This window comes from Myotis yumanensis, unplaced genomic scaffold (assembly GCF_028538775.1).
Source record: "Myotis yumanensis isolate MYYU_CA2020_CCGP unplaced genomic scaffold, mMyoYum1.0.hap1 SCAF_10, whole genome shotgun sequence".
NCBI classification, from domain to species: domain Eukaryota; kingdom Metazoa; phylum Chordata; class Mammalia; order Chiroptera; family Vespertilionidae; genus Myotis; species Myotis yumanensis.
The window spans coordinates 83,067,304-83,128,251 of NW_027223761.1; the positions used below are offsets into that span (position 1 = coordinate 83,067,304).

The 60,948-nt window shown below is 59.7% G+C and overlaps 2 protein-coding genes across 5 annotated transcripts; one reads left to right on the forward strand and one right to left on the reverse strand.

Annotated features, from left to right (window-relative positions):
• The first annotated feature begins 3,187 nt into the window (after positions 1 to 3,187).
• On the forward strand, positions 3,188 to 14,935 carry CXCR5 (C-X-C motif chemokine receptor 5). The gene is made up of 2 exons (XM_070426195.1): positions 3,188 to 3,299; positions 12,569 to 14,935. The coding sequence occupies exons 1-2, from the start codon at positions 3,240 to 3,242 to the stop codon at positions 13,628 to 13,630; spliced, it is 1,122 nt and encodes a 373-aa protein (XP_070282296.1). The 5' UTR covers positions 3,188 to 3,239; the 3' UTR covers positions 13,631 to 14,935.
• Positions 14,936 to 17,174: 2,239 nt separating this feature from the next.
• On the reverse strand, positions 17,175 to 45,682 carry BCL9L (BCL9 like). Of its 4 annotated transcripts, none has more exons than XM_070426191.1 (9): positions 44,804 to 45,681; positions 28,195 to 28,293; positions 26,641 to 27,032; positions 25,875 to 25,994; positions 22,538 to 22,742; positions 21,762 to 21,846; positions 19,375 to 21,664; positions 18,732 to 18,908; positions 17,175 to 18,350 (listed from the first exon to the last, which is right to left on the reverse strand). In XM_070426191.1, exons 2-9 carry the CDS (start codon positions 28,218 to 28,220, stop codon positions 17,260 to 17,262), a joined length of 4,386 nt encoding a protein of 1,461 aa, XP_070282292.1. In that variant the 5' UTR covers positions 28,221 to 28,293; positions 44,804 to 45,681; the 3' UTR covers positions 17,175 to 17,259. The 4 variants fall into 4 exon arrangements, with proteins under 4 accessions (XP_070282292.1, XP_070282291.1, XP_070282294.1 ...); XM_070426190.1 differs by having other exon boundaries at positions 18,732 to 19,010; XM_070426193.1 differs by lacking the exon at positions 28,195 to 28,293 and having other exon boundaries at positions 18,732 to 19,010; positions 44,804 to 44,937.
• Between the last annotated feature and the right edge of the window lie 15,266 nt (positions 45,683 to 60,948).

Below are 60,948 nucleotides of genomic sequence, written 5' to 3' on the forward strand. Positions count from 1 at the left end.
CCCCGGTGGGGGCATGCAGGAGGCAGCCCATCAATGATTCTCTCTCATCATTGATGTTTCTATCTCTTTCTCCCTCTTCCTTCCTCTCTGAAATCAATAAAAATATATATTTTTTAAAAAGTATGGCCAGGGATGATGCCAGGACCTCCTGCACGAGGCATTTGAGGATTAAATATAATTAAATATTAAATTAAATATGAAGATTAGGTAAAACTAAAGATAGGTAAATGCTATGTTAATATTATTGTTATCCTTTGGGGGCCTAGAGGAACCCCCAACACTCCCCAGGCTGCCCGCTGCTCAGGTGGGGACCGTGGGGCTCTGTTCTGAGCGGCTGTGAAAGCCCCCGAGGAAAAAGAGAACAAGATCTCCACCCAGTTAGAGAGAGAGAGAGAGAGAGAGGCCCAAGTCAGTGAAAGCAACACTCCGAGGAAAACCTAATTTTTATGTAGAAGATGGGAAATGAACTCCAAGACTAGTGATGGCAGCAAGTATCTTTAATGAATAGAAACGTAATATAATCCATGGCCTTCAGAGTAAAATTACAGAGAAAAACCCACCGAGCCACCGCTCAGCAGCCGGCCACCTGGGGCTTGACAGGCCCCGTGTCACTCTGATGAGGAGCCTGGGACACAGTCTCACCTCAGGTGGGCTGTCGGTGAGCGGGGTGGGAGCTCACAGAGTGGAAATATAACCAGGTTGCATATTGAGGTAACATCTGGGCTGCCTCCCCTGGAAGCACCCCCCAGCTGGGGGTCCTTCCTTCTCCTCTTTCTAGTGGAGGGTCACACCCTAGGCATTGCCCCTCTATGCTAGGGGGCTAGTCTGGCTTTGGGTTTGAAGATGATAGAATCATCTTTTCCAACACAGCAGTTATTCTCTGAATCTTCTGAAGCAGGAGTGGGGAACGTCCGGCCCTCGGGCCATAGCAGGCCCGAAAAATCATTGGGTCTGGCCCTGCGGAGGCATTAGGGAGAGTTAATTAAATGTTTAACCACACACAGCAGGCTAGTTTTTAAGTTGATAATTCTGTGTGGGCCACGAACAACGTTATAAATATCCAAGTGGCCCTTGGCAGGAGAAATGCTCCCCACCCTGTACAGCACCATTAGAACTCGTGGTCACTAGGCATTTACCTATTTAGGGCAAACTGAGTTGGCCAGCAAAGTCAGTGCCTGGGGCAAGTGGGCCTTGGGAAGCTGTCGATTGAATGTGCCAGCATCTTCAGGGACAGGAAGGGAGCCGTGATGGGTCCCTGGTACGAGAAGCATCAGGAGCCCGGCCGGAGGTGCTCAGTGGTTGAGCGTCGGCCGATGAACGAGGAGGTCAGGGCACATGCCCGGGTTGCGGGCTCGATAGGCAGGAGGCAGCCGATGAATGATTCTCTCTCTCATTGATGTTCCTATCTCTCCCTCTTCCTTCCTCTCTGAGATAAATACAAATTTATTTGTTAAAAGTTACTCTTTCTAAGCCAATATGATGGACTGGAACCATCGCATGGCGTGTGTTCGGCATGTTGCCGAGGCAGGCGAGAGCCACAGGAAGCCCATCTTAATTGCAGTGACATAAGCTCGGATCTTCAGTAAGAAAACTGTTATCTTCCTCTATCTTGTCCTGGTCAGATGTCGACCATTAACCTCAAATCACCCCGATGTCAAAGCACAGGCTGCCGAGGGCCGGAAGCCAGGTCCCCTGAAGGCTGGCTGAGGGCCCGGGAGGGTGCGCGTGAGTCTAGTGAGGAGGCAACAACTGGCTCCAGAGGACGCTTCTGTGAAGAGGAGTCAGGCGTCTGCACGTGAGGCAGAGCCAGGGCTGAGATGCGTGACAGGGAGACGTGTTCGGACTCAGCGTGAGGGACGCGTGTCGGCCGACTCCATCGTCCCACAGGAACACACCAGCTCCGGGAAGGAACGAGTGATGGTGTTTGTTCAATGCTGGGTGACCGTCTGGTGAGGACGGAGTGACAAGAATCTTGTATTTCCTATATGAATCATCTAATTCCTACATGGTTTTATACCCTATATTCCTTCCTGATCTATGTCCTTGGAGTGGCAAAAGCTAAGGTGAATATATCAATGCATTGGAGCGCAGGAATGGGGGGGGGTCCTGGGGACAGCACTCTCCTCGGGCCTCGGGGTCCTTCTGAGTAAAATCTGCTCCAGCTGGTAGTCATTCCAGGATGTTAATAATTCAGATGCCAACCAAGTTCATTTTTAGCTAGAACATCATTGTTTTAGTCAGAAAATAGCTCTGTGGCTGTTTCTGTTTTCGTGCTTTGGTAATTTGGGTAATTCCATTCTTGTCCTCTACTAATACTTTGGTGTTGTTCCCTTTGAAAATTTCTCACCTATTTCTTCTAAACTTGAGCTAAAGAGGGTTTGGCTCAGTGGATAGAGCGTCGGCCTGCAGACTGAAAGGTCCCGGGTTTGATTCCGGTCAAGGGCACATGCTCGGGTTGTGGGCTCGATCCCCAGTGGGGGGCGTGCAGGAGGCAGCTGATCAATGATTCTCCCTCATCATTGATGTTTCTCTCTCTCTCTCTCTCTCTCCCTTCCTCTCTGGAATCAATAAAAATATATTTTAAAAAAATAAAGAAGGAATGGGTTTTCTCCCAGCCTCGACAAAAGGATGATGGCAAGTAGGGTGGGCCAGGGTCCCAGTTTGCCTAGGACTTAGGGGTTTCCCAGGACAAGGGACTTTCAGTCCCAGGCGCGCTGGGTGATCGGGCTCCCTGGTGGCGAGAAGACGCAGGTCGGGCCCTGGCTTGGAGGAGTGGTCCTGGGAGGGCTCTGTGGAGTTTCCCTCGTTGCCCCACGAACTGGTGTGGTTTTCATTACAAGGTACACTCCCTGACTGGGAGCTGGTGGAGGTCCAGGGAGAAGTGCGGGGCAGCCTTTAAACGAGTCACAGCCCCGAATGAGACAGCGATTGCCAGGAAAGAAGCTGAAATGCTTGACTAGCACAAAGGCTGCGGGGATTTTCCCTCTCTCTTAAAAAAAACACACGCGCACACACACACACACACGCACACACACACACACCGAAAAGACCCAGTGGAAAAAAAAAGTGATGAGCTGTGAGGCAGGCAGCGGGTCCTACGCAGCCCGGCCCAGGGCGACTGCGCAGGGCTCATTTGTTTAAATTTGCACCTGTCGGCTGCCACCTTCCTATAGGTGCCGCCTGGGAGTTTCTCAGAGTCAGACCACGAGTGGCCAGTTTGGGGACAAACAGCTACAGCTATGAACTACCCCTTAACCCTGGACATGGACTTCATCATCAACTACAACCTGGAGGACCTGGTGAGTAGGGACAAACGGTTGCCCAGGCCCTAGTTGGAATTCTAAATATGTTGTGCCCAGGGCCCCAGGAAGAGGGGACGGCTGTGGAGTCCCCTCCCACTCTGCATAGACAGAATCTAGACAGACCCATGGGCCCATTCCGTGACGGAGCAGATAAGCAGAGCCGGTGCCTTACCCAGACGCCCTTTAGTGGGAGCGGAGGTGGGGGTTCAGCTCTGGCCTGGGACCGGTCCGTGGCCTGCCTGCTTTCCCTGCCTCTCAGGGCTGATGTAGGACTCAGACTGGGAAGGGCTCTGGAGGCTCCTTAATCTCGGGGGGCTGGCACGTGCTCACCTCTTGCTGGACAGTTCTATCAGGGGGCACTCCGTTCTGCTGAGGACTTGATCTCAGCCCCACACTGGCGTGCGGTCTGGCCGAGAAAAGATAAACGATCCCCAGACACTCTCAGACCATCATCATTGCTCAGCGGGAAGGTCTGAGCCCGGGCAGTCAGCACGAGAGAGCACCCGGGGGCCACGGCCGGGGCAGGGGTCCAAGTTGGTGAGAGGACTCTGTTCATCCTAGAAATGTCTTAGAACACGGTGCGGCCTCCCCGCAGGCCCGGCCCCCGCGCTCCGGTGCTTGGGGGGCTGAGAACAGGTCCCGGCCTCACTCTGCCCCACCCCAGCCTTTCCCGTGAAGCAAGTGGTTCCGTGGGCTGGGTGGTCACTGGATCCCAGAGAATGTGTGTGTGGAGCATCTAACCAGAGACCCCAGGACTCCTGCTTGCAGGCAGCAGAGGACTGTCTTAGGGATCTTCTGGAAACTTCTTTGTGGTCTTTTCTCCCCTCCCCCACGGCCAATGGCACTTCTGGGCTGGACTATGAAGGAACCAAACCCTTTCTCCTCACCCTCCAGCTCCCCTGGTTGGAGTCCATACTGTAGCTCCATCCACCCTGTCCTCAGACTTGCTGGAAAGGCCTGCCTCTCGCCTGCCTGGGTCCCGGGACATGGGAGAGAAGCCGAGGGAAGGGCTAGCTGCCCGACGTCTGGCCTAAGCCCCGGACAACAGTCGAGCCAGAACCATCAGTCTAATCAGACCCCGTGAAAAGGAAGCAGCCTCTTCTCCAAACATTATTCAACGCCTCACGACAGCTGAGCACCTGCCAGGCACAGGGCTTAGCGCAGGGCCCTGCGTGGGTGCCTGGGCCTCCTGCCCACGAAGCCGGTCGTGAGCTCAAGCACAGTCCGGGCAATACCCTGCATCAGACTAAACCCCTACAGCCCTGACCGCCCCGGGCCCCCTGAGTAGGTTACTGGGTGTCTTCCTCTGCTCCCAGCTTCGAGCTGACCACCAGCCCTGACCCAGTTGGCTGTCAGGAACCTGCGACAGGCCCGGCTGGTCCCGGCTTCTGAGAACCCTCACGATTTCCCCTAACTGCTCGCCTCGCTCCACTGCGTGACCTACTAGACAGGTGGTGGCTGGGGGCAGGGAGACCAGGGGCAGGTCCCATCTACCAGTGGACCCACAGCCCAGGGCAGGCGCCTGGGGACTGCTTCTGTCACACTTCAAACGAGTGGTCTCAGGCCAAATGTCCCAGTGACCCAGTGACTCAGTCAGGGACCATCTAGGGCGGCTGTGGGGCTCGTCTGCAACCAGCTCCCAGCGCCTGGCGTCACCTTCCCTAGCTCCTGGGCGCACCTCCGGGCTGTGGCCCCCCGAAGCACGGACCCCCACCCCCGCTGACGGCCTTTCTGACTGTCCCTGTGCGAGACCCTCGGTAGCAGAGTAGAAGGATCTTGCACGAAGTTGCTTCTCAATAAGTATGGATTGGTTTGCGATTTATCGAAGGTCTTAGCTCTCTGTTTCTCTATGCGTTAGTCCAGCTTCAATGCCCGCTGCCTGCTGCCCACCCCCCCCCCCCCGGCCTTGCCCCCAACGCATGCTCCCGGTCCCAGAGCCCTGGTCTCCACGCTCCATGGCTGAGTAAGACCCGGGGCTCGAGGCCGTCAGCCCCGTGCCTGCGGTCACCCTGCGTCCTTTCCCCTCTGGACACCTAAGCGGCAGGCCAGCAGCTTATAGGCCCGCCCTCTGGAGCTGGCTGCGGACTCCCACAAGGGGAGGCTCCACAGGGAGCACAGCAAGAAGCCCAAGTGTCAGGGCTGAGCAGCCGGCCGGGGCGGGCGTGCCAGGACCCGTCCTGCTGGGAAGGGCAGATGGAGCAAAGCCTGGTCCACAGGCACCTGGATCTGAGAGCAGGAGCCTCCTCCTGACAGAACCCGGAGCTGGGCCACCTACAGGCGGGGGAGGGCATCTAAACAGCACCTCTGGCCCCACCCTGCATCCACCCAGGGGGGTAGCGACTACAGAGCAGGGAGAAGCTCGCCCATCCCCAGCTCCTGACCCCTGACCCCTGGCCCCTCGCCAGGGACAGCCCCATAAACTCTGGCTCCAGTGTGATCAGAGCAGCACAGGCTGCAGAGCCCGTCCACGTGCCATCTCCTCTCATCTCACCCTGGAGGTGCGACAAAGACCCCAAACCGGTGCGAGCGTTTCTGGGCTTTATCTTGGGGGGAAGGAAGGAGCCCCTGCAATGAGCTCAAAAGTCCCAGAAGAACCCCAGTGGAGGAGGCCCCCTGGGTGTGATGGGAGGAGTTGGAGATGAGGGAGACCAGGGCCAGCCTGGGGAGGGTCAGCACCGGGGCATCTGGGCTCAGGCACAGACCGCAGCCCCCTTAGGAACTCTCGCCGCCTCGAGTCTGGTCCACTCTGGAGCAACGGCCCACAAAGGGGCCCGGCGTTCTCACTGAGAACCAGGACCCAGGCCCGGTGAGTGTCCTCTCGGAGCGATCGGTCCTGACCCAGGCCGAGGCTTCGAGAGGCTGCTGTGCACACCCAGAAGGCATCAACCTGTCCCTCGGGCTGCGTGGCTCTGTCTCCAAAGTGCAAATTGGTGTGGGGCGCCCAAGGGGACCCCTAAACCTAAAGACTCAGTGCGGAAGTAGGGATAGTCTAAAGTCTCCCCTCAGAACCACAGCCAGAGTCGTACCCTGTTCCTAAGAGCTAAAACCCGTAAGCCTGCAGGCTTGCTCCTGACGGGGTGTGTGTGTGGGGGGGGGGGGGGTAGGGTGCGAGGAGAGGAGAAGCTTGGCAAAGGGCAAGCCAGTGACCCAGGTGTTCTTTGGGGGAGTCCGATCCTCCAAAGGAAGAGTGGGGGCCCTGGCCAGTGTTGCTCAGTGGGTAGAGCTTCAGCCTGGGAACTGAAGGGTCCCAGGTTTGATTCTGGTCAAGGGCACATGCCAGGGTTGCAGACTCGAGCCCCAGTAGGAGGTGTGCAGGAGGCAGCCGATCAATGATTCTCATCATTGGTGTTTCTCTCTCTCCCTCTCCCTTCCTCTCTGAAATCAATACAAATATATTCAAAGGAAGAGTGTGGTGAGGGATACAGGCCTCTGTCTCACCCTCAGCCCAGGCCCATTCTTCCAGACTCCAGCCCCTCCTCAAGGGTAGAATGAGAGACGCACGGGCTGACTCCACTCACAGCTCCCGCCTCTCGGCTGGGCTATCCAGACGGACACGTGCACAGAGGCACACGTGTGCTCCCTGTGGTCAGCCGTGGTCTACACCTGTGTGTAGCTGCTCTGCCCCGGGAGTCCCGGCGCGGCCCCTTGCCCCCAACTCGGGGCTGAGAAGCAGGGTCAGGCTGGGGCATTCATTGGCTGCAGGACAGACCAGTGAGAAAACAGAACAGCTCCCACTCAGGTCCGAGCCACACGAAGGTCAGGCTGAGACCCAGCCCCGCCCTGGGCGGGGTGGCAGCCAGGGGATCCACGCAGCTAGGAGCTGGGAGCAAAGGCCGCTGGAGGGCAGGGCAAAGCCTTCCTTCTGGAGTAGGAATCCCTTCCCACACACGGGGGCTCAGCTTCCTCTTCCTCCCAAGAACCCTCCGACGTTGGACAGTGCTGCCTGTTAAAAGGTTCTTTCTCCTCTGCCTGAGCCCCTGACCCCAGCCTCTGCCCGTTCCTCCTGCTCAGCCCTCTGAGCCTCACACCACAAGCCCAGCTTTCCCTCTCGCCCACGGGGCTCTTGTCAGTCCTCGAAGAAGATAGTTCTCCGAGACTCACGTCTCCTCTTTACCCCCGGATGAGAATGTCCCCCCACTGCCAGCTGCCCACTCGTGTTGAGACCAAACAACATGGGCTGGGGCCGGACGCCACCTGCAGGCTTCTGTTCACCTGGGGCAGGGCAGGGCCTTTGTTCTGCTGGGGCCACGTGGGTATTTATAACCTCATTCCCAGGCCACACAAAATTATCAACTTAGCCCGGCCAGCGTGGCTCAGTGGTTGAGCTTCGACCTATGAACCAGGAGGTCACAGTTCGATTCCTGGTCAGGGCACATGCCCAGGTTGTGGGCTTGATCCCCAGTGTGAGGCATGCAGGAGGCAGCCGATTGATGATTCTCTCTCATCATTGCTGTTTCTATCTCTCTCTCCCACTTCCTCCTTCTCTTAAATCGATTTTTAAAAAAATTATCGACTTAAAAATTAGCCTGCTCTATTTGGTCAAATATTCAGTTAACTCACCCCTAACACCTTGGCAGGGCCAGACCAAAAGATTCTGTGGGCCTCGCATGCCCGGCCGGACGTTCCCCACCCCTGCCTAGAGTGAGGTCACAGTAGCACTTCCGGTAGCCATGCCACCCCCTGACTCACTTACACTCTCAGTCAACAAACTCTCAGGTCCTCTTCTCAAGCACTGTCACTGAGCCAGATCTCCCCGCGCTTGTCTCTGCCCAGCTGAGGCCTGAACCCTGAGTCTAGCGCTCTCTTCTTTCCTATCAGTTCCATCTGGTCAGTGTGTGCTCCCAGTCCAGCGTGGAGAGGACTCTGCCTTATCCTGGAGTGTCCCCCAACCTGTCGCCCAAGCCAGGGCGGAGAGTGTGAGAGAGGAGCGGGTCCAGGCCTGTCCCTGGGGCAGCCCCGGGCCCTGCCCACCTGCTTTCAGAGTCCCAGGCCGCATGTGTGCTTGCCTTCCTTGGGGCCTGGGTCCCTGGCCAATGTGTAAGGTTGTTGTCCACCAGGTACCTACCTACACCCCAGACTACTGTGGCCCCACCTAGGCACATTTGTACCTATACAGGGTGCATGCTGCTGCCATAGAGTGTGTGCATGCATGAGAGTGTGTGAGTGCATGCAGGAGAGTTGTGCATGCATTAGAGTGTGAGTGCATGAGTGGTGTGCATGCATTAGAGTGTGTGTATGAGAGTGTGTGCATGCATGAGAGTGTGTGTGTATGAGAGTGTGTGCATGCATGAGAGTGTGTGCACGCATGAGTGTGTGCACGCATGAGAATGTAGAAGAGGAGAGGATAGGTTACTGCTGGGCCAATTGCCGGCATGTGCTGCTTCTGGGTGTAAGTTTTGGAGAGCGCCCTTCTGTATTCCACTCCTCCTGGTATTCAGAATTCCTGATTCTTCACCGCCTACCAGGCCAGAGCCAACATTGCTGGGTTTGAGGAAGGATGGAGTGCCTGACCCCCCGGGTATGGGAAGTGGTTTCTAGACCAGCTTCCTCACCGGCCACTCCCAAGCCCTCAAACCAGCTGTTTGGTGGGCTGTTTGATGCTCCTGCCAAGATGTGCTGCCAACTCCCAGCACCCGCAGAACAGTGTCCTTGTATCCCCTCCTGCCCGAGCGCTGTGCCAAGCAAATCCCTCCCGGCCAGGAAGGAGATACAGACCCTCCCTGCAACCTGCATCAAAAGCTGGGTTCCTGGGAGAGGGGCCTCTGGGGTCCCAGGCCGTCCCACTGTGCTGGCTTTAAGTGAAAACAAGCGAATCCACCAGGACGCTTTCGAGAGGGAGGACTGAATGCTTCTCAGAAAGGGCTTCTGGCGGGACGGGCGGCTGTACCCAAGCTCTCCCCTGGGCCAGGGACGCTGGGCTCCCAGCACAGCCAGTGCAGGCCAAGCCCAGCCCCACGGGCTATTCCCAGCTCTGCCTCCCTTCGGCCTCTGAACTGCATTGCTGTGCGTGGATTCCAGGATGAGTCAAATGGTTGTGTTCAGGAACGACGCTGGGAATTGCTTGTAATATGGAGAGAGGACCCGAGGCAGGCTAGACTCTGCAGGGCACTGGAGGAAGCAAGAGCTGCAGAGGGTGACAAGCAGTGTCCGAATGTCCCCTGGGACGCAGAGACTTTTCTAGGTCCCAGGATAAAGGGCCCAGCCCACTCTGGGGCACTGTTCTCAGAGCCGCTCAGGACACGCCTGCTGCACGGCCTCGAGAGTGAAATGCGCCTCGTGAGGGGGCTACAGAGGCCTGGCCCGCGTGGCTCCGCGGGTGAGCATTGACCTGTGAACCAGGAGGTCACGTTCCATTCCTGGTCAGGATACATGTCCGGGCTGTGGGCTCCATCCCCAGTGTGGGGCATGCAGGAGGCAGCCGATCCATGATTCTCTCTCATCATTGATGTTTCTCTCTCTCCCTCTCCCTTCCTCTCTGAAATCATTAAAAATAAAAATAAAAGAGCTGGCCACGCAGGGAGGGAGCAGGTGCCCGCCCTGGTCCTGTGGCAAAGGCGCACGTCCTGTAAGAAGGGAAGATGTGCAGCCAAAGGAAGAGCCCCAAGGAAGAGCCGGGAGGGATGGCGGAGGCGCTGGAGCGGGCCTTGGCCTTGGCCTTGACGGCCCCGGCATCAGGCTCAGTCAGGAAGGACTGCTCAGCCAAAGGAAGCGTGGGGCCAAGTGTTGGAGACCAGGATGTGCTGGGTGTCCGGGCAGGCAGGCTAAAGCCATAAAGTGAAATGTGAGGTTTCAAAGGTCAGAGGAAGGTGTTTTGTTGAAAGTTAAAGTCCCTTTGGGGACATTTAGACCTCACCCTGCAATTCCAGGGTTTTCAAATGAAAATAGAACCATTTCCTTAAACAAAAGCCTTAGTGGGAAACACCCCCTTAGTGGAGGAGCCTGGTGTAAAGGAAGGAGTGGGGGCTGGAGGCTGCCCCCTCCCCCCCTCCCCGCAGAAGCCCCCCGGACCCTCTGCGGAGTGCCGCATGGCATGGCAGTGTAGCAAGAGGGCTGGCTCTCTTCCCCTGAGAGAACTGGAGGTGAACCCCACTGCTTCCTGAGCCCACATTGCATCCCATGTGTGAATGCATGACGGTGGCTTACTCCAGTCTTTTTTTTCTTTTAAAATCCTTATTGTTGAAAGTATTACATATGCCCCCTTTTTCCCTCATTCATCTCCCCCCCCCCGCCCCCCAATTGCCTGTGTCCGTGGGTTATGCATATACGCATATGACTTCATTGGTCGATCTCTTTCCCCCTCGCCCACCCTCCCGGCCTTCCCTCTGAGTGATGCTTCTATGCCTCTAGGTCTATTCTTGGTCATCAGTTCCTGTTGCTCATTAGATCCCACATATGAGTGAGATCCTGTGATACTCGTCTCTCTCTCTGACTGACTTGTTTTGCTCAGGGTCATGCTCTCTGGGTCCAAGGCTTACTCGATCTTGAGGCACTTTCTCACAAACATGACTTTCCTCATCATTGGTTTTGCTATTCAGTGTGAAATTGGGAAAAACAGAAAAATAAAAAACCCGCTGTTTACAGGTAAACCGGGAACCAGCAGGACCCTGGTGCGATGGGGATTCGGGTTGGAAAATCCCTCCTCTGTGTAGGAGCCAGGCAGAGTGAAGACCCACAGGGGAACACTGGTCCCCAGCATTAGGGTGTCGGTGGGATGGAGGGGATGGCAGAGGGATGGGGGGCAGAGGGTCTGCCATGGTACGAATGTATCCCCTCACCCACTTCTCCAGAGTCACCTGCCCCAGGGACCAGAAGGAAAAGACCCCGATTGGGGGACGGGAACTGGGGCCCCTGGGGCGACCTCACTCTCCGGAAGGAGGGCAGCGCGGGACCCCAGAACCGGGCTGCCAGGACCTCTCCCAGCCGCTCCCTCCCTGGGATCCTTGATGACAGGCAGTGTCTTTTGTAACCGACATTCATTGGTTATCACTGGTTTTGAAAATGCCATAGAGAGAGGCCTGGTGAGGGGAGAGGCGGGAAGGACAGCGCTGGGGAGGGAGGTGGAGCAGGTGCAGGGGGCCAGCTGTGAGTGAAAGGTATGAAAAGGCACAGCCAACCCCCCCTCTTCCTTTGTGGTTAGCTGGGTAAGCAACCTGAGTGCCGGGGAGGGGGAGGGGGCGGAGAGGAAGAGGAGGAGGAGGAGGAAGCTGGGGCAGGGGAGCACGGACAGAGTGGGCACACCCCCTTCCCTGGGAACAGGCTCCTCCCTCCCTCCCCCTGGGCCTGGTCTCCCTCCCTTCCTCTTGCTTCTGAGGCTTCCAGGGGAGCAGAGAGGAGCCTGGAGCTCTAGTGATGGGAGTGTCCTGGAGGGAAGCCCAGGCCCTGCCCCTGGTGGTGGAGGCACTGGCTCTGGAGTTAGATCAAGTGGTTCAAACAGACTGATCTTGGGCAAGACGCCTTGGAAAACTAGGAACATCACCTGCCTGAGCCTGTTGTTAGACGAATGGAAATGGAGGCTGTTACTGCAGCTTCACGGACACTGAAGGCAGACGAGAAGAGAGGGCACCAAGAGGGGGCCAGCAGCCCTGGGCAGCACCGTCCCTTTGGGGAGTCGGACTCTAGGCTTTACGAATGGAACAGACAGCTCTGGCCCCGCTGGAGCCATTCCCACTCTGGAGTCTGGATTCCAGCCCCGAGCCGCACCTCCACACGCGGGGACACAGACAGGGGGTAGCTTTCGGGGCACAGCCCGCCAGAGGCCGTGCAGCATGCCACACCTGTGTGTCCTTTCATCTCCATCACTCCCCTGAGCCATCAGTCCCTTTTATTAATTTTAAAAATATATTTTTGATTTCAGAGAGGAAGGGAGAGGGAGAGAGAGAAACATCAATGATGAGAGAGAATCATGGATCGGCTGCCTCCTGCACGCCCCCTCCTGGGGATCAAGCCCACAACCTGGGCATGTGCCCTGACTGGGAATTGAACCGTGACCTCCTAGTTCATAGGTTGATGCTCAACCACTGAGCCACAGCAGCCGGGCCAATCGGCCTCTTTTACAGATGAAAACTGAAGTGGGAAAAGGCGCTCAGAGAGATGTGGTCAAGGACACCGAGGGAAGTTGGGGTGTGGTCAGTGGGACACCAGGGAGTGCAGGCAAGAGCAGTCAGTCGGGGATCAGGACAATCTGTGGGGAGTCGGGGCCCCTCTCCAGGGAGCAAGGCGGGTCCTCAGTTCTCTGCCTTCCTGTCTCCTTACTCCTGCGACCCAAGGAACTAGGAAACTACAGCGACAGCACAGAGACCGCCCCCGTGGAAAACCACATCTGCTCAGCGGCCGAGGGGCCCCTCCTGACCTCCTTCAAGGCCGTGTTCATGCCCGTGGCCTACGGCCTGGTCTTCCTCCTGGGGCTGACGGGCAACATCCTGGTGCTGGCGGTACTGGAGCGGCACCGGCACACGCGCAGCTCCACCGAGACCTTCCTGTTCCACCTGGCGGCGGCCGACCTGCTGCTGGTGCTCATCCTGCCCTTCGCCGTGGCCGAGGGCTCGGTGGGCTGGGTCCTGGGCGCCGTCCCCTGCAAGGCCGTGATCGCGCTGCACAAGGTCAATTTCTACTGCAGCAGCCTGCTGCTGGCCTGTGTGGCCGTGGACCGCTACCTGGCCATCGTGCTCGCCGTCCACGCCTACCGCCACCGCCGCCGCCTCTCTGTCCACGCCACCTGCGCCGCCGTCTGGCTGGCGGGCTGTCTCCTGGCCCTGCCCGAGCTGCTCTTCGCCAAGGTCAGCCAGCCCTCGCGCAACACCTCGCTGCCGCTCTGCACCTTCTCGCAGGAGAGCCGCGCCGAGGCCCGCGCCTGGTTCACCGCCCGCTTCCTCTACCACTTCGGCGGCTTCCTGCTGCCCATGCTGGTGATGGGCTGGTGCTACTCGGGGGTGGTGCGCAGGCTGTGCCAGGCCCAGCGGCGCCCGCAGCACCAGAAGGCGGTCAGGGTGGCCATCCTGGTGACGAGCGTCTTCTTCCTCTGCTGGTCGCCCTACCACGTGGCCATCTTCCTGGACACCCTGTCCCGGCTGCGGGCCGTGGGCGGCAGCTGTGCGCTGCGCGGCTATCTGTCCGTGGCCATCACCGTGGGCGAGTTCCTGGGCCTGGCCCACTGCTGCCTCAACCCCGTCCTCTACACGTTCGCAGGGGTCAAGTTCCGCAGTGACCTGTCGCGGGTGCTGGCCAAGCTGGGCTGCGCGGGGCCCGCCGCCCTCTGCCAGTTCCTCCCCGCCTGGCGCAAGAGCAGCCTCTCGGAGTCGGAGAACGCCACCTCCCTCACCACCTTCTAGGTCCCAGCCCCCCTTTCTGCTTTGACTTTCTTGAGGGGCACCCTGACTCTGGGAATTTCGCGGGAATGGGATCCCAAGAGCTCGCCTGGCCAGAGAGGCGGCCGACGCTGCCTCCGGGACATCCCTGCCGACTCTCCTCCCCAGGGCTGGGCTGCGTCCAGGGAGGGAAAGCAGCCCCACGGTCCAAAAGGCACTGTGCCCAGCTGAGTCGCCCGGGCTGAGGGGGCCCCGCCCGCTTCCTCATCTGAACCACCCAAAACTCGAGAAACAGGTTTGCTTCTGTCTTCACCAAAGTGGGGAGCCATCAACCCCCAGAATGCACCACTCTCACAGGCCGCCTCCCGCCCGCCCCGAAGGCAACGCTGAGCTGCGGGTTGGAGGTGGAGGCTGAGGAAAGGCAGGTGTGGCCTCAGCCTGATTCAGCCTCGGACACACGGACCCCTCCCGCCCGCAGGAAGCTCAGACCGATTCAACCCCGGCAGCTGTCCCCGGCTCTGACCACACTGTCCCTGGGCCAGCTCCGTGTCCCTGGGCCCCGGGAGGGCAGGCGCGTGCACCTCGGAGCAGCCAGTGTCCCAGGGAACTCAGGCCGAGCCAGCGGAAAGGAGCCTCGGGCGGGGTGGGGGGGGAATCTCCTGCCCCCACCCCAAGGAGGGACTTTCTACACCAAAGCCGCCACCTCCTCTGCCCGGTGGGTCTGGGCACTGATGCAGGAGGCAGGCGGGTGGCTCCCTGCCCCTCCGGGGAAGTGACTCAGCCAGGAGGGTCCCCACCACAGCAGGAAGGTCAGGACAATATGCAGACCTGAGGGGAAAGCCAGAGAGAAGCCTCTGGAAGCCAACTCCCCAGCCCCCCGGAGGCCAGGCCGGGCACAGGCCCCAGGCAGCGGCCCTGCCCTGGAGGCTGCTCTTCAGAGGGAACCGCGGAAGTTGCTCTCGCACTGCTTGCTCGCCCACCGGCCCACCGGCCTCCCCCCTGCCCCCAGCCTTCGGTCCGACTGGAGTGGGAGAGCCAGGCCCCTGCTCCTGCCCGGGCACATCTGAGCTGCCCACTCCCACGCAGGCCAATCGGCCACATTCCCGAGGAGGCCCCACGAGGGGAGTCAGAGCTTTTGTCTCCCGGCATCCAACAGCAAGCTGGTCGGCGGAGCCAGACATGGAAGCAAAGAGGCAAGAGATCAGATTTTACATTTTCTTTTTAATAAAAAGGCACCTATAAAACAGGTCAATACAGTACAGGCAGCACAGAGACCCCCGGAACAAGCCTAAAAATTGTTTCAAAATAAAAACCCAAAGGATGTCTTCACATATTGTATTTATATATTTATATTTATATATATTTATATAATGGTACAAAATGGCTGGGGATGGCCTTGGATGGAGGAGGCTGGCCTGCGGAGTTCCCCTGGAAAAGCTACTCTGACAGCAGGTGGGAGAGGAGAGTGTCAGGCCTTGCAGTCTGTCCCTCCCCTCTGGGCAGGCAACGCGGAGTCAGTTTGGAGAGTTTGGGGTGGAGGTGGGGGCTCAGGGATACAGGCCCAGTGCAGGCAGCGCAGGCAGGGCGCCTGGCTGGATGGTGGCAGTGGCTCCTGGACACAGAGGCCTGGGTCCTGGGTCCTGGGCCGGGCAGCAGGAGCCTGCAGCCAGCCCCGGAGGAAGCGCTGGGTGCGGCGGACAGTGGACTGAGCACAGCACCAGACGGAGAAGTGGGGGAGTCCCTTTTTGTGACAGCTGCCGAGGTGGGGCCAGGCCCTGCAGGTCCGGCTGAGCAGAGGCCCTGGCAGAGGACACCTTGTCTAGACGTGGCCCTGGAGGCCCAGGGAGCGGCTTGCCCCACAGCAGGAAGGGAAGTTTGGAAAGTTTTACTCCTGGGTGTGTGTGTGTGGGGGGGGGGGGGGCGGGGGGGTGCACAGCACCCAGTGTGTATGGCTTCAGCTCGACTGAGGTGGGGGAAGCTCGGAGGGGGAGACAGTGACTGCGCCCGGGTGGGCACAGCCCAGGCCCTGGGCAGAGGGGCTCTGCCAGTGCGTGGGCGGCAGGCAGACAGGCCAGCAGGACGCTCCTCTGCTCGCAGAGGCCAGGAGAGACAGGCTTGGCCACACCCTCCCTTCTTCGGCGATAGAATTAGGTGGCAGCCTCTGGAGATTGGGGGCCCTGGGGGTGAGCTGGCCCAGAGCCATTGCCGCAGGCACAGGGCCCCTGGGCCCCCGCTGTTCCTCACCGCTCCACGGCCCACAGCCTCTGCCTTTCCTCTCCCCGCCCCTCAGCCTGGGGACCCAGGACTTCAAGTTCTGGCTAAGATGTAGCTACGGGGACATCAGCCATCCACAACCGGAAGCCAGGGGCGCGTCACACACACACGCACACACACGCACACGCGCGCGCACACACACACGCGCACACACACGCACACACATGCGCGCTCCTGAATCACTCAGCAGCCTGCTGTCCCACAGGTCTCAGCCCTGCTGGGCTCACCAGGGAAAAGCCAGGTGGTCTGACCTCAGTTCAGCTGTGGGCCATCTGTCAGGTGTGGGGGGCCATCAGGTGTGGGGGGCTATGTCAGGTGTGGGCCCTCTGTCAGGTGTGGGAGGCCATCAGGTATGGGGGGCCGCCAGGTGTGGGGGGGCTGTCAGGTGTGGGAGGCTGTCAGGTGTGGGCCCTCTGTCAGGTTTGGACATTCTATCAGGTGTGGGCCCTCTGTCAGGTGTGGGAGGCCATCAGGTATGGGGGGCCGCCAGGTGTGGGGGGGCTGTCAGGTGTGGGGGGCTATCAGGTGTGGGAGGCTATGTCAGGTGTGGGAGGCTATGTCAGGTGTGGGGGGGCCGTCAGGTGTGGGGGGCTGTCAGGTGTGGGCCCTCTGTCAGGTTTGGACATTCTATCAGGTGTGGGCTATGCATCAGGTGTGGGCTCTCTGTCATTTCCCCATTTGGGGGGACCAGAATGGCACCCTCTAGGGACCCAGAGATGCTGTGAGCAGTGGGCAGGTGTGTCAGGCTGCAGGCCCTGGGGCAGTAATCTGAAAGAGGGGAAGGCCTTCTTTCATCTCTCTTTTGGGTGACCTCTATCAAAGCTCAGGACTAAGGCGCACAGACCAGCACGAAGCGCAGCTCTCTATGCGCCAGCGGCAGCCCCGCCCACCTGGCTGGCCACCTGTGGGGTGGGGGGGGGGGTCAGCCACAGCAGCAGAGAGAGGAGATGAGGCAGGAAAAGAGAACCAGGTGGGAGCAGAACCAGGAGCAGCAAGGCTGGAGCACTGGAGAGAGTGGTGGGAAGCGGGGATGGAGAAGGGAGAGGTCACCTCCTCTTCCTCTCCCCTCCAAGGACTCCATACAGGACTCGGAACACAGAGCTGAATGAGGGGTGCAGAGACACAGGGAAAACAGGCTCCAAGGACTTGGGGGTGGCGTGGATGGTCTGACGGCCACAATGGAACAACTCCCTACCCAGAGCCCTCCCACTGCCGTCCCACTCAGCTGCCAGCACGTCTGGTTGCCACAGATGCCGTTCCCCACACAAGCCCCTCCCACCCTCCAACCCACCCTGGACCCCAGGTCACCCCAACACTGGAGGGAAGACACTTTTCGGGTGACACTATTTGCAGTACTGCCCGGCCCCGGGCAGGGAGTGCTAGAAGGGCAGGTTGGCCATGCCGCCCGGGCCGGGGAGGTAGCCCATCTGGCTGTCCAGAGACACACTGCGCTGCCGCAGAGGGTGGGACACCATGAGGTTCTGCTGGGGCGGGGGGCCCATGAGGGAGCCCTGCGGGGAGAGCATGTGGGGGGGCTGGCTGTAGACCTCGCCCCCCACGCCCCGCTGCTTCATCAGCATGAAATTCTGCTGGGTCATGAGGCCTTGCGGCGGGGACATGACCCCCTGGTGCAGACCGTGGGGCACCATGCCCTGCTGTGGGGGCATACCTGTCCTGCCCAGCAAGGACATCTGTCCGGGGTGGCACATGGGCATGTTGAGCCCCCGCTGGACACCCTGCTGGCCTGGGAGGTTGGGGGCCCGTGAGGGGGTTTGCTCCGCCATCATGTTCTGCAGGTTCATGAGATGCAGATTGGGGGGCTGGGCCTTGGGGGGCTGGTTCTCGCTCTTGGGGAAGTACTGGAGGGTGCTGCTTGGCTTCTCCGAGGGGATGATCCTGGACAAGTCGAACTCGGGGATCCCCGTCGGGGTGGGCCGGATCACCTCACTCAGCTCGGGGTCGTTCAGGACGGATGCCACCCCTGGGAGCACACCGGGCGGGTATGTGTCGCCTATGCGCCCAGCCATGCCTTTGCCCATGAGGTGCTGCTGGGAGGGCATGGGGCCAGGTGGCTGGCCGGGCAGGTCCTCGGGGGGCAGGGGCATGCCCGAGGGGTAGTGCTGCTGTAGGCCCGGCCCCCCACCCCCACTGGGGATGGCACCGCCGCCATGGGGCTGCTGCAGCCGTGGGGGGAAGGGCATCATCTGGGAGGAGCTGGGCACAGGGCCACAGGGAGCATTCAGGGAGTCTGGGCCCCCTGGAGCCATCATCATTGAGTTCTGAGGAGGCCCCCCTGTCCCCTGAGCATTGGGGTGCAGTGGAATGTTGGAACCCAGAGGGGTGGGGGAGGGGAGCATGGCAGGCTGGGGCTCGTGGGACAGGGGCTGCTGGCCTGGCAGGGTCATGCCCATGGGGCTTTGGGCAGCAGCTGAGCTCAGGTGCATCGGGTTGGACTGGTTAGCGCTGATCCCTGTGGGGAAAGAGAAAAAGGGATGAGGAACTCCGGCTACCAGCTGGTGCGAGGGGGGAGGACCCTCACACCGGCCTGCCCCAGCTACAAGGAAAGGGGCGTGAGGCATGAAGGTGAGAAGCCAAGAGATCCAAGTCTGGCCCAGGTTGCCACGGACACATCTCTGGGTGCTGGACAGACCCCTGAGTGCCCTGGGCTTAGCTTCCCTAAATGACTGTGCAAGTGGGAATGGTGGCCCGGGACATCACCCCCTACTCCAAGGGCCGTGGGGGAGCACATAACAGCCAGCATGCCCACAGGGGTGGCTGCGCGCCATGCCCACTCTCCTCGCCCCCAGGGCCCACATCAGCTCTCCCCCTGGGCCCGTTCCTGGCCCCGCACCTGGCCCGGAGCCCTGCGGTGGTGGCGGGGGCAGCAGGGGCCGGTCGGGCAGCAGCTCGTCGTCCGAGGTGGCGATGGTCTTGATGGCGTTGTGGTAGAGCGGCGTGGAGCTGGGCATGGCGTACTTGGACATCTGGGACATCATCAGCGACAGCGGGTTCTGGGACGGCGAGGGATCTGGGGAGGAAGTGAACGGCAGGCTGGGGTTCATGAGGCCGCCGGTGGGGTTGGCGGGAGGCGCGGAGGAGCTGCTCCGGGGACCGCCGGGCGGGAGGGCACCTACAGAAGCGGGAGACAGAGAGCAGGGTGACGGGAGGGGAGATGAACCTGGCTGTTCATACTGGGGGTGCAGGAGAGGTCAGCCCCCACTTCTCCACCGGATCCTCCAGGCACACCTCCATCCAGGTGTCCACTACACACAGGCCCTCCCACTATTGTCACTGCAGCCCAGCCTTCTCCAAGCAGCTCCTACAGCCTTGGGGGCCCAGGCAGTGGGAGATCCCAAGTGTGACCCCTCAAAATGCCTAGAGATTAGCATGTGCTCCTGGGAAAGCCCAGCAGAGCCGCCCGCCTCTGTCCAGGGGCCTCCTCCATCACCCGCCCCGCACAAGCCCAGTGCCCACACGCCCGCATGCTGACTCACCCTGCTCCATGCTGCCCAGGGTGGAGGATGAGTTCATGCTGAGAGGCGGCTGCTTGTTCGGGGGGACCCCAGGGCTGGGCATGGCTGTCTTGGGCGAGGCGACCCAGCCCGGAGAAGGCACCGCCATGGAGGGAGACTTGAGCCTGCTGGGAGAGCCCGTGGGCGAGCGGGCACTGAGCGAGGAGCCCAGGACCTGGGGGGACTTGAGCGGTCCCGGCGGGTTGGCAGAAGGCAAGGGCACCATCTGTGAGGGAGTCTGGGGTGACTTCAGGTTGGCAGTGGGCGAGGTGACCAGCGGGGACTGCACCTGGCTAAGTGTGGGCGACTTCAGGTGCCCCATGCCGGGCGAGCCCATCTGATTAATACTGATGGTGAGGTCTGAGGGGCGTCGGCCCAGCCCCCGGCTTGGGGCTGCGTGCACAGACCCCGGAGGAGGGTTGGATGCAGGGGGCAGAGGCATGTGGCTGAGCCGAGTGGTCCCCACATTGCTCATGGGCATGGAGTTCTGGTCGGGGCTGAACATGTCCTGGGTGTTGCCCATGTCCTGTGGCAGGGCCTGGTAGGGCCCCTGGCCTCCGGAGAAGCCCTGCTGGCCCTGGCTGGGGAACTGCGAGGGCATCAGCATCTTCTGTGGGCCGCCCACTAGCCCGCTGCTGCTCTGAGCCCGCACCCGGGCCATGTCCTCGGGGCTGAGGCCCTGCGGACCCAGCATGTCCCCAGGGCCCCGCATCTTCTGCGCCATCAGCATCTGCTGCTGCGGGGTCATCTGCACATTCAGGTTCATGTTCATGTTCATGTTGACGTTCATGTTCATGTTGAGGTTGCCTGGCCCCAAGGGGGGGTCCACCTCCCTCAGCCCGGACTGCCCCATGGGGGGGCTTAGAAGGCCCCGGCCTCCGCCAAAGTCCATGCCCATGGGAGTGCCCGCCAGGCTCTCACCGCCCGCCATCTGCCCGGGGAACATGGCTGGGTCCATCTGCCGGTGCGCCTGCATCATCCGCTCCATCTCCACACCCTGCCCCATGCCGCCGCCGGCCATGCCCATGGGGCGCTGCATGCCCAGGGGCCGCTTCTCCAGCAGCTGGTGCCGCAGCAGCTCCTCACGAGCCCGGGGGGCCATGAACCGCTCCGCTTCACTCTGCCCGCCTGGGTAGGGCACGGGGTTCTGAGCAAAATTGCTGGGCCCCCCCATGGGGGGTAAGTCTTCGGTCCAGCCCATGCCCGGCCTCACAGGCCTCTGCATGGCATTCATAGGCACCTCCATGGGCATGCCCTGCATGCCCCCAAACCCAGGCACCCGCTGCATCTGGTTGCCTGGGAAACGGGGGCCGGGAAAGGGAGGTCCGCCCCGGAGCTGCATGGGATCTTGGACGTCCATGGGCCCCCGCAGCTGGGCGCCCATCCCGGGCGGCCACTGGTCCCCAGGCTTGCTGTGGTAGGGAGGCGGCGGCCCCCTCACCATCACCGCGCCCATGCCCATCATGTCCTGCAGCGGGCGGCCCCCGTGGAGCCCAATCTGCTCCTCCTTCCGCCGCTTCTCCTCATAGTACTCCTCCTGCAGCTTGCGCCAGGCCACCTGCTCGGGCGTCAGGCTGTCTTGGCCCAGCCGCTGCATCATCATGTTCATCTGCTGTCCCATGTCCCCGCCTGGGGGGTGCCCAGGCACCTCATGCTCCAGTGGGGGGCCCCCTAGGCTCTGTGTCTGCGAAATCATGGACTGCAAGGGCTCCTCGTACTTCTTCAGCCCGCCAGGAGGGGCAGTGGGGGGCTGCGGGGGCGCGGGAGGGGCTGGTGCTGGTGGTCCGACCTCACCTGCGCCTCCCGGGGGCCCCTTGAGGAAAGGCTCGGTCTCCCCACTGCGGAGCAGCAGCCGTTCAATATCCCGCAGAGTCTGCAGGGAGCGCTCCCTGTGCTCCAGCTGCTCCTTGGACAGCCCCTCCGAGCCCACCAGGCTGCGCTGCCCGCTTCCTGGGGGGGCGGCCTCCCCAAGGAGGGCAGGGCCAGGAGCGCCGCTGGGGTCTCCTCCTGGAGGCAGCGGGTTGTTGTTGGTAGCAGCTGTAGGGGTGTTCGGGTGGGTACCCCCAGTCCCACCACCTGTGCTGGCAGCTCCCACTGAGTTGGGTGTCAGGTCCTGATTGGTGTCCTCAGGAGGCCCCTCAGAAGGCAGAGCAGGGGGGGCACTGCCAGGGGCTGGGGGCGGTGGTGGCAGTGGAGGTGGCTGGGACTGTGGGGTGCCTGCAGACGGTGTGCTCAGGGGGAGCGGCTCTGGGGTGGAGAGCGCTTTGGGGGCCTGCAAGAGGACAAAGGCAGAGCGTGAGACAGGGCAGGGCGCACCGGCCCAGGTGGCTGCTAGTGGAGGCCCCAGGCCCAGCCAGCACCACACCCACCTGGTCGAGCTTGGCCCGGGGCACATTCTGCTGGTGGTAGGCCAGGATGGAGTCGGCCCGGCCCTGCAGCACAGCCTCCGCAGCCCTGCATGGGGTTCGACACAACAGCTCAGAGAAGAGGCAGGAGGGCCCCTCACCTTCACCACCCCAACCCAACCGGGCCCAAGCCGACCCAAGCCGACCCAACCCACCCCAACCAACCTGACCCAACCCAACTTAACCCAACCCAACCCGACCCAACCAACCCTACCCAACCAACCCAACCCAACCCAATCAACCCAACCCAATCAACCCAACACAACCCAATCAACCCAACCAACCCTACCCAACCCAATTAACCCAACCCAACCAACCCTACGCAACCAACCCAACCCAACCCAATCAACCCAACCCAACCCAACCAACCCTACCCAACCCAATCAACCCAACCAACCCTACCCAACCCAATTAACCCAACCCAACCAACTCTACCCAACCAACCCAACCCAACCCAATCAACCCAACCCAACCCAACCCAATCAACCCAACCAACCCAACCCAACCCAACCAACCCGACCCAACCCAATCAACCCGACCCAACCAACCCAACCTGACCTAACCATCCAACCCAACCAACTCAAGCCAATCCAACCAACCCAACCCAACCCGACTCAACCCAACCAACTCGACCCAACCAACCGAACCCAAACCAACCCTGGCCCTACAGACACTCCCGCGGGACCCCAGGCTCCAGGTTGCTGGGTAAAGAGAGCCAGTGCAGTCTGCGAGGCACTTACGTGTTGGCCAGGTGGGTGGTGAAGACATACACGAATTGTGAGGGAGGCTTTCCGGGGACACCACTGCCTCCGGAGGCATCTGGCCGCAGGGCTGCTGGGGGCCCATGCGGGGGGCCTGGGGCACTGCCCTCACTGAGAGGAAGCTGGGGGGCCTGGCCGGGACCCAGCTGTGGGGCCGCCATGGCAGGGTCTCCTACATTACAATCTGCAGGGAAGGGAAGAAAAGAGGGTCAGCAGTCCAGATTTAGAAAGGAGAACTAGCTGGCACCCCCATCACCCAGAGGCGCCAAGGGAAAGGTTCACTGTGGAAGGTGGTGCCCACGGGCCCTTTGCTGCCACACTCTGGTGGTTTCCCTAGCTTGCTTTCCACACGTACTTGCCCTAGACCAGTCTTTGGCCAGGATGGCAATCGTGGGGACCATGTGGATGAGAAGAAAGGGAAAGGTTTGGCACCCCGAATGCGACGCCCACAGAGTCTGCGGAACCTGCTCTTAGCCCTGCTCCATCCTCATGCCCTGGTCTCTGCGAGGGGAGAAGGCAAAAAGGGTGCACCAACTGAGGATTCAGACGATGAGTGATTTTTCACCACTAACTAGCCCTACCACTAACTAGCCCCACCACTAACTAGCCCCACCACTAACTAGCCCCACCACTAACTAGCCCTACCACTAACTAGCCCCACCACTAACTAGCCCCACCACTAACTAGCCCTACCACTAACTAGCCCCACCACTAACTAGCCCTACCACTAACTAGCCCCACCACTAACTAGCCCCACCACTAACTAGCCCCACCACTAACTAGCCCTACCACTAACTAGCCCCACCACTAACTAGCCCTACCACTAACTAGCCCTACCACTAACTAGCCCCACCACTAACTAGCCCTACCACTAACTAGCTGGCTGTGTAACCTTATGAACAAGACACGTAGTCCCTCTCAGCCTCAATTCTCCTGTCCTGCCTAAGGGGTAGTCAAAGAAATCTATTTTTTGTAACAAGTTCAAAAGCAAGTCACAAGCTAAAAAACCATTGGGGCCTAGTTAGTATGGCTCAGCAGTGGAGCGTCGGAATTGAACCATGCACCAAGAGGTCACTGGCTCATTCCCAGTCAGGGAACATGCCCAGGTTGTGGGCTCAATCCCAAGTAGGGGATGTGCAGGAGGCAGCCGATCAATGATTCTCTCTCGTCATTGATGTTTCTCTCTCTCCCTCTCCCTTCCTCTCTGAAAAGCTAACATTGTTCTAAGTGTGTTATATGTACCAACTCACCACCTATCAACCCTATGAGGTAAATATTTGTATAGGTGAACAAACCGAGGCCCTTTCCCCAATTTATACAAATAATTAGTGAAAACCTGGGCTATAAACCAAGGTGGTCTGAATGAAGAGTCTGTGCTATTCACTCTGTATTATACTGCCCCACCATTAAGAACTCTTTGAGAGCCTGGCTGGCATGGCTCAGTGGCTGAGCACTGACCCAGAAACCAAGAGATCACAGTTCGATTCCCAGTCAGGGCACATGCCAGAGAGGAGCGTGCAGAAGGCAGCCAATTGATGATGTTTCTCTCATCGATGTTTTTATATCTCTATCCCTCTTCCCTTCCTCTCTCTCTCTAAAAAAAAAAAAAAAAAAAAAAATCAATAAAGACATATTTAGCCCTGGCTGATTTGGCTCAGTGGATAGAGCGTTGGCCTGAGGACTGAAGGTCCCAGGTTCGATTCCGGTCAAGGGCATGTACCTTGGTTGCGGGCACATCCCCAGTAGGGGGTATGCAGGAGGCAGCTGATCAATGTTTTTCTCTCATCGATGTTTCTAACTCTCTATCCCTCTCCCTTCTTCTCTGTAAAAAAATCAATAAAATATATTTTAAAAATAAATGTAAAAAAAACATATTTAAAACAAAAAGAACTCTTTGAGAATCTAGTGGCAGGCAGTACAACTAAAATAGTAATAATGGTTGCCTTGGAACTGAGTATGAGGTGTTAGCAACATCTTCTCTGTATTTCCCAGTGTCTCCCCGCATTTTTACAATGGTGCAGACTAGCATCATAAAAGTCAATGTGACAGCCCAACCAGCGTAGCTCAGTGGTTGAGTGTTGACCTATGAACCAGGAGGTCATGATTCGATTACCAACCAGTCAGGGCACACACCCAGGTTGCCGGAAGCAGCCAATCAATGATTCTCTCTCATCATTGGTGTTTCTATCTCTCTCCCTTTCCCTTCCTCTCTGAAATCAATTTTAAAAAATTACGTTTTTAAAAGTGAGTAAGATAGAGGAGGGGTATCTGTCCTTAGAGGCGGTGACCACCCTCATCTACCAGGGAAGGGTTCAGCCAGGGGCTCATGAACCGAGAGTCAGTCCCTTTGGGGAGACATGGGACCAGATGACCTTGAAAGTCCCAGCCAGCCGCACAGGCTTCATTCAGTATTTGATCTATGTGCCACCTCCATGGACACAGTCCCTCATTCCACAAGCATCTGCTGAGTCTGCTTCCTCCTCTGGGGCAGGCACCATAATCACACTTGCCTTGCAGGGCTGGTCTAAGGATTGAATACCACAGAGTAGGAAGTTTAGCCAGCTTAGTTTTTTTTCTTCATTCCATCTAAGCCCCTGCCTTCAACAAATTCACGATTGAACATTCTCTGGAGTTTCTTATGCATTAAGCTGTTTCACCCCCCCACCCCAAAAAAAAAAAGAACAGCTGTAAGCTTTGAGGGAAAGCACCAAATAAACGTGCATGGGCACCCCAAGGGCAGGGCTATGTCTGGTTCTGCCCGAATCCCTGGGGCAAGGCCAAACACATGCCCAGAATAAGAGGAGTGGGCACCCACCCACACTTTGCCCTGGTGATGTGTTCTGGGCACTTGCCAGGAGTCAGTTACAGGTCAGGAAGGTGCGCCAGAGACACAGCCAGTGTTAGCTCACACCCTGGAGCGGCCTGGACATCAGAGCCAACTGTCCCACTCCAAGTGATGCTGGACTCTTGCTGTCCTCCCTCCACTGACCAGCAGGTGGCAGCACAGGCCAGCAATTCATGGAGGTATAAGTGGAAGAGCCAGAAGGGGCCACCTGAGGTTCACCCCACCCTGCCTTGGTCCTTAGGAGAAGGGGGGCACTGAGCACCTGGAAGGCAGGGGCAGAGCTGTCACAGTGCAGGGAGCAACAGTCTGGAGGTGGGATTAGAAAGAAGGAGCCTGGGCTCCTGACCCTTGCTCCCTGTCTGCCCAGGCTCAGCACTCTGAAGCCCGAGGTGAAGGGAGGAAGGCTCCCTTAGGGCAGTCGTCCCCCAAGGGCAGCGTGGGCCACAGCACCCTGGCATGATGGGCACTCACTGTGGGTGGCCCCGATGGGCTTGTCGTCCTCCTCGCTGTCTGGTCCTGAGCACCATTCGTCTCCGCTGTACGGCTGCTTCCGCTCCAGCACACAGCGCCGCTTGCTCCGGGGTGCCACCTCTGCTGGGCAGAGTGGGTACCTCAGCCTGTCCTCCACCTCTAGGCCCATTCTCCCAGATACCCCAGGGCGATGCCCAGGCTGTGGTGGGCATTTCGCCAGCCCTTGGCCCCCACCACACCATTTGTTCCTGATTTCTCTCTACAGCCCCATGGCCTGCCTCCCCTCCCCCAACCAGCACCAAGCACAACTGGTTCTAATTAAGGCTGGGGCGGGGGAGGGGGAGGCCTCTGCTACTCTTCCAGGCTAGTGGCTGCAGCAGCTCCCACCAGCCCAGAGCCAGGAGGCTCCCGGGGGTGTGGGCCTGCTCCTCCTCACGGAGCACCTTCCTCCTCCCCTGGAGGTTCTGGCGGGACAGCCGGAGAGGAAGAGACTGACCGGGACCCCACCACTGGGTGGCCCCAGCATGGGTGGCACCTAAGGATGACAAATCTCCCCCCCCCCCGCCCCCCCCCCACCGGCCACTCCCAATCCTGAGAACACCACCGGTGGGTGGGTGTAATGGGGTAAGAGAAAGGTGTCCCCACATACATGCTGGAGAGAAGCAGGGGATGGGGCCTGGGAAGGGGACAGAAAGATGGGCTCCGAGCAATGTGGGCCATGGGCTGTCGAACATGCTGGACTCCTGGGTGTCAGAAAAGGGGGTACCTTTGGCCTCTGAGTCCAGGGAGGGAGTCCCAGCCTCACGCTGCTCTCCAGAGTCCACAGACACACTCCGCTCCCTCTTCACTTTGCCCTTGAGCGAGCTGAAAGGGGGTACCCCGGCCTGGGCCTGGGTGTTCTTCAGACTGGAGTTGCTGGGTGAAATCTGGCTGGCCTTGGCCCCATGGTTCCCCGCCCCCACACCCTTCGAGCCCAGGTTGCAGGTGGGTCCTTGGTTCACATTCTGGTGCTGGGATTGGGCCCCACCATTCCCTGTCTTGCCATGATTTGTCAGCTTATTTTCTGGGTGCATTGGTTTGGATGGGGCAGGGGGGCAGTGGCCACGGGGGGACAGTGGTGGGCTCCCTGGAGCTTCTCTCCTCCTGGGGTGGGGCAACCTGGGAGAAGGCGAGAGAGACAGGAAAGGTTAATCGTGACAGGGGCTTAGCACGCCTGCCCCTCCTGCCTCACCTACTGGGAGGGGAGGGAGGGCTGAATGGCATCTTAAGATGCCCAGCTTATTCCGACCTCCTTCCCCTGCTCCTCAGACAAGGGCTGATGCCATTCACCTTGGAGAGTGAAGATGGGGCACCCTCCACCCTCAGTCCCCACAATTCAAATGAAAACCAGAGCCTTTCCTGGCAGATCCACCCACACCCCAACACCCCTCAGGCTGCAAGCCTCCAGGCACCACCACCCTCACACACTAACACCTGACCAACATTAGCATCCTCTTTTCTAGGGTCTGCTGTCTGCATTCCTTCCAAGGTCCCAAACCTCAACTTCCACGTGTCCCAGCACCAACAGGGGGGGCACAGGACCTGAGGGTCACTACTCATGCCCAGCCCTGGTTCCCGGGGAAGTGGGGAAAGCACCACCGAGTGGTTGGTACCCACGGGTCCAGACAGCTCCCAGAGCGGGAGGGGAAGCCTCCAGAGGCCTGATGGGCAGGCGGGAGCAGGAAGAAGGGGGAAGGGGAGTGGTGTGTGGAGCAGACTGGAGTGTAGCTCACAGCCAAGGATTCCAAGGCTGTGGGCCCTTTAAGATCCGGCTGGCTCCCCCCACCACCTCCCCATCCCCGGAGACCTATTAATAGCCGCTGGAAAGATCACATCACTGGGAGAGGATATTTATCCCCTCATTCCACACCAGCTCAGATTTATTTCAGCTCCGCTGTCCTGCAGCCGCCTGGCCTGTCTGCAGGCTCCTCCTGGGGAAGGGAGGAAGGCTGGCCACCCCCTCCCAGCAAGACTGGGGCCAGAGGGCACCAGGGGACCCACAGTGGGGTGGGAGGTAGGGGTTCCACTCAAACTGTTTCTCAGCAGCAAAGGCTGAAGGGACTACACAGCAGGCCTAGCTGGTTGCCATTCCCCTGCCCCCTGGGTCCAGGCACTGGGCTGGGCTCCTGGCTCAGGGCAGGCCTTCCCATTCGGACCCCCCTTGAGCTGGGTGCCAGGGAGGCCGGATCCCCAAGCCAGCACAGCTCAGCCCCATGGCTCCTGGGCCCCTCCCTTCCCCACACTCCACACACACGTCCCACCCTCCATGACACCCACACACCTTGTCTTGTTAGCCAGGATCCTCATGGCTCCCACACACAGTGGGGCTGCGGCCCCTGCGTGCCCAGGGCCCAGCAGGTACTCGGTACTGGAGCAGGGACTGCAGCAACAAGCCCCAAAGAGAAAACTTGTGACTTGGGGAGGGGGTGAGAAAGGGAGGGGCAGAGGGAGGACCCAGCAGCCCTAGACTAGGGACCTGGACAGGGTGATGGAGAGGAGCGACTGCTAGGTGGGGTCTGTCCTAGAGGCTAGTCCTAGCCATCCCGCCCGCACTCGACCCGCAGGGAGCTGGCCCTCTCTAGCATGGCCCGGCCAGGCGGGAAGCACTGAAGAGAGGGGGTGCAACGGTGCCCACACGGGGCAGCCTGGCACCCTGGGGCCCTCTCTCTCCCCGCAAACCCCTCACCCCGGGCAGGGAGCCCCTCGCGACCTACCCACTCCCCAGCCCAGCTTCCCTCCGAGGCGCCCCCGACGTGGGCAGCGGGGATGCGGGCTCTGCGGCGCGCTCAGCCCGGGGCCGGGGCCGGGCCCGAGCCCATCCCGGCAGGCCCGGGCGGGCAGCGAGGCTGGGGCCCGGGCTGAAGCTGGCGCGGCTGGAGACCGGCGACGGGGCTCGGATTCCTCCCCAACCGCAAGAATGCAGCCCTCCCCGCGCCCACCCCACCCCCGCGCGGGGCAGAGGAGGCCGCGAGAGCCAGCCAGCGAGCGACGCCGACGGCGCGGGAGCCGATCGCCGGGACGGCGGCGCCCTCGGCCCGGGCTGCACGGCCGCAGGGCCCCGGCTGAGCGCGGGCGCCGCGGGGCAGGGGCTGCGGGAGCAACGGCGGCCGAACTCTGACTCACTCCCAGCTCCCACGTGGACGGGAGACAAAGACACGCACGGAGCCCGGGAAGCGGAGGAGCGCCCACGCCTCTCCTCGCGGGGGTGCTGGAGGGCCCGGGCGCACCCAGGGAGCCACCCAGGCGCCCCGGCCCTAGGGCTGACGCTGGGCAGAGCGCGCGCCCGGCCGGCTCATTGCACAGATGGAAAGACTGAGGCCACCCCCGAGGAGCCCTAGCAGCCGGTAGTCACAGAGAAACACACACAGGGCCATGGATACATCCCAACAAACACACCAGCAGAAGCCTCGCCCCGCCGCTCCCCGCCCCAGCCCAGCCCCACCGCAGCCGATCCTGGGGAGGGAGTAGGGGGGTCCTGGGCCTGCAGCCTAGCCCAGGTGACAGGCCCACCAGGCACTGGTGCCCAATCCCGTTGCTCCCCACCCGGCTGCTGGAGGCTAGGCTGGGACCAGGGACCAGGGGCCAGGACCCCTCTTCCCCCCCTTGCCCCCCACCCCCCCAGTCTAACCCTAACCTAACCCCGGCACATGAGCCTTCGGGCTCAGATCTGTCTCTGGGAAGGGAGGGGCCTCAAGAGAAGGTTTCAAAGTCCAGGGCCCTTCCCGGCACCAGCTCGCAGAGGCGGGAGGCAGAGGTGGTCTCAGGCTCCACCGCCTCCTTTAGCCTCACTGCTTACCACCTCCTGGGGGTAGTTTGTTTATTTGTTTTTAATCCTCACATTTTCCATTGAGAGAGAGTGGAAGGGAAGAGAGAGAAACGTCCTGAGGGAGACAGTGACTGCTGCCTCCCCGACCCCGACGGGAGGTAGTGCCTTTGAGAGAGAGTGGAAGGGAAGAGAGAGGAACGTCCTGAGAGACAGTGACCGCTGCCTCCCCGACCCCGACGGGAGGTAGTGCCTTTGACCAAGACTTGAACCGGAGACCCTCTGGTGGGAGGGTGACATTGGCCACTGAGCCAAGCTGGCCAGGGTGAGGGTCGGGTTTAGTCACCCATTTCACCATGAGGACACTGAGGTCCAGGAAAAGGAAGGGACCAAGAAGTGGAAGTGCCAAGACCCCCGCCCATGGTGTCCCCAACACAGCAGTGCCCCTCTGCAGGGTCAGGACAGCGCATGGAGCCTGTAATGGGCGGGCTGGCTTCCCACATGCCAGCCACTGGGCCAGGCCCCTTGGGGGGCAGGGACAGGGCCAGGCGCACCCCCTCCCAGGTTTACAGCTGTGAATACGGGACCTGTACTCAGCTGGGGAGGGCTGTTAGGACATGGGCTTCTCCAGCGTCTCTCCTCTGGACCATCCCCCTGCTCCCAACAGCCACAGAGCAAGCTGAGTCAGGCAGGGATGAGTCAGGACTTTCCCATCGCACCCCCTCCCACTTTTATCCCGAGGAGTGGGCCCAGCTCCCAGAGACCCCGCCTCCTAACACAATCCCAGGAGAGTACGGGAAGGCCTGGGGATGTTAGGCAGGAGGGGCTGGGTCCTTCCTCGTGGGTTCAGTTTTTTAAATTAAACTGATTGGGGTGACACTAGTTCATAGGATCATGTAGGTGCCAGGTGTGGACTTCCCGGTGACAAGATCTGTATATGGCCCACCACCCAAACTCAGATCATCTTCTGTCACCATATGTTACACCCCCTTTACTCCGACCACCCACCCCATGAGTGAAGAGTCTCCCCAGGCCAGGCCCGGAGCCCCTGTGATGGTGAAAAGCAAGGGGTGGGGCTCTGGGAGCCCAGTGCCCTGGCTCCGCTTGGGGTGGGGGTGGGGGGCCGGAGTGAGCCATGCTCACAGACAGGGAGCTGTGCCCTCCTCAGGGAAAGGCAGGGCGCAGACCCGTGAGAACGGACCGGGAGGCGGCTGAGAGTGTTTGCCCCCCTGTGTAACTTGGGGACGGGGGACAGGAAGCAGGGCTGGAGCTGCGACCGGAGAGTCTCCATGGATGCCCAGCCCTCCAGCTCCTGGCTCAGCAAGAACCGCCACAGGCGTAGGGGCATTCACACACCCGTGCCACCTGCCTCTTGCCCGCTGTCCCCGCCTAGAGAGCCTCTGCTTGGCTCCCTGCCTGGCTCCAAGCCACCCAGTGAGAGAACTCGGGGGTCCACGCTCCCACATTCAGTAGGCAAACGCCTCTGGAGAGGAAGTGGATGGCTAGGCCCTGAATGACGGCTGAAAGGACAGGGCCCTGCTGGGAGCAAAAGGGGTGGGATCCTTGGCCTCTGGCTAGAGGGGTGCAGCCCCCAAGACCACAAGGCCCTGAGCCCCCTTTCTCCAGGGCAGCAGGTCTCCCTGGTCCCTAGAAGCTCTCCTCTAGCACCCGGCACTTCCTCCTCCTGGGTCCCCCGGCTGGACGGGAGGTCAAGGATCACAGCCCAGCAGGAAACCCGCTCAGGGACCAAGGTGTGGCTCAGAGACCCTCGGTGGGAACTTCCAGGCCAGGAGCTGGGGTGAGGGGTTTCCCCGTCCAGGTTCCTAGCAGTGTCCCCCACTTCCCCCACCTCCTGCCAAAGGAGACCATGCAAATCAACCATTTCTGCCTGGGAGTTTCCAGCCCAGCCCCACCTGCGCCCCAGCATCATGTCAGGCAACCCCAACCCCACGGAGACACGGAAACTCCTGGCCCGGACCTTCCCAGGCCGGGTCTCTGCACGGGGGCTTCTACGGGGTTCTGTGCCCTTCGGACCTTCCGGAGGCTGCAGGGCCAGTGGCATTGCCTGGACAAGCCTGAGGTCACCTCCCTCGGCTCCTTCAGCCAGTGCCAGTCATGCCCTGGCAGTGAGGTGCCCCCAAAGTTTGCTGCCCAATCCCTGCCTGTCCCCTCCCCCCGCGGGGAGCAGTAGGGGGGCACAGTGAACCAAGACAGGCAGGAAGCCCAGGCAGAGCGGGCACTGTGGGCCAGGCAAACAGCCTGCACAGGAAACCACAGCCCACCCCGCCCACCCCGCCCGCCCCGCGCCCGGGAGAGAGGAGGGCCACAGCCTGGTCCCCAAACAGGGCAAGGGCCAGGGGTCACCCCGGGGCAAGGGAGGAGCCAGCAGCCCTCCAGTCCCCTCTGCCCCAGACCCTACCTGGGGAGGGCAGGAAGCCAAGCTGGCAGGCATGGTGCTGCCTCTTTAAATCCACCGAAATCCTGAGCGAGGCCCAACCCAGCTCCGGTTTCACAGGAAGGAACGGAGCTCTGGAGCCAGTGGGGCAGGCGGCGGTGGCTGGGATTAGCCCCACCAGCCCAACTGTATCTGGGCCCGGCCTGCCGCCCCACTGGCACTTCCTGGCCCCTGGCACCTGCACCAAGGTGGGGAGGGGGGTCCTAGTGCTGCTCCCTACCCTGGGGAACACCCCAATCTCTAGAGCGGCCCTTGCCGGGCACAGGAGGGGAGAGGTGACTTCCCAGGCCTGTATCCCGAGAAGAGAGCAACCTGTGGGCCCTCACGTAGCCTCTGGCCTCCGAGGGGTTAATCTGGCCCCTGGTTGGGGGGGTGGGGTGGAGGTTAGGGGTGGCCTAGGCACCTCCCCCAAACTGCCTGGCTGCGGGGAACAATGGGGCCATTGTGGGAGGAGAGGCGGCAGCAGACTTGCTGGCACAGCCGCCTATACCACAGGCAGGCCTCACCCGCTGCCGCTGCCTCGCGCCTCTGCTCTCCCAGGTCAGCCATGGCCAGGACACACACGCACACACACACACCCCGCCCCTCCCCCCCCCAAGCCTGCCTGGCCCCAACTCAGCACCTGCAGCACCTGGAGGCCCTCGGGCTCTGCCTCTGTTCACATCCAGACTCTGAGCCTCCGGGAAGCAGGGCATGTGGGCAGGCGGGTGGGGGCGGGGCAGACAGGACAGGATGTGTGATCCTCCTGCCTGGACGACAGGAAGGCCAAATGGGGTGGCCGGTGTCGGTCCTGGCACCCGCGGGCAAGGAGAGCTTAGGGCATTAGGAGAGCAGTGACTGGCAGGGTCCCCTGCCCCCAGGCCTCCCTTCCCACACGCATTCCCTAAACCTGTTCCTGAGGGGGTCCAGTGCCAGGGCCCAGGGGCCAGGACCTGCGGGCAGTGGGCACGGTGCAGGGCCTGAGAGCTGGGGTACAGTCAGGGGGTGGTGCCAGGCACAGCCCTCCCCTTCTCCACACCTTCGGCCCTTTGAGCCTGTTTCCCCTCCTGCAAAAGGAGGATAAATTCATAGAGTGAAATCCTATTAGTAAAACTATCTAACAGAATGCCTATGGCGGCCGGCCAGTGTGGCTCAGTGGTTGAACGTCAACCTATGAACCAGGAGTTACTGTTCGATTCCCGGTCAGGGCACATGCCTGGGTTGTGGGCTCAATCCCAGTAAGGAGCGTGCAGGAGACAGCCGATCCATGATTCTCTCTCATCATTGATGTTTCTATTTCTCTCTCCCTCTCCCTTCCTCTCTGAAATCAATAAAATATACATATATATATATTTAAAAGAATGCCTATGGCATACTCAGCCCTCAACAAACCACTTCTGACCATGACGTCCCCTTTTTTCCTGCCTGAATGGCACCCAAATCCATGGGCATTTGGTGAAGATAGGCCTTGCCGGGTATTTGTACTTGACCTACCCAGGAGCCCCTGGGCGTCACACTGCTGGTCTGAGCACAGAACTTGGCCCTCCCTCTGCACCCCTCGCAGAGGCCCGGCACGGGCGAGCACTCCCCAGGCAACCCTGGGTTTATTGACAAACACGCAGACCCCAAGTGTGAACCCTGAGAGCAGCAGACCACTCGCTTAGCCTCAGATCTGTGTCTCAAAACCCCTGGAGGCAAGCATCCCAGTGCCAGGCCCCTCTCTCTCCTGATGCAGGCAGTCTCTCTGTTTGGGCTGGGCGAGAGCTGGCATCTACTTTCTTGCCATGGACCTCTTTAAACAGTGGGGGGGTCGGCCCTGGCCAGTGTGCTCAGTGGTTAGAGCGTCCACCCTCAGACTGAAGGGTCAAGGGTTCGACTGTGGTCAAGGGCAAGTACCTCGGCTGCAGGTTGGATCCTGGCCCTGGCTGGGACGTGTGTGGAAAGCAACCAATCAAAATGTGTCTCTCACACTGATATTTCTCTCTCTCTGTCTCTCACTCTCTCTAAAAATCAATGGAAAAATGGCCTTGGGTGAGGATTCGCAAGAACAACAACACAACAGTGGAGGGTCTGAGAGGGACTGCAGAGCAGCTGGGATACACAGTTCTGGAATCTAGGGGTCCAAGACCTGTTCTCTTCTCAGCTAGAGGGGCTATCCCTCCCAAGGTGGCTCCACACGCCCCCAAAGGGTTAACAAACCCTAAAAATAACCTGCTCCCAGCAGGACCCACCGAGTGGGACCCACCAGCCATCTGTTCCCATCTCTCCTGTTCACACTGGAGCATCTGAAAGCAGCCCAGAGCCCCAGCTGATCCCAAAAATAGCCCCAACCTGTCCGAGGAGCAGGCTCCAAGGGCCGGGCCCAGGAGTGTGGCCCAGCAGCGCCGTGCAGGCCGGGCCCAGGGGAGTGCTCCCCTCTGCTCCCAGAGGAGGCGGTGCGCGGAGCCAGGGATTCCAGCCCACGCCCGGGCCCAGGGGAGTGCTCCCCTCTGCTCCCAGAGGAGGCGGTGCGCGGAGCCAGGGATTCCAGCCCACGCCCGGGCCCAGGCCAGAGAAGGCACCTGCCAGCCTAGCCAGGCCTCAGACCCAGGTGCCCGCATGTCCCAGGCACTCTGGCCACCTGCTGATCAACTGTCTCTAGGGCTGTGGCCAGTGACTGCCCAGAAGACCCAAACCACCCGTCCGTGAGCTCCCCTCGTGGGAGCAATGTCCCTGCTGCCCAGCCTGTCCTCGCCCAGAAGGTCCAGGCGCAGCCCTCCACCCCCACTCCCATCCCAGGGCCTTTAGGAGCCCTGCCCACCAGCACCACTCAGCATCGCCCCTGCCCCAGGGCACCCAGGACTGACTGCCCCACTCACCCGGCAGCCCAGGAAAGGATTCAGACACCACAGATGCTGATCCCCGCCCGTCCTCGGGGCTTCAGGACGCCTCCTCCCTGCCCATCTGTGTGCACCAGGTGACAGGCATGCCCACCCGGGCTTCCACACACGTCCCAGGCATGAGCACTGCCCCGCACGCTCAGGGAGCCAGGGAACCTGGGCACCGAGGCAGGCCTAAGCGGTACCATCCATATCAGAGCTCCGTGCTGCCATTTTTTTTCTCCCCAAGGAAGGTCCCTGACCCCTTAGCCAGGAAGGAAAGGAAGCAGCCATTTAAGGCGTTTAAGGACAGAATGCCTTGCTCAGTGAAAGAGCAGGGCAGCGAGGGCTAGGGTGGCTGGGGAGGTGCTGAAGCTGGTCTGCTCACAGCCTGAGGAGGGGGCTCCGCCTGAGAGGCTGGGAGAAGTGGGGAAGACCTGGCCTAAGGCCCCAGCCCCCTCCAGGCCATTAGCTACTTGGAAAACTTGTAATCAAGATGACAGCCAGCACCAATAGTGGGGGAAACTGAGGCAGCAAGAAGACAGGTCTGGCCCTAGCTGGTTTGGCTCTGTGGATAGAAGGGTTCCGGGTTCAATTCCGGTCACGGGCACATGCCCGGGTTGTAGGCTCAATCACCAGTGTGGGGCATGCAGGAGGCAGCCGATCAATGATTCTCTCTCATCATTGATGTTTCTCTCTCTCGCCCTTCCTCTGAAATCAATAAAAATATTTTTAAAAAGGGAGGGGCATTAGAATCTACCTGGTGTCTTCCCGACACCCCCCACGCCCTCACCTGCCTCAGGTCTCCCCTGCAAACGCCCCTGGGGGTCGGAGTTCCCGTAAGAGCTGATAAAACTACCACGGACGGTCTCTAACAGGCTGTCCTGAGGCCTCACAGGCTCTCATTTAACCCTCAGAACAGCTCCTGCAAAGCGCTCTGCTCCCCACTTCACAGAGAAGGCGGCAGCAGTTCGGTCACTTGCTTAAGGCACAGCCCAGAGTTAGAGTTCGGACTGAGCCCATGCACTCCAGCACCTGGGTTCTTAACCGGCTCACCATCCGCATGCACCCTGGTGTCAGCACTCCGTGCTGCGAGGCAAGTGGTGTCTGCTCACCCCTTCCGCTCCCCCACGCCTGATGTGCACCAGGCTGGAGCTAGAACCACAGCTCTTGCCGGGGGAGGAGGTGAAAGAGAGGGTGCACTCCACCCACCTCAACACTGGTGCCCGGCCCACCTGGCGCTCCGAGAGCAAAGTCCTTGGGCTGCCCCCAGCCCACCCACCCTTCATCCTGATGTCCTCAGTGATCCCCGCCCCTCAGAATCAGGCAAGTTACCATGACAGCAGCACAGCGCCCCCCTCCCTGAGAAAAGGAGTCTGCTGCCCCTCCCACTCTGCAGGTGAGGGTCAAAGGTCAAGTGGGGTGGAGTCCAAGCCCCACCCCTAAACCTCCTCAGCCACACCTGTCACTGCACCCCAAACAGGACCACTTCTTCCTGGTCCCTGTGGGGTGTGTCCTCTGGCGGTGGCGGGGGGGGGGGGGGGGGGGGGTGGGGGGGGGCGGGGGGGGGGTGGGGGGGGGGTGGTGCGGGGGAGTCCTCCCTCCTGAGGACCACCTCCAAGGGCCTCCTCCAGGTCCAGCTTTCCCTGCAGACCTGGAGCCCAGAGGCATGTTTGCTGAGAATTCAGGGAGTTGTTGCTAATAAGGGAGGGAGGGAGGGAGGGGGGTGGGAGGGAGGGAGGGGGGTGGCAGCAGAAGAGAGTGTGTGTCTCCAGGGGCCGAGGCAGAAACCACACTATGGTGGCTGGTGGCCACCCTGGCTTTGACTCTGCCAGCTGAGGCCAAAGCAGGCAACAAAGAGAAGAGCTTGGGATGACCAGGAAGTTGTACCTTGCCCTCCAGAGGTGGTTGGGCTGACCCCCACCCCCCCAACCCCCACCTCCCACCCCCCACCCCCCACCCTCCACCCCCCACCTTCCACCCCCAACCTGGGGAGGGATCCAGTTAGTTAACCAGAGGCTGAATCCCGCCATGGCCTCGCCCCCCACTCCCTACCAGCCTCCAGGGGGCTGGCTGTGAGCCCCTCCTCTGGGGGAGGAGGATGAAGAAGGGGGAGGTCAGAAACCAAGAGGAGGGTCCCCTGACAAAAAGCCCCGCAGGAGGCCCTGGCTGATTAGCAAGGGGCTGTGGGGAGCGGGTGAGGGGCACCAGCAGGGGACCTCCCTCAGGGCAGCTGTGTGTCTCAGCTCAGGCTCAAGGGTGCTCTGGGCCTGGGGCTCCCTATGGAGCAGGTCCCAGCGAGAAGCCCCAGGCCAGCAAATCTCTCAGGCCAGGATCTCTGCCTCTCCTCCCATAACACCAGTCCCATCCCAACACACACACACACACACACACACACACACACACACACACACACATACACACACACGGCCGCAGCTCCAGGAAGTCCCTGAGCTCCTGAGATGCCCCCACCCACTCCCATCCCGCCCCCTCCCACGTCTGTGAATTGGCTGGGAGCCAGGACAACCAGCTCCCCCCACACACTGCTCCCCCCCCCTGTCCTAGAAGCAGGAAAGAAGCTGGGGAAGATGCCTAGAGATCCCTCGGAGTTCTGCCGCGAGAGGGGACAGGCAGACAGCTCCCCGGCCGGCCGGCCGGCCTGGCCTGAGGACCTGGAAGGAGAAAGGGAGGGATGGGGAGGGTCTGGCTCGTCACCCCCAGGGTGATCCTGTGTCAAGGGAAAGAGTGAGGGGGGTCCCCTGTCCTTGTGAGGTCTCCTTGACGACATCCCTTCTCCCCTGAAGATGCAAAATCCTGGGGACCAGGCCTGGCCAGGAGGGCCTGAGGTCAGAGAATCAGCACAGCCGGTCAGGACGAGGGGCTGGGCAGCTTCCACAGGCAGGCGGGAGGGAGGCTGGTGGCTGGGCTCAGTTTGTACTGGGGGTCAAAGGGGAGTTCTTTTCCAAAGAATTCTGGGAGAGAGGCCAACTAGAGCAAGCTGCTAACCACCTCTCTCTCTCTCTCTCTCTCTCTCTCTCTCTCTCTCTCTCTGGCAGGAGGGAGGGGATGTCCCTGCCAACCAGACTTAACCCTCTCCAGCCTGTGCTGCTCCCAGACACAGGATGGGGGCGTCGGGAGGACACTGGCCTGTGCTGGGCTCTGCTTCTAGGTCCAGGAGCAATGGCCGGGCATCTGCCAGAACAAGGCTGGTGCCACACGGCCCATCTGGGACACCCGGCCCTGCCCGGCCCTGCCCTGCCCTGGGGTGAGTTCTGGGCTCGTCTCCTGAAGGTGTCTGCAGTGACGTGTGTGTGCGTGTCTCAGAGACAGAGATTGAGAAATAAACCGAAAATGCCTTGCCAAGGCCCTCCCCACGCTGGGTCCCTGAGCCCGCGCTCTGCCTGCCTGTCTCCCTGGGACCAGAGGCCACTGCCCCTCACACAGCCCCTGCCCCCAACACAGCCCCTGCCCCCCACACAGCTCCTGCCCCCCCACACAGCCCCTGCCCCCACACAGCCCCTGCCCCCCCACACAGCCCCTGCCCTCACACAGCCCCTGCCCCCCCACAGCCCCTACCCCTCACACAGCCCCTGCCCTCACACAGCCCCTGCCCTCACACAGCCCCTGCCCCTCACACACAGCCCCTGCCCCCCCACAAACCCTGCCCCCCACACAGCCCCTGCCCTCACACAGCCCTGCCCCCCACACAGCCCCTGCCCTCACACAGCCCCTGCCCCCCCACAGACCCTACCCCTCACACAGCCCCTGCCCCCCCACACAGCCCCTGCCCCCCCACAGCCCCTACCCCTCACACAGCCCCTGCCCCTCACACAGCCCCTGCCCTCACACAGCCCCTGCCCCTCACACAGCCCCTGCCCTCACACAGCCCCTGCCCCCACACAGCCCCTGCCCCTCACACAGCCCCTGCCCTCACACACAGCCCCTGCCCTCACACAGCCCCTGCCCCCCCACAAACCCTGCCCCCCACACAGCCCCTGCCCTCACACAGCCCCTGCCCTCACACAGCCCTGCCCCCCACACAGCCCCTGCCCCCACACAGTCCCTGCCCTCACACAGCCCTGCCCAGCCCTCTTCTTCGTCGCTGATTGGCCACAGGAGTTGCCAGAGGAAAGCATTGGTTCGGTTCTAGCCTGAGACCCCAGGATGGCACAGGGGGTGCTGGGCTTTCGCTGCCCACAGCCCATGCAGAGGTAACTCTGCCATCCTCACTACCTGGGTTTGGCAACAAAAACAAGCACCGGGCAACCTGCCTCCGTCGAGCACTCTCCGACGGCAGGAGGAAGGAGAGAGACCGACCATAAAGGACTTCCCGGGCCCAGCCAGGTAGCTCAGTTGTTTAGAGGATCGTCCTGAGATGCCAAGGTTTCAGGTTTGAGCCCCGATCAGGGCACATATAAGAATCAACCAATCGATGCATAAGCGGAACAAATCGATGATTCTCTCTCTCAAGCCAATCAATCTTTTTTTTTTTAAAGGACTTCCCACCCTAGCTGGTTTGGCTCAGTGGATAAAGCATTGGCCTGTGGACTAAAGGGTCCTGGGCTCAATTCCGGGCAAAGGCACATGCCCAGTTTGCAGGCTCCATCCCCAGTAGGGCGCATGCAGGAAGCAGCCGATCAATGATTCTCATCATCGATGTTTCTCTCTCTTCCTCTCTAAAATCAATAAAAGTATGTGTTTTGTTGTTGTTGAAGTATTTCCCAGGATCTGCTGCATGGCAGTTGGCCACCCCAAACACTTCACATTTCTGGGGCGGCACACCACCCCGAGGACTTCAGGCCCCTCGGTCCTCTGAGGAGGCTGGGAATATGAGTGTCTGGTCTTGTTTTGCTCTTTGCCTCTAGCTGAGAAGTCAGCTTTCAGACCTTAAATTAGCCACCAAGCTCCCTGGTCCGGTGCAGCTGGCTGTTTCTTGTCCTCAAAAAGCAAGTGAGCCCAGGGGTGGAGGGCTAACGCCCGTTCCTTCGGAGCACTAGGCCTCCCTGTGACGCCCACCACGGAGCCTCCGGACCAGAAGAGGGGGGACCGGTAGGTCATGCTGGGATGCTCATGGCACTGGGTGTCCATGAGGGACAGAGGGAGAGAGGCCAGCCCTGGGGACAATTCATCCCAAAGCCTCCCCACTCTACCACTTTCTCTCCAAGGACCACAGAACTGCCAGGAGGCCTGGCCCCATGCCAGGCAAGCTCCCTATGGAAGGACAGAGGACTCCATGTCCCAGGCAGCTCCAGGGAGACATGACTATACACCCCAGACATGTTCCCAGGGAGGAGAAGGCGGGAAAAGGCGCGGAGCACCCATGTGCACACACCAGCAATACACTCATCAGAGAGACAACTATGCACGCTCCTCAGAGATACTCCCCGACATGTGTAGCTGAGAGACGCACAGACACAACTCCCAAACACACACACCCAGGCACCTCTTAAACATCACCCACACGCCCAGGAAGGGCTCCTGCAGACCGTGGAGGCTTTCACACTCATAGAGAAGGCCTAGGAGAGCTCAGGAACGAGAGGGGTGGGCCAGTGCACAGAGCTGCTGGCTGACAAGATGCACCACACTGGGACACACACACAGGAGTATGCACATGGCCATGTGCTAGCACACGCACACACACACACACACACACAGGAGTATGCACATGGCCATGTGCTAGCACACTCACACACACACACACACACACACACACACACACACAGGAGTATGCACATGGCCATGTGCTAGCACATACACTCACACACACACACACACACACACACACACAGGAGTATGCACATGGCCATGTGCTAGCACACACACTCACACACACACACACACACACACACAGGAGCATGCACATGGCCATGTGCTAGCACACACACTCACACACACACACACACACACACAGGAGCATGCACATGGCCATGTGCTAGCACACACACTTACTCACACACTCATACATACACACACACACACACACACACAGGAGTACACATGTGGCCATGTGCTAGTGCACACACACACACACAGGAGTATGCACATGGCCATGTGCTAGCACACACTTACTCACACACTCATACATACACACACACACACAGGAGTATGCACATGGCCATGTGCTAGCACACACACACACACACACACACAGGAGTATGCACATGGCCATGTGCTAGCACACTCACACACACACACACACACACACAGGAGTATGCACATGGCCATGTGCTAGCACACACACTTACTCACACACTCACTCACACACTCATACACACACACACACAGGAGTATGCACATGGCATGTGCTAGCACACACACTCCATACACAATCACGTACACACACACAGGAGTACACATGTGGCCATGTGCTAGTGCGCGCGCATGCATGCACCCTGGCAGGACACAGGATGCACAGTGTGGCGTCAGGTTAGGAGACTAGGCTCTGGGCTGTGGGGAGAGAGGAGGGGGTGGAGAGACACAGAGATTTCAAAACAATCCTGGTTTCGAAATGCCAGACCCAGGGCCATTCCTGGCCTGGGGGTGGAGAGCCAGGGGGAGGGCAGTCCGGCCACTGCAGATCAGCCAATCAGCCCCTGGGAGGAGGGGGTGGACAGGCCCAGGCCCTGAGGAAAGGGGACTGGAAGGTACAGCATCAGGAAAGGCAGGTGCCGGGGCCAGCAGGGGGGCCTAGGGAAAGGAGACACAGCGAGGCCTCTGCCTCAGCCACTGCTGGACAAGAAGGTGGGGCAGGCTTCCTTCCCCTCAGGACTGGGAGGGAAGAGAACCCTCCTGTGCCTCCGCCCCCACTCACAGGCTGTGCTGACCACCTTCTCCCCTACAGACGGTACCTGGCACCCCTTCCCCACCCCACCTCCCCGTGGTGGGCCTAAAGCTCAGGGGTGGGGCAGGGGCAGCAAGGGCCTGTGGGGGGGGGCGGTGTCAGGGAATTCCCACACTCAGGGCGGGGTGGGGGTTCCCTCCTCTCTGTGGGGGGAGGGGTGTTAGGAAGATGGGCAGGAAGCCACCCTTCTCCTCCCAGGGTACAGAATGCCCTCAGACCCTTCCCCCCACCTCTGAGGGAGTGGGCAGTGCTTCCGGGATGGGGGTGGGGGGGAGTGCAGACCAGTCGGGGGTGGAGGCCGGAGCCTCGCACCCAGCAGAGGGGATTCCAGGCTCTGGCTCCAGAGCCCCGATCAAGTGATCAAGCGCCAGCCCCTCGGTCTCCCCAGCCCCTCAGCTCCCAGCTACTCAGCCACCCGGGCCCTCCAGCTCTGGGAGTCACAGGGCAGGACCTGGACGGAGCCTCTGCGGCCCATCCTGGCGCCTCAGCCAGGCAGCCTTTCCCCAGGTCCCTGGGCAGCCCAGTGTGGCTCTGGGTGGGCAGCTGGCAGGGCTGGCAGGCAGAGGCACAGATGCCAAACTAGCGCAGCCAGGCACTCAACAGGTTGAGCCAGTCCCTGGAACAGCCCCACCCCAGGGAGAGCAGGCCTGGCAGAGGCTCCCTGCCCCAGGCACCCAACCTGTCCCCACTTGGATGCCCACTTTCCCACGCTGCCATCCCCTCTTCCTCCTCCCCCTAGGTCAGCGCCCAGGCAGTGCCCAAAGCTCTCGAGACAAGGAAGGGATGCTATTTCCCCATCACCCTTGGGTGCCCAGGCTCCGGGAGCACCTCACTGTGAGCAGCCAAGACACCCCAGGAAGAGTAAACATGGCGTCAAGGCAATGAGAACCCCAAAGTGCCCCCACCTCCTTTCAGGCCCTCACTCAGACATCCTGGCCCCCACAGCTGCCCCACTACTGTCCCCTGGCACTAGGATGGAATGTGGCACCAGACGCAGTGTGGGGGTGCCCTCAGCGCCTGTCGTGGGCTCCTGCTAGAGCTGCCATTGCTGGCAACCCCGGTCCTTTCCTTGCCCCCCACTCCTGGGCTCCAGGGAACTCCCTCCCAGCCACTCCCCCCACCCCCACCCCGAGGTGGGCAGCCCCTCTTTGCAGGCATCGCCTTTAATCTAAAGCAGGTGCCAGGCATTCCAGCCTCTGCTGAGTCAACACTGCCACCCACCAGGCCTCTGCCCAGAATGCTACCCCTGCCTGTTCATGGAAACTGAGTCCCCAGCCCACAGCTCCTGCTTAACCCAGGGACCTGGAAGCTGGGAGGCAGGAACTACCCAAAGTCAAGGGGGCCCAACACAGATCAATCGCAAGTTCACCAGATCCCACACCCCCACTGCTGTGCCCGTCCCAGTTTCTGGGGACCAGCAATCCTTCCCCAGGCCTCTGCAGTTTCTCCCCACTTTGACTTTCCACCCGTCACTAGAGCCTCATTGGGAGTCTCCATATGGACCTCCAGAGCCCAAGCACAAGAACGACTCTGGACCCAAGAGTAGAGGCAGTCTAGCCCTCACAAGCACCCCTCCCAACATCAGCCCGACCCCACCCACATCAGGAGCAACACAGGTGAGCAGAGAGCCTCTGCAGCAACGTGGTCAGAAGGCTGGCCTTCAGGCCCGACCCCTGGGGAAGGCGGCACCTTCCTTCCTGGCACCAGACGCCCGACCCTTCACCTGCTCTGCCATCCTCTCCCTGTCCTGAGGCTTCTCTCAGCAGGCGCCTCAGAGCTGACACCAGAAAGACAGGGCCTGAACATGTCCTTCGCCTGGGGCCATGGAATCACGGTCCTGACCCAGAGGAGGAGAGGAGGAGAGGAGGCCGCCAGCAGCCCTAGCCCAGAAGTGGCTGCTCCCAAGAGGAGCTGGCAGGAGGGCAGGGGACGCCCACCGAACTCGAACTCCGAGGTCGCATTTGGAAAGCTGCCTGGAGACATGGGTGGGTTGCAGCACACAGTGGGGAGCGGCTCTCCCAGGTGTGCGCCATGACCTGCCCAGCCCACCTCTCCCAGAGCAACACTTTCCCTCCCTGAGCACAGGCCCCCCCACCAGACACCGACGCAGACATACACCCCCAGCAGCAGACAGACAGACAGAAAGAGAGGGAGGGGAAAGTGTCAGAGAAACCCGGAAGGAAGGAAGCTGGACAGACAGACAGAAGCTGATCCTGGCTTTACTGTTCCAGAGAGGCAGCCTCCAGATCCCAGACCGCCAGGAGCCCGCTCCTCTCAGCGCCCAGGGGAGAAGGAAGAGGCGACACAGTGCCTCCTGAGACCAAATCCCAGCAGCCCCGGGACAGAAGGCGTCTCCGGCAAGCAAGAGCCTGAGCCTCCCTTCTCTTCCCACATTCCTTTGGGCCCAGGCAGGGGCCACTTCCCCTAGCAGTGCAGGGACACCTCCAAGGAACTCTGATGGCCCCACCCCCACCGCCCAGCCAAACCCACACCGCGAGGAACTCTCGGCTGGGGAGACTCCTCCAGGCACAGCCCCTGCTGCCCCCAGGCAGTGCTTGGGGCCAGAAGTGACCCCAGTGATCCCCAAACCCAATGCACCTCCTTCGGGAGGCTCCCATCAGGCATGGAGGGGTGCTGGGACCGCAGGGGTAGGGAACCCTAGGAAGGGGACTACAACTCCCAGAAGCCCCCAGGGCAGGGCTGCTGCTCCAGCTGGCCCCAGGCCTGCCTTGTTCTCTGCTCTAGGGTGGCAGGGTCCCCTGGCTGCCCCTGAGCCCTCCCCACTGTGCTCTGGGGCTGCTACCAGATTGGGGGCCCAAGCGTAACCTCCACGAACCCTGGGGGCGCCCCCGCCCATTAAACAGCTCGGGGGTGCGTTCCCGAGGGCAAGCGATATTCCGACTGTGTCCCCCTCCCCAGCTCGAACTGGACCTCCCTCCTCGCGCCCCTGCGGGCTCGGCAGGACCTGCGCCCTCAGCCCAGCCCGCCCCTCACCTCTCGCGGGTCGGGATCCTCACGCCAGGCCGGAGCTGGACGCCATGACCAGGTCCGGGTCGGTGGGTGGAAGGGGGTCCTGCTCGCCGGTCGGAGGTGCGGAGGGAGCAGGAGGTGGTCCTTTGATCCTGGATGCCTTGATCTCAACACCGGCCTGGCCGGGGCGAGGGTGTCCGGGGTCGCCGGGCGCCTAGGTCCCAGCTTCCCGGTCGCGGAGCATGGTCGTGGGCGGCGGGGAGCGCGCGCCGGTCCGTCCTGGTCTCGGGGCTGGGGTCTCAGCTCCCGCGCCGCCGCCTCCTCCTCCTCCTGCTCCTCCTCCTTCCTTCCTCCTTCCTTCCTTCCTTCCTTCCTTGCTTCCTTCCTTCCTTGCTTCCTTCCTTCCTTCCTTCCTCGCTTCGCCTCCTCCTTTCACTTTCCCCGAGGCCGGCGGGGCGGCGGGCGCGGGGCGGGGAGAGGGCTGTCTGGGCGCTTATTGTTGGCCGCGCGCCGAGGGTCCGGGGCGCAGCCCCCGGGCGGCGCGGCGCGGGGGGACCCGGGCGTGCGGGCGTCGGGCCGGCTGGCTGCGGGCGGCGGCGGGGGTGCAGCGGCCCCGCGTCCGGGGCATGTCCGGCCTCTGGCTCCGCCGCGCGCCGCCGCCTTCCCGGGCTCCGCTGCGCTGCCGGGGCCTGGCCCGCTGCGCTCGGCTCCGCTCCGGCCCCAATACGCTCCGCACCGGGCGCGCTGGCGGCCTCCTTCTGCCTTCATTCCAGAGCCGCGCGGCCCCTGTCAAAATAAGAGCTCCCCCATCTCCGCCTGCCCAGCCGCTCCCGGCCTCCCAGCGGCCTGACTCGGTAAGGCGCCGTGCCGGCTGGCGGGGAGGCCGGTGGGTCGGGGCGGGAGGGGGCTGCTACCCCTCCCCTCCCCGCCAGCAACCTCCCACGCGGGTGAGAGGCTGGACAGCACTGCCCTGGCCTCCTGCCCACACGGATGGGAAGCAGCAGGATGCCTGCATCCCCGCAACCCCACACGCACTCCCGGGCCGCTTGCTGTACCACCCACCTTCAGGCCGCTCTGAGCATCTCCTTTGGTCCTCTCTCCTGGAGGCCAGGCCGTTCTTGAGGACATCGCCTGGGTGTTTTCCCCTCAGTTCTCGGGCAGAGTGGGTGCTGAGGAAATGCTTGTGGAAGTGAAACCTTGGTCTTCTCCCAAGAACTCTCTCCACACATCAGAGTGACACACACACACTCCCCTATCTGAGAGCAGATGCAATGAAAATGAAGTTGTACTTTTTATTTCACATGTTACTTCAGTGTTTCCCACAAACCGTGAGAAAGACGTTACGGCCCCATTAGACTGGGGAGGAAACTAAGTCTCCGGCGCCACAGCTGGAAAATGGAAAGCCCGGGACCAGATGTGGGCCTCGGTATCCCAGGGCGCTTCCCGGGCCCCTCTGCCCTCGCCACCCGGACTAACACCAACAAGGAAGAAGGATGGCTGTCTGTCCTGTATGTATGCGGTCGCTCCAAAAGATTCTAGGGGCCCAAACCATGCCTCCTACGCCTCTACATTCCCCGCGGCACTCAGTGCTGGGCTCATGTAGGGCTTCCATAAATTCACTGGATGGGTGAGTGGTGCCAGCAGCTGGGCCAGTCCACAGAACATCCCAGGGCCTACTAACTGCTGCGCCAGCACCCAGCTGGGTTGGGGATTGCCTCATCACACCCTGTGAGCTGGTATTATTCCCACTTAAAGGAAAAGCAAACTGAAGCCCAGAGAGGCTGAGCTCTGGTGTGAAAGAATCCCAGGGCCTCGGCCAGTGATGGCGAACCTATGACACGCGTGTCAGAGGTGACACGCGAACTCATTTTTTTTGGTTGATTTTTCTTTGTTAAATGGCTTTAAATATATAAAATAAATATCAAAAATATGTCTTTGTTTTAGTATGATTGTAAATATCAAAAAATTTCTATATGTGACACAGCACCAGAGTTAAGTTAGGGTTTTTTAAAATGCTGACACGTCGAGCTCAAAAGGTTCGCCATCACTGGCCTAGGCCCTAGGGTCATACCTGACCCATGTAATTAGGGTTTAATTTCCTCTCCCGTCTCCAGGGTCCTGTGGGTATAATATGAGCTACAACCCAGCCAGTGTGGCTCAGTGGTTGAGCATCCACCTATGAACCAGAAGGTCAGGGTTTGATTCCCAGTCAGGGCACATGCCCAGACTGCAGGCTCAATCCCCAGTGTGAGGTGTGCAGGAGGCAGCTGATCCATGATTCTCTCTCATCCTTGATGTCTCTCTCTCTTTCCCTCTCCCTCTCTGAAATCAATAAAAATATTAAAATAAAAAAAATATGAGCAACAAAGCAAGAAGGCCATTTCTCAAACAGGATGCTTGTCATAAGGAAGGGTTCACCCCATGCATGCGGATCAGTCTCCTGTTACATACATGACAAGCTACATGGCTTGTCCTGATCCGAGGGCACAAGCCCCAGTTCCTAGTAGGCTCACAGCACAATGTCAGTGGGGTAATAGCTGGGCTGCAAGGGGCATCTGAAATGTGGTCCACTGTCAGTTCAGGTGGATTCGGCGTGTCCTGTGGGGCAGCCGCGTAGAGCGCTCCCCAGGCGGGGGCTGTGACTCACTCCTCCGCGTGGGCACTAGGCCGGGGTGTGGAGCTGAGCTTGGAGCAGCCACAAGTTCTGGGTGGGACCCTGGGGCGCAGGAGGAGAGGTGGGAGAGGCCGCGGCCCGTGGATGGAATCGCGCGGCTCCCCCTACCGGCCAACTCGGGCACCACCGCGTTCCTGGGCATCTGAGTCACAGGTGTGTCAGCACCGGAGGTGGTGGTGGTGGTGGCAGTGCCGTGCGGATGGTGGTGTGTGCGGACGCCTGTTTGTGGGGGTGCGGGGTGGGGTGCCAGCGCCCCGAGGCCTGTCTCTGGAATCCCAGGGTGTGCACATGCAACCACATGTTGTCAGACGATTTACTTTGGGGCTGGGAGAGGGAGGGGCGGCGCTGGGGCTGCTGACGACCTGGGCTGACTTCCTGCGGGGGCCTGGAGCAAGGACCTTCCAGCCGGGGCCCCACTGGCCTCGCGAAGGGGGAGGGACTCGGGGCTGGAAGGGATTCGGTTCGTAGGAAGCGCCTCTATTCCTTAACGGAACTAGGGCCCAAGAAGGGGTTAACTGTGCGCCCCACCGTGACTTGCATCATTGGCTCGGGGCACTGTCAGTCAGAGTTCTGGGGCAGGGTTTGCGGGGCCGTCTGCGGAATGCCTGGGGCCCCGCACTTGCCCCTCAGCCCCCACTTCGCTTCGCTCGGGGATGCACCCACCGCCCCATCGGGATGCAGACCATTTTCCGGGCCTGGAGGAGGACCTTGGGGCGTCCTGGGCCCCGCGCACGCCAGCGATGGATGGTGACGATCAGATAACAGCTTCTGGGCAGGGCCGTGCCAGCTCGGAACACTCGCTCCTCCTCGACGCTGCCCAGGGCCTGGCATCCACCGCACGGAGCCCGCTGCCCGGCTCTCCCACCTCCCTCCAGGGCGGGGGACTCCGGGGCCGCCTCCCCCGGCGGCCCTGGGGCCAAGTCCTGGGATGGGGCGGCCCCGGGCGGGGAGCCCGGCTGGCACCCGGCGGGTCTCGGGGTCAGCCTGCAGAGGGCGGCTTTACCAGCATCTCTCCGGGACTGCGAGGCCCAGCGGGCCTTCCAACCGGTCCTTGGCGCTTAGGAGCCCACAGAGGTGGGGCAGGGGGTGCAGGGGACGGGGTCGCCCAGGGAGGGAAGTTGGGAAAGGTCCTGGGGCCGGCGCGGGGAGGCTGGCGAGGGGCAGGGGGAGGGACTCTTATCCTGACAGGGCTCCCGCCTTCCTCACTGAAGGTTTGGAAAAACTGAGCAGGCGGCTGGGGCTCGGCTGCAAAGCCCGCAGCCCACCCTCCCGGGACACAAAGCTGGGGAGCGCGGGGGGCGGGGGGGGCGGGGAGAGCGCGACCCCGGAGGGCGGGGCCTCTGGGGGCCTGGAGGCCAGGTCCCCGGGGAGGGGGTTCCCGGCGCTGTCTCCCCGCAGTGTGTCCCCTCCTCCGCCGCCCACCCTCCGCTTCCTCCTCCGGGCTCAGCCCCGCCGGCTCGGGCCGCCTTAACCCCTTCCGCGCGGCCGGGACGCCGAGGCGGGGGCGCCTGGGGGCGGGAGGGACGGCCCACCCCAAGCCCTCCGCAGTGTAACGCCTCGCGGCCCGGACGCGAGCTCAGAATGTGGGGGTTCCGAGCCCTGGAAGGTTGTCTGGGGCCCGATGAGCGACCCACAACACCGGGCGCCTGAGAGCCGCCTCACCCAGCCCTTTCTCCGGCCAACTCGTACCTGTCTGCCCGCCCCGCTCGGGGTCCCTCCCCGCTCCCTCCCGGCCACCCTCCCTCTTACGCCCCCTTCCCCGCCCCGCCCCGCCCCCGCATCACCGGGTCCTGGAAGTCAGAGGCGGAGGGGAACCCCGACGCGTGGGCTGGGTAGCCGCCTCCGCATCCTGCCTGCGAGGCCGGCGCTGGGAAACCACGCCTCTCTCACCTCCGGGGCCTCCTGCACGGGGGGGGGGGGGGGGGGGGGGGGGCAGCTACCCTGGGGGCAGGTATGCGGGCCTCCCCCAGCTCCAGCCAGGACGAGTGCCGCAGTGATCGGAAAGGCTAACTTCTCCACGACACCCCTCCTCCATCAGATGCTTTTTAATGATGTATTTTTATTGATTTCAGAGCGGAGATGAGAGGGAGAGAGAGAGAGAGAGAGAGAAACATCAATGATGAGAGAGAACCAGCGATCCGCTGCCTCCTGCACGCCCCACACTGGGGATCAAGCCCGCAACGGGAATCCAACCGCGACCTCCTGGTTCACAGGTCGATGCTCACCCCGGAGCCACACGGCCGCCCCGCCATCATTGCCCTCCCATTGTGCTGTGAATGGCCTCCGCCCCGGCAGGAACGGGTTAACGGCGCTGCCGGCTGCAGGGCCAGGTGAGGCGCCGCCTTTCTGGGTGCCCCGCGCGTGGGTGGGGAACTGGAGGGAGAGTGACCCTCAAGCTGCTTGTTGCCCCCTGGTGGCCAGGCGTGGCTTAGCCGTCTCTGCAGGCGCCAGCTTCTGTGGAGCTGGGAAGGCTGGCGGACAGCTTCCCTCCTCCCGCGTCCCCTGAGGGGCAAAGAGTCGCCTCTGGATGGGCTGATGGATGGGGGAGCCCCGCAGGCCCCGCCAGCCCCAGTCAGGAGGCCGCCTCAGCCACGCCCAGATCCTGGCCTGGAGGACTCCACGGTGGGTCCCAGGTGCCCAGACCCCTGCAGGAGGGAAGGGAAGAAAGAAGACATAGGCCAAACAGAAGTCCTCCCAAGGTTAGACCTAACAGGGCTCCATAGAAGGAGGCTGCCCTCACCTTCTCTCCTTTCTGTGCCCTTCAGGCCTCAGCAGCAAACGCACCCCGCTGGCCAGGCTTTCCAGCTCCTGTGGAGACAGGCCAGTCAGCCAGGACAAGTGAAATAGGGAAACTGAGACAAATAGGTAAATGGCCAAGCAGTTTACCGCCATCCGGTAAATCTTCCCTAACCAAGGACACTGGGGAGTAAATGCTTTCACTACTCCCCAACCAGAGGACAAATAGCTTAAATCACCCTATTCAGGGAGACAGAGAGAACTCCAATCAGTGCCACTGTGCCCACCACACCAAGGAAAGATGAAGTTCAGGGACTAAATCTCATTTTGTCACATCAGTATAAAACTCATAAAATCCTATTGAGACCCTCCTATAAGGTCTCCCCTAAACTCCCAGCCTTTAAAACCTTTGAGAGCCCTGACTGGTTTGGCTCTGGATAGAGCATCAGCCTGCAGACTGAAGGGCCCCAAGTTCAATTCCGGTCAAGGACACATGCCTGGGTTTCGGGCTTGACCCCCAGTAGAGGGAGTGCAGGAGGCAACCAATCAATGATTCTCTCTCATCATTGATGTTTCTATCTCTCTCCCTCTACCTTCCTCTCTGAAATCAATAAAGAAAATATATATTTAAAAAAAAAAAACAAACACCTTTGAGAGCCAGGCTTGCTCTCCCTCCGACTAGGCTTGCTTTCCTCTCGGGCCTGAATCTTCTAAACTCTCAGGGTCCCCAGGAGACTTGCAACGAGGGGAGCAATGGGCAGCGGCCCCTGGTCCCCAGCTCCCCCCTGAACTTGACCCCAACGTCCCCTTTCTCTGACTTTCCAAAGAACCAAAGCAGTCGGCCCAGCGCCCTCCTGTTGCCTCTTCCGACCCTAAGCCCTTGTTTCACTGTCCCAGCTTTAATGAACACACTCGCACCACCACCTGGACATGTGTTGTGTGAAATCTTTCCTGCACCGACTCCCACATCCTCCAGGCTGGCCGAGCAGACCCACTCTAGGCCTGGTTCTTGCTAACCGCCAGCTTCCTCCCCTCCACCCAGACACCCTCTGAGCTTCTCCCCATAACAGGACCCTCCTGAGAGATTCTAGGTGCTTCCAACCACTTCCTCTCACCCTGCTCAAAGCTGAGTCCCTTCTCCCTCTATCCAGAAGCCCTCCTAGGTTAGTGAAGGGTTCCCTGTTTTTAGTGAACTGCCTTACTTCCCTCCATCTCCCCAATTCCCATGATCCTCTACCTAAGACTGTCTTTGCACAGGCAATTCTGGCTCCTTGTGGACGGTGATGTCTGAATCCACATGCACCATTTCCTCCAGAATTCTTCCTCACCAACCCCACCTACTTATTTATTCAATGACTACTGAATGTGCTGGGCACGGGAGTAGACAAAGGTGCATGCTGGTAAACAAGACAGACGTGGTCCCTGCCCTCAGAGAGCCCACAGTCTAGTTGGGGACAGACGACAAGTGAATGGGCAATTTTGGTTCCATGTCACGGAGGTGTGGGGAGACCTTAGAGAGACGTCTGTCCGGGCTTGGGAGTCTGAGAAAGTTTCCTGCAGGAAACAGCATCTAAGCTGAGGCTGACTCCAGCCTAGGATGAGGTCTGACTGGGCTCAGTGCCTCTCACCTACAGAACCTACAGAACAAGATCCCAGCAAGGGATCTTCACCAGATGTTATGAGATATCTCTAAGGATGCATTCTCAAACAACCCATTAAAAATTTACTAGCCGGTTTGGCTCAGTGGATAGAGCGTTGGCCTGCGAACTGAAAGGTCCCAGGTTCGATTCCCGTCAAGGGCACATGCCCGGGTTGTGGGCTCAATTCCCAGTGGGGTACTTGCAGGAGGCAGCCAATCCGTGATTCTCTCTCATCATGGATGTTTCTATCTCTCTCTCCCTCTTCCTTCCTCTCTGAAATCAATAAAAGTCTACTTTAAAAAATTTTTTTAATATTTTTTTTATTTCAGAGAGAAAAGGAGAGGGGAAGAGAGATAGAAACATCCATGATGAGAGAGAATCATGGATTGGCTGTCTCCTGCATGCACTTTGACCAGGGGCTGGGCCAGGGAGGAGCCTGCAAATGAGGTATGTGCCCTTGACCAGAATCGAACCCGGACCCTTCGGTCCACAGGCTGGCACTCTATCCACTGAGCCAAACCGGCCAGGGCAAATAACCCATTTTTAATAAACTCTGAGTCCCAGAAGAAAGAAGACTGGCCTGAGAGTCACAAGTGTGTAACCGTGGCCTATGCACTCCCTGCCTTCGTGTCTTCACATGTAAAACAAGAGGGTTGGATGAGTTTATCTTCTCTTCTTTCTCAGGAAGATATTAAATAGATGGAGTAAATGGCAGGCTTGATCTGTTGAGAGAAAAACACGCCCTTAGCTCAGGTCTGCGTGGGGAGGGAGGGCAGAGTTCAGAGACCAGGAGAGGCTATCAGAGGCTCCAGAGAAAGTGGCCGAAGTCACCTCTGCTCCTCACTCTCTTGCATCACCTGAGCTGCCTTCCCGCGATCATGCTGAGACGGCGCTCACAGGGTAGATGTAGTCACTGCATGACTGTCTTGTATGTAGCGTTCTAGGGCAAGCATGTCAAACTCAAAGGCTAACAACAGGCCCAATAAAAAAGATTTATTTGGGCCGCAAAAAAAAACAAAAGCTTCAATTTTCATAGAAACGTAGAGACATACTGAATACAAAGGGCTGAAATAAATGAGTCATCGTTAACATTTTAATGAACATTAATATTTTTTCTTGAACATTCACTTACCAGACACTGAATAACCACAAATTAATAAGCATAACACAAATAAACCTATTTTTCTTGTTCTCCAAAAGCGAAATATTTCCTGTTGCTCACACCAAACAAGTCAGTCCAAGGCTAATGACGTGGCCATTGGCTGCTAAAATACTCGCTGCTAGCGTTAGTGGAGAGAAATGGTGCGCCTGCGCATAAGGCGAGTAAGGGAAATGGATGCGGCACGATTATAGTCATCGGTCATAAGCGAACGTTGTAGTTTGTTATTAATAATTATGTATAACAGGATATTGTAAAAATTAAGTTACGAAATTTTTATTAAAACATTTCTTACATACAGTTATATTGGCTGGGCGGCAGAAGTATTCCTTGTGGGCTGCATGCGGCCCACTGGCCGCGAGTTTGACGTGCTTGCTCTAGGGCTTTTATCTTAAGAGATGGGTGTTCACAGGTGAGGGCACTGAGGCCGCAGTGGTGGAAGGACTTGCCTGAAATCACCTGGCTGGTGAGTGACAGCTGCAAGAGGCGCCAGGGTCTCCTAATTCCGGGTCGGACTCCAGGACAGGCAGCACTTACTTCCGACTTTCCGCTGGCTTTCTCCCTCCCTCTGGCTCCCTTCCCCGTCCAGCCCCGTGACCTGGGCAGGCAGGCCTGGCCTCCTTATCTGAGCAGAGCCGGGATGCTCGGACGCCTCCCTGCCCCTGCTCTCTCTCATCCTGTCGCTATCAGGCCCGATCTCAAACAGCATCCCTGGATGGTGGACAAGGCCCTGGGCCAGACATCTTCCCAGCCCCGTGGGGGGAGCGGCTCTGTGACCCGGAGCAGCTGAGGAGCTTCCCTGGGCCCCTTGTCTCCACCTGCTCAGACCTGTAACCAGTTCTACTCTCAGGGTATTTATAACTTGAGGTCCCCGATGACCAACTGGTTCTCAGAGGTAGAACCCTGAGGTAAGGAGGAAAGTTCAGTGTTTGGGTCTTTTTTGCAGGATCCCACCGCCTCGGCCGCATCTGCTCCACCCAGAGACTGGGGTGCTGCTTAATGGGGCACCCACACCCTGGCACCACGCTGTATTCTGTGAAAACTACAGGACATGGCCCTGGCCAGTGTTCTCAGTGGTTAGAGCACCAGCCCACCCACCGAAGGGTTGTGGGTCCCTCAGGACAAGTGCAGGAGGCAACCAACCTCTCTCTCTTTCTCTCTCCCTTGCATCGATGTTTCTTTCTCTCTCTCAGAGCCTCCCTCCCTCCCTCCCTTCCACTCTCTCTGAAAAACAATGGAAAAAATACTCTTGGGTGAGGGTAACAACAACAACTTACAGGATATGTAACCTGAGAACATTCTGGGGCCCCACAACCCAAACACCAAATATCGAAATAAGTTCAAGAAGGAATCCCAATTTTTGCTGGTATCCCTTGAAGGCAATCCAACTTGTAACCTCCAGCACCACTCCTTCCGATTCCCCTTCCCGCTCCTATCTGCTACACCTTGAGCGCTGGAGGTACCCTGCCAGCCCCCACCAGTCGCGCCTCTGTCCCGTCACCCGCAGAGCCTTGCCCTCGCCCTGCGCAGTCACCTCCTCGCTCTGGAACTGGCTCAGCCTCTCAGGTGTCACCATTTTCCTTTTCCTTCACTCACTACCCAGACGCTTGCTAACACACAGGACAGCCGCCTCAGCAGCCCCGCTCTCCCCTTCTGCTCCCCCAGTGCTCATTGCGGGAGCCCTGGAACTGAGTCCCTGAGACCAGATTTCCAACAACAGGTGAAGGATAAAATTATCTGGGGGTGAGAGGAGGCGGGGCAGAGGGAGGCCTGGAACAGTCCCTGCCCAGTAAGTTTTTATCCTGTAACGGGTGCCTGCCCTGAAGGCGCTCATGGGTGGGGACCACTGAAGACCAGTAAGAGATGGGCTTCATGCGACCACTGCGGGCTGCGTCCTCAGAGAGACCTGGTGGAGGACAAAGAGACTGACCTCGGTTTTGGGGAGCACAGCAGGCTTGGTGAAGGCACAGAGGGAGCAAGAGCAGGAGGAATCTCAGGTTTTGGTGGGAAAGGGTCTCAGAGACCAACGGCCTAGTCCAGTGGTCGGCAAACTCAGCTGGCGAGCCACATGCGGCTCTTTGGCCCCTTGAGTGTGGCTCTTCCACAAAATACCACGTGCAGGTACAGTGCGATTGAAACTTCGTGGCCCATGCGCAGAAGTATTTTGTGGAAGAGCCACACTCAAGGGGCCAAAGAGCTGCATGTGGCTCGTGAGCCACAGTTTGCCGACCACTGGCCTAGTCCAAATCCTTTCTGATGCTCCACTCGCTGCCAACATCCCTGCATGCGAGCTGTGTACCCACATCTGAGGCCTCCAGTCATGGGGCACCAGCTGCCCCCCAGGCAGCCCCGCCATTTACGATCACCTGTTTTCCCTTCCCTTAGGTGGAAGTCCACCTTCCAGTGGTGCCCGCTCATTGTGGACTTGAAAAGGGAGAGCTAGGCCCTGGCTGGTGTGGCTCAGTAAATAGAGCATAGGCCTGCGGACTGACGGTCCCGGGTTCTTTCCCGATCAAGGACATATGCCTGGGTTGGGGGCTCGATCCCCAGTGGGCGGGGGGGGGGGGTGCAGGAGGCAGCCAATCAATGATTCTCTCTCATCATTGATGTTTCCTTTCTATCTCTCTTCCTCTCCCTTTCTCTCTCTGAAATATATATATATATTTTTATTATTATTATTATTATTTTTTTTTTTTTTTAAGAAAAGAGAGGATAGGAGGAAAGCTGCAGAGACGTTTGAACGTAAGTGCGGGGACAAATGGGAAGCAAGAAAGAGATGCTGAGAAACGAGTAGAAAGCTGAGCGCAAGGAGTATGTGCGGATGCAGGAGAGAGATGGGGAGGGGGGGTGCAGAAAAAAAGATTTGCAGGAGAAACTGATGAAGTGCAACTGAGAAAACTGTTGCCATGGTGATGGGTCCAGAGGAGGAAGGAGAACTAGAAATCGGATTATGAGCTAGGGAAAAGGGGAAGGGGGTGTGCAAGACCCAGAAGCAGTGCCCCCACACCAGGCCCTCCCCACCAGCCCTCCCACCAGACCCCCTCCTACCCTCGAGGAATAGCTTTCCCAGAGGCCCCCAAGGCCAGACCAGGGGTGCTGCAGCCTCTGGAACCCCCTCCCTCCTCTCCTGGGTGAGAGCAGATCTGCACCCCACCCCCAACATGCCTCATGGCCCTGGGAGCACTCTCTACATCAACCCTCTTCCTCTCCTTCTACTTCTTCATCAGAAGCTCAAAGCGAGGAGGGGGGAGGGAACTTGTTTTAAGCACCTACTATGTGCCAAACGCTGCACTGGGCCCTTCCTGCCTGGTTTCTTCTGTCCTCACCACAGCCCTGAGGTAGCTTTACCACCTCCACGAATAGACAGGAAACTGAGATCAAGGTCCCAGGCTGGACAGGGGCAGGCGGAGCTGGGGTGTGGCCCTGGCTCACCTGCTCCAGCCGCCCCCTCCTGGCCCTGCCTCCTGGACAGCCATGCCCCACCCCTGCTGCCTCTGCGCCCTGCACGGTGTGTGTGTGTGTGTGTGTGTGTGTGTGTGTGTGTGTGTGTGTGTGTGTGTGTTTGTTTAGTGTGAGTATGAGCTGCAGGCGACGGGCCAGCTCAAGGCTCTCACTCCACTCCCAGAGATAATCCAGGGCCTTGAGGCAAATCTGCTGCAGACAGTGAGACTGGGCTCAATAGGAAGCAGGGGCAGCTCAGGGTTCAGGGCTGGGGTGGGGAGGACCCTGGGGGTGGGAGGCGCAGAGCCCGGGGCATTTCTGGCTGAGCTGAAGGAACAGGTCCCGCGAGGTCTGTGGGAGCCCTGCGGGCAGCACTCGCTGAGCCTGTGAGCTCAATGGCTACAGGGGGAAGGGCTCCCCCACCCGCCCTGGGCTTCGGTACAAACAGCAGTTCTGTAAAGGGCACTGCCTCTGATGTGCAGATCAAACAGGGCCTGGGAGGTGGGAGAAGGCAGGGTTCAAGGGCATGTGTGGTCTTGACTAGCTGTGCCAAGACCACCCCCCCCCCGGGCCCCCCCCCCCCCCCCGAGTTTGAGGGAGGGCTCTGAAGGGTCTGGGTCTGGCCCTGGCCCATCAAAACCTGCCCTGCTCCCCCTCCTGGTAGAGACCTGTTCTCCCCGGGAACTGGCTAGCTAGAACCCCTCCTACCTGGAAGTCCTGGGGGAGGGGGGTCAGAAATGGCTGGACCCCAAGGCTAAAGGTCACCGTTCTATTGGGTCCCTTGTCCACTGGACTCCAGAGGTTCTGGGTCCCTGCCCCACGGCCCATAGAAGTTAGAGGGGATAGAGCTCCTACAGGGACAGGCCAATCAGCCAGGACAGGCGGGACAGGGAGACAGGCAAATAGACAGCAGTTGGCAGCCATCTAGAAAACCCTCTTCTCTAAACCAGGCACACTTAGGAGTAGTTGGTTTGGCCCTGGCTGGTGTGACTCAGTGGATAGAGCTTCAGCTTGCGGACTGAAGGGTCCCAGGTTGGCTTCCAGTCAAAGGGGCGTGCAGGAAGCAGCCGATCAGTGATTCTCTCTCATCATTGATGTTTCTTTCTCTCTCTCTCCCTCTCCCTTCCTCTCTGAAATCAATAAAAATATATATCTTTTAAAAAGAGTAGATGGTTTTCACTTCTCCTCCCAGCCAGAGGGTAAAGAGCTTAAATTGCCCTATTCAGGGAGAGACAGCAGAAATCCAGCTAGTGCCATTTGCCAACTACACCGGGGACAGATGAAGTTAAGAGAATAAACCTCATTTTGGTACATCTGCATAAAGCTGATGAAGATTCTATTGACCTCCCCTAAACACCCGCCTTTAAAAACCCCTCGAAAGCAAGGTCTAGTTCCAGCACTCCCTCCCAGAGCACCCCACGCCTCTCTCCCTTCTCCCCCACAGGCATCATCTCCTAGACTAGGGACCCCACGAGGCTTGCCACCAGGGCAGCAGTGGGCGCAGCAGCTGGTCCCAGGCAAACCCCCTGAGCCTGCCCCAAGCGCCCTTTCCCTGACTTCTCAGTGAGCGGAAGCAGCCCACCTGGCCCGCTGCCCCGCCCTCCTGGTCTCACTGTCCCAGCTTGAACGAACGTCCTCTAACACTCACCTGGACCTGTGGTGGAGCTTTCCTGCCCCAAGTCAAGAACCCACAGACTCACGGCCGCCGGGCAGACCCCCAAGGCCGGGCGCCCTTCCCGGGATACTTCCTCCTGGGCCTGAAGGAAGCGATCCAGACGCACTCACTCCTGTTGCCTCCGTTCACATCTCATCACCCCACCAACACCCAGGATGCCTTCCTGGTGCCCAGCGTAGTTCCCACAGACAAGGCAGGAGGGGCCCAGCCCCAGCCCCAAGCCTCCAAAGGACTGCAGGGGGGGGGGGGGGGGAGAAAGGACATTCCCCTCCCTCCTCCTCCTCCTCACCTGCTTCTTTCAGTGCCTGGGGTGCCACTCCCTGTGGGCTCTTTCCTATTTTCTTTTCTTTTTAAAAATATAGTTTTATTGATTTCAAGGAGGAAGGGAGAGAGAGAGAGAGAGAGAGAGAGAAGCATCAATGATGAGAGAGAATCATGGATTGGCTGCCTCCTGCATGCCCCACACTGGGGATTGAGCCCGGGACCTGGGCATGTGCCCTGACCAGGAATCAAAATGTGACCTCCCCCCTGTGAGGTTGAAACGGCCCCTGTGAGGTTGAGACGGCCCCTGTGAGGTTGAGACGGCCCCTGTGAGGCTGTGACGGCCCCTGGGAAGCCGAGAAAAATACCATATGATCTCACTTATTTGTGGATAATAAAGACCATTATAAACTGATGAACAAAAATGGATACAGAGGCAGAGCAGCATTGAACAGACTGTCAAACTACAGTGGGAAGCCTGGGGAGGGTTGGGGGGGCGGGTAAGAGATCAACCGAAGGACTTGTATGCATGCATATAAGATTAACCAATGGAGCCGAAACCGGTTTGGCTCAGTGGATAGAGCGTCGGCCTGCGGACTGAAAGGTCCCAGGTTTGATTCCGGTCAGGGGCATGTACCTGGGTTGCGGGCACATCCCCAGTAGGAGATGTGCAGGAGGCAGCTGATCGATGTTTCTCTCTCATCGATGTTTCTAACTCTCTATCTCTCTCCCTTCCTCTCTGTAAGAAATCAATAAAATATATTTTTTAAAAAAAAGAATAACCAATGGACACGGGACACTGGGGGCTAGGGGAGAACGGGGGGATGTCGGGGGGGGGGGAGACATGTGTAATACTCTTTGTAATACTTTAAGAAATAAAACAAAATTTAAAAAAAAATGTGACCTCCTGGTTCATAGGTCAACGCTCAGCCCCTGAGCCACACTGGCCAGGCTCCTATTTCCTTTTAGGGAAGTTTTCGGCCCCCCTTTGGGCTCCTCCCCTGCGGTGAACCTTGGGCTCCAGGCTCTGTCCCAGCCTGTCTTGCCCCTGGCATGCCCTCCTCTGCAGGGCTGCAGCCCTCACACCTTCTGAGCCTCAGACCACACCTCCCCTCGGTGACCTCCAGGCACCAACTCCACACCGTCCACACCGAGGTTTCCTCCTTCGGCCCATCTGTTCCCCCACCCCCGTGCGGCTTCAGCCAGTGAAGGCGGCTCAAGCCAGGCCCCCAGACATCCTTCACTCCGCTCCACCCTCCACAGCCCGCCCCACAACCACCACCCAGAGTCTCCTCTGTGATCATCTTTTGCCTAGAATCTCATCTCAGCAGCATGTCAGGAGACACCCAAGATGGCTCTCAGGCCCAGCCGGTGTGGCTCCATGGTTCAGCATGGAGGCAGCAATCAATGATTCTCTCTCATTGTTGTTTCTATCTGTTCCTCTCTGAAATCAATAAAAAAAAATATATACATATATATATATATATTTTTTTTAATATATTTTATTGATTTTTTACAGAGAGGAAGGGAGAGAGACAGAGAGTTAGAAACATCAATGAGAGAGAAACATCGATCAGCTGCCTCCTGCACATCTCCCACTGGTGATGTGCCCGCAACCCAGGCACATGCCCTTGACCGGAATCGAACCCGGGACCTTTCAGTCCGCAGGCCGACGCTCTATCCACTGAGCCAAACCGGTTTTGGCAAAAATATATTTTAAAATAAAAAAAAAAACCAACCTAGCGGTTGAGTGGCAACCCATGAACCAAGAGGTCACTGGTTCGATTCCTGGTCAGGGCACATGCCCAGGTTGCCGGCTCGATCCAGTAGGGGGTGTGCAGCCCATTCACCGGTGTTTCTATCTATCCCTCTCCCTTCCTCTCTCTAAAATCAATTTTAGAAAAAATATTTTTTTAAAAATGTCTCTCAGCTGTTCATCCAACACATTGCAGCAAAAATCATCTTTATAAGACACAAATTTGATCATCACACTCTCCTGTTTAAAACCCTTAAAGAGCTTTCTTTTATCCTTCGGATAAAAATTAGAATCCTTGCCTGGCCAGTGTGGCTCAGTGGATAGAGCGTTTGCCTGCAGATCAAAGGGTCCTGGTTCAGTTCCAGTCAAAGGCATGCACCTCGGTTGCAGGCCCCTCTCTGGCCGCAGCCCTGATTGGAACTCATGCAGGAGGCAACCAATGGATGTGTTTCTCTCACACCGATGTTTCTCTGTCTTCCACTTTCTCTAAAAATCAGTGGAAAAATATCCTTGGGTGAGGATTAACAAACAAATTAGAATCCTTCAAGGGGCTTACAAAATTCTTCATTGTGCCTCGCCAGCACAGCCAAGGGTGATCCTGAGGGGCGGGTGGGGGGAGGGGGGGTGTGAAAGGATTGAGAAAAGATAGACAGGAGAATAACAGCTGGGTCTCCCTGATGAGGAGACGACAATAGCGCCCACAAGCCGTGTCTTTATTTTATAGCAGGTGCCACGAGGCAAAGTAGGGGCGTGATCAAGTTGTTTACAGCATTTTCATGAGTTTCAACCCTACTCAACTACATGCACCTGAACTCTAGCACAAGGCA

Bases quoted from the DNA above. Each gene is read 5' to 3' on its own strand.
- CXCR5 (XM_070426195.1), top strand. From the start codon at position 3,240: ATGAACTACCCCTTAACCCTGGACATGGACTTCATCATCAACTACAAC. The intron at 3,300-12,568 runs GTGAGTAGGGAC...CTGCGACCCAAG, and splicing joins ACTACAACCTGGAGGACCTG to GAACTAGGAAACTACAGCGA.
- BCL9L (XM_070426190.1), bottom strand. From the start codon at position 28,220: ATGAGGATCCTGGCTAACAAGACAAG. The intron at 27,033-28,194 runs GTGTGTGGGTGT...GCCTTCTCCCAG, and splicing joins ATCCTGGCTAACAAGACAAG to GTTGCCCCACCCCAGGAGGA. The intron at 19,011-19,374 runs GTGAGTCAGCAT...CCGCTTCTGTAG, and splicing joins CCTGGGCAGCATGGAGCAGG to GTGCCCTCCCGCCCGGCGGT.